At 46.7% G+C, this 72,089-nt stretch overlaps 1 protein-coding gene and 1 long non-coding RNA gene across 14 annotated transcripts; both read left to right on the forward strand.

Moving 5' to 3' along the window:
* Positions 1-5,524: 5,524 nt before the first annotated feature.
* On the forward strand, positions 5,525-8,171 carry LOC136474567 (uncharacterized). Of its 12 annotated transcripts, none has more exons than XR_010762955.1 (7): positions 5,525-5,825; positions 5,904-6,058; positions 6,188-6,740; positions 6,808-6,872; positions 7,549-7,612; positions 7,694-7,785; positions 7,878-8,171. It is a non-coding gene; the product is annotated as an uncharacterized lncRNA (long non-coding RNA). The 12 variants fall into 12 exon arrangements; XR_010762952.1 differs by having other exon boundaries at positions 6,188-6,541; positions 6,626-6,740; positions 6,808-7,612; XR_010762950.1 differs by having other exon boundaries at positions 6,188-6,302; positions 6,507-6,541; positions 6,626-7,612.
* Positions 8,172-9,480: 1,309 nt separating this feature from the next.
* On the forward strand, positions 9,481-12,265 carry LOC136474569 (uncharacterized). 2 transcript variants are annotated; one of them, XM_066472136.1, is made up of 6 exons: positions 9,481-9,975; positions 10,211-10,608; positions 10,972-11,126; positions 11,212-11,389; positions 11,471-11,664; positions 11,736-12,265. In XM_066472136.1, exons 3-6 carry the CDS (start codon positions 11,058-11,060, stop codon positions 11,970-11,972), a joined length of 678 nt encoding a protein of 225 aa, XP_066328233.1. In that variant the 5' UTR covers positions 9,481-9,975; positions 10,211-10,608; positions 10,972-11,057; the 3' UTR covers positions 11,973-12,265. The 2 variants fall into 2 exon arrangements, with proteins under 2 accessions (XP_066328233.1, XP_066328234.1); XM_066472137.1 differs by lacking the exon at positions 10,211-10,608.
* Positions 12,266-72,089: the final 59,824 nt, after the last annotated feature.

Raw genomic sequence — 72,089 nt, forward strand, 5'->3', positions numbered from 1 at the left:
TGTGTGATGGAGGGCTCCCAAGCACTCTCAAGCATGGACACAAAGTCCCCCAAGGTGCTCCACACCAGCCATGGCCGAAGGCCACTTCTATTTATAGCCCCAAGGGCTAAACTAGACGTTACCCCTTCACTGGGCAACGGTTGGGCCGACCGGACGCTCCAGTCGTGTTGACCGGACGCTGGACCTCAGCGTCCGGTCGCCCGCAGACGGCCACGTGTCCTGGTTCCAACGGTCACTTGACTTGACCGGACGCAGCAGCTTTTAACTGACTGGACGCTGAACCCCCAGCGTCCGGTCGTTTCCAGTAAGGTACCGACCTCGACCGGACACGTCCGGTCACACTTGATCGGACGCAGCCAGCGTCCGGTCACACTCCAGCTTCTGCGTCACCGTACGTCAGCCTGACCGGACGCAGCCTGCCAGCGTCCGGTGCATTCAGATCCAGCGTTCGGTCAGTTGACCGACGCCAGCATCTTCGCGATCAACTCGTTTTCACTTCTAACTTCTTCATCCTTGCTCCAAAGAGCCAACCACCAAGAATTTGCATCCGGCGCAATAGAAAATAGGCATACCATTTCCCCAAAAGCGCCGAATCCTGCCTCGCAAGCTCGGCGGGAGGGAGAGAGGGACCCAAAACCCAACTCACCCCTGCAAACACCACCTCCTTTGTAAATGTGCCAACACCACTAAGTGTACACCATCATGTGTATGTGTGTTAGCATTTTCACAATCATTTCCCAAAGGATGTTAGCCACTCAACTTGCCACGCCACTCGATCCTAGCGACAATGCAAAGTTAGATCACTCGAGTGGCACTAGATGACCGATATGCAAACAAGTTTGCTCCTCTTGATAGTACGGCCATTTATCCTAAACCCGGTCATAAACTTCTCTACACACCTATGACCGGTGAAATGAAATGCCCTAGGTTATACCTTTGCCTTGCGCATTCCATTCCATCTCCTCTAATGTCGATGCAACACATGCACCAACACGATCAACAATGATATGATCCACTTCATATCATCACATGATCATATTGGTTCATCGATCTTGACTCTACTTGCTCTTCACCGTTGCCATCGTCCATCGGCGCCAAGTCTTGCTCAAGCTTCACCACCACGCGGTCCATCACTCCAAAGCCTTCGACTTGCCCTTCACGCTTGCAACCGGTCCATCAAGCCAAGTCTTGTCTTGATCTTCTCCACCTTGATCACATGACTCAATGTCATGTCTCATGTGCATTTAAGCTCCTTCATCATCACATGTGTGAGCTTTGCAACATCTCCAAGCCATTTTCACCTTCATGGCATATGTTGCTCACACACATGTATGTGTGGACTAATCACCTGTGTTTCTCACATAAACACAATTAGTCCACCTAGGTTGTCACTCAATTACCAAAACCAAACAAGGACCTTTCAGTGTACCACGCCGGGTGGCGGTACCCATGGGCCAGCGTGAAGTCGAGGATGGTGGCCTCGAACCAGGACCCGTGGAACCCGTCGTCGTCGACGCAGACCTCGACGTCGGTGCCGGGAGGCAGCGGCGCGGAAAGGGCCACCGTGGGGCACGGGGAATGGTGCCCCTCGGGCGACTCGGATGGGGACCGCGACGACGGCCGGGCCCTCTTCGAGGCCGTGCTCCACGAGTGCCCGCGCCGCTCTTGCTCCCATGGGGGTGGCCGCGCCCCCTCCGTGCGCCGGCGGCGTCCGGCGGCGACGCGCGACCGGATGCGGCGGCGGCGATTCGGGATCGGAACGGGATTCGGGGCGGCAGGGTTTGGGGGAACTGGGGTTTTGGGTTGGGATGGGAAGGGGTGTCTCTCTGCTATAGGCGTCGTGGGGTTAGTGGGAGCGCTCCAGGCAGGGCCAGGCTTTTGCGTGCTCGATGCAGACGTGGTGGGCGCGACCGGTACGGGAGGTAGATCTGTGTCACCGATGGGTGGGCCACCACGGACACAACGGGAGACGGACCTGCGTGTAAGCGCCAGGAGTCACGGCCGTGCACCGTTTTCTGACGAGGGAGGGTGTGTGAACGGGGTGGGGAAGCCGTTGCAACGCAGCTCACGCGGCTCCAAACAGGGCGCGGAAGCCACGAGGCGCGGTGCCGGACAACTGGCAGGGTGGTGGTGGGACATTCGATGGGACCACCTGTCAGTGGTTCGTTGAGAAAGCGCGAGCGACACGGGTGCGCGGGGATGGAGGAGGGCGTGAGCGTGGTGTGCTATGCGTCGTGTCTGGTTTTGTCGCGGAGCTACGTGGTGCGGTGCCGAACAACAGATAGCTCATGCATGCATCGATGCAAGCGAGGCTCCAGCAACATGTACGCACGCGTACTCACATGTGTGCTGAGTTAGGCACCGACTATGCATGCCGATAATCCATCGTCCCCTGCTACGCATCACTGTCCATTTGCATGCAACGTACGATCAGCCGGAAGCCCTACTTCATTGAAGGCGTCCAGTTGCTTCATCGATCCATTGTCGAATGTACGGCGGGAAGCTGGTTGTGACGCGCCTCATCTGAGCCATGGAATTTTGATCTAACGCACAAAATAAAAAGAACGTACGTGGACACCCTAGAAGGCCGCCGATTTGGCGTGCCTTCGTATCTTTAATGTGTTTGAGGCACTAATAAATTGGGACACATGATTATGCATACGATTCTATTAGGTAGCAATATTTTGCCTTCGGATCCTATTAATCTTGACAGGATTACAAATGTACATCTAGTAGTATCAGGTGTGTACAAATGTACCCATATACGCCTAATAACAGTTAGATGTAGGGCCAGCCTGGGAATATATTACTTTTGCACAGCCAATGTAAAAAAGAAATGGAACACAATGTGTATTTCATCGATATGTTTGGTGTAATGGTTTCCCTAGCATATAGGGTTAAAAAGGGTTATTTGGTATATATTATAGTCGATGTTTACACCTTTTTGTCAGAATTAGAAAAGTCTGATCTAGGATAATTCTAAAATAGCTTACTTATTGCACATTATGCACAACAAATAATAGTTCTGATTAGAGGTAAACAATGCAATATAGGGTGTATGTATTAAAGGTGAAAAGACAATTTAAATCCTTGTATACTGATAGATACAATTCATTTCAATTTCAATGTTTCTAGTTGCTTCACGCCTCCAAATTATATATCACCCAATCACCTATACTACAACCACACAATTTAGCAGTCATATTGGATTTACCTTTGTTTGAATGGTCAAGGAGGATTTTCCCACCTGAATTTGCATCGATTTCTGCAAATATAACCGATAATAGATATGAAAATAACTGGCCTAATAACATGTGTTGAGGGGAACTCAAATGATTAGATGAGCACCACATGTGTAGGGCAAAAATTGACCGTTACACTTGAGAATCATACCTGCTCTACTTTTTTGACATATCGCAGAAGCAACGGATGTTTCATCTCCTGGAAACTATATGAGGTAGCATTAAAAGGTATTGGGTCAATTGGAGGGGGTTAAGTCTGGAAGATAATGCTGCAACATTTGTTTGTGGCCTGAACATGCATTTCGCTGGAGAGCAACAACAGGAATACCTTGAGGAGAGATGTGAACCAGGTAGCATGAAGAGAGATGGCACCATCAGAAATAGAGATAGGTGTACTATCAGGATGCATTGCACGATGACGCCTCAGTGCTTCATGGTGGGTCATTTGGGATCCTGATGTTCATTCTTGGTGGCATGGCATTCTATAGCAAGGGGTAACAAAAAATAATAATGTCTATAATACGTGGATTCTAACAAATTAAATGTACGCCTTCATGGTTTCCTAGGAGAGGAACAAAGATGGGAAGGTAACATTGAGCTGACCCGAACACCGATGACTCTGAATGGAAGCTTTTCGTTTATGAGGGAGATGAGAGATCTCTTTCAGATTTCTTTAACGGGCTCTGTGGCATGGACAGTGTAGTCAGCAGGGCTGCACGAAAGATTAGCTATCAGGACCAGCTATAATGGTTAAGCAGCAATAAAATAAATAACTTTAGTTCTTCAATAATAAGGGCAAAAGCATCTTAGAAACCATGAACAGAGCTGCCTGCAGTATAAAGGAAACACGATGAAAATAGACACAAAACTAAGACGTAAGTAACTAAAAGAAGTACAGGTATGCTCATAAGGTAATTGCGAGAGCAAAAAAGTTGATGTTGAGCACCAGGAAGAGAAGGGAGCATAAGCTATATTCGTATTTCTTGGGTGTGAAAATCAGCACACCTAGGATTAAGGGTAGAAGACCATAACAAATTAGAAGAACATTGAGCCTATATCATAATAATCATCACTACTGCAAGCACTGACCAAACTGCTATGTATGGACGATGGATTGGGGATTTTTTGAAACCATAAAAGACTGAATAATTCGAATAATAAGGAAGCAAAACAACTTCCTGACGGTGGAAAAGCACACATCCCACAACCAGCACGAGTCACAGTCGGCAGCATGAAGAAATTGCGATAAAAAATCAGACTGTCACCATGGTCGTCGTCATCGCCATTCTTGAACCATATCGTCACTGTCCCTTCGTGAGGGCAGTGGATCCTCCTCATCGGCGTCGTTCTTATCTTGTAGGGTTCCAACAATAATTCAATTCCAATCAGCAAATGGACACAAATCAGCGCGACAACCTCGAAACACCCAAACCGAAGAAATCATAGCAGCAAATAGCTAGGGTCTGGGTGGTCGATTTCGCACAGCAAGAACAGAAGAGAAGTCCGCGTGTACCTGTTTGGTGCTCGTCACCGGCGAAAGTGCCGAAGATGAAGGGCTAGGCACCTAGCGTAGGGAGGAGGAGGAGGCGGCAGTGGCCGAGTCGTTGCCACCGGAGAACGCTGTCCATCGCTGCCCCACTCCCCTTCGTGTTAGGCAGATCTGGTATTGGCGGGGCTGCCGTAGTATCTGTGAAGGGGAGGAGCAACCGGGCTGGTCGGCGAAGATGACGGCTGGGCGGCGACCGGGAGCGGAGAGGGCAAGGTGCAGGAGACGATGGAGAATCAAAGGAAAGCAAATCGAACACGGGAGAAGACGGAGAACCAAAGGCGTGTGCGTCGCGGCTAGGGAGAGGAAGACGGCGCGGAGCTCTGCGGCGTCCGCGTCAGCGGCATCTGCGAGCAGGGAAAGCAAAGGAAGAGAGGAGCGAGCGATGGCAGCGGCCACGGGTCGAAGGTGACGCGGAGGGCCACTACCCTGGAACAGAGGGTCGGGATGCAGCGGCGGCGGCTGAATCCGTTGGTTGCGGATAGAGGAGAGACTGTAGGACTGTTCATTTGAGTCACTGTTGGTAAGGCGGAAGGAAAACTAAAGAACTTCGTTCGTTCGTTCATATTCTTTCATTCATACAAATTTTTTTTGTTTCTTAGACCACCCCGCACTGTTCCACTGTTCATCCGAACTGTTGCCTACTCCATCGCAGTCGTCCGTTGGTTTGCTCAGCCACACCAGCCGTCCGCGTGTTCCTTCCAGAAACGTTTGTAGCCCCTAACCACGCCCCCACCCCCGACCCTACCCGCACGCCGCACAGCACGCGGCCGGCTTCCATCCACCTCTCCCAATCCCAATTCCCAATTTTCCATCGCCTCCTCCGCTCAGTACGGCGCCGCCTCTTTTCCACCGCTCCTCGGCCAAGCGCCGGCCGACCCCCGGCGGCACGGCCGCTCCGCACCAGGCGGCCCAGCGGATGCCGCCAGTTGCTTCTTCCTCTCTGTCGGCGGCGACGCTCAGTGGTGGCTGCTCCTGCACGTGGCGCATCGCCTCTTCTTCTCCGTCGGCGATGGCCCGGGCGGTTGGATTTCGCGGTAACTCACCCTCGTCTCCTCCTCCGTCCCCTGCCTGTTGCCCCAGATCCTTCATCCCCCGTCTCCTCCGTCTCGCAGGTCTCGGCGCGCGCGGTGACGGCCGGGTCAATCTCTAGCGACGCAGCCCAGGCGCAGGCACCCCCGCAGCCGGCTCGTGCGGCCTGACGGCGCAGCCCAACAGCCGGCGACGCTACCACCGGCTCGCGCGATGCCTCCGACGCGAGCAGATCTAGGTATTGCTGATCTTATATGGAGTTATGGTCTACAGCTCCCCTCATGTTGTGCATTCTTCTTCAGAATTGCCCTCTGCCTTTCATTAGATTGTTATGTCTTCGTTTCCTGATGTATTCATGGATCCTCAGGTTTGGGTGCTGCGACGATTCATATCAATTTTATATAGCTGCAGGCGTATGCTATCATGACTATCCATGCATTCTCCAGTTTGGGTGCTGCGAAGATTCATTTCTGCAGCTAGCAGTTCAGTGCACTTTGGAATTCTTGTGTTTTTCTTTTCCAATTAGCCATTCACAACCAGACTTGACATGAAAAGATGCAAAAACAGATTCAGATACTGTTACGCTTTTTATGCCTCGTAGTGCCTGTTTCTGTTGATATGTTCCTGTTTCTGTTCATATGCTTAGATTAGATTCTTATATATAGATTTGCAATGCTTAATTTCAGGGACCACTGAAGGAGTGATGCAAGATGCTGATGAGGTTTCGTATAAAGTTTCAACAGAAGGTTCTGTTCATATGCTTAGATTAGGTTCTTATATATAGATTTGCAATGCTTAATTCCAGGGACCACTGAAGGAGTGATGCAAGATGCTGATGAGGTTTCGTATAAAGTTTCAACAGAAGGAAGACCAAAAGTTGTATAAAATTTGTTTGATACTTCAAGATCGACAAGGACGAGGTAAGGACTTTGATCATTGATTGAACCTGCCTTTATTTTTTCCGCTGAGAATTTTGATCTGCCCCAGGACTCCAGCCTTTATTTTTTCCGCTGAGAATTTTGATCTGCTCCAGGACTCCAGTGCATACCTCAGTTAATGTCATATTCCTGATCTTCCTATACATGTATTTACTTATCTGTGCTATTGTTAGTTACTAATGGAATTTTCTATTATTATTTATGTATTATATAGTGTACTATTTGTTCACAAGTGTTGATACATATCGATAGATTATGTAACCGAACACAATGGTTATTATTGCCATTGTCCTTTTTTCTGTCTCCCAAATACTCTCGATACTGTCTGGTCCACAAATATTTCTTATTTTTTGACTCATACGAACACTTTGTTTCGTCAATAGTTTACCATTTAATGATATCAATGTTGCTTTGCCATGGCCACGGCGTAGGCTGCCGATGTGGCCATGTTCATTTGCTTCACTGAAGTTACAGTGACGGATCTCATGCTTAAATGTTTAACATCTAGATTATTTACTGTCTGCAGAAGAGCTTATAAATATTGAGGTCAATGAACGTTATATCATTATGCTGCTTAGTTATAATGTTACCTTCTCCGCTAATTTACAGTGATATATTTCTCACAGTATCTAATTAGTCAAGTAAATGCAGGCAAGGTGGACACTGTATATTTCGGGTCATGTGATATCTAATTTTAGAGTTTGGTTAATGCTCTACAACAGGGATATACACACCATACAAATCTTACTCTCCGAGATCGAGTAATTAGTTTTGTTATCCAAATTTGCAGAAATGATCATGAAGCTCATCAGTATGTGCCACCAATGACATATGGTTGCAGTATCCATGACCATGTACAGTACAATACACTACAGAGTTGTCTACCATCTTACTCCCTGAGATCGAGTAATTAATTTTCTTATCCAAATTTGCAGAAATGATCATGAAGTTCATCAGTATGTGCCACCAATGACATGCTTTCAGTATCCATGATCGTGTACAGTACAATACGCTACAGAGTTTTCCAGTTAAGATTACTAATGCTGCCCATTTATGTCAACAAATAGATGCAGCCTACTTTGCTTTGACCTAATTAGCAATATTTTTCTTATGTGGCAGTAGCTGCTGATGTGATTTCAAAGGTCTCCTAAGTTATAGATGTTCCGTGCTTCAAGAATGCAGCAGTTTCTGTCTTCCGTCACAACGTCCTTGGATAAAGGATATTTTCACCTTGTTTCAGCTTATTATCTCTCAAAGAACACTATTGAATCACCCAAAATCAGTCGAACTACAGTAGAAATCTGTACCAGCCGAACACCCCACTTCTATTAACAGAGAACTTACTGTGTCACATTCTATACTCTTTCAACAGAACAAGAAATAAAATAATTATATATTGGTCTACATTTTTCATGTTGTTTAATTACAAATGTCTTATGTATTGTTTTCCCATATGATAAGTATCTGTTCTCAGATTCACTTTTAATCCTTTGGCTATATGTATGTGCTTTCTTATGATGGAACATACGTATGTGCTGTGTATGGATTACCAATTTGAATGCAATACTTTAGATCGTTTGCCTTATTTTCATGTATTTATTGTTTTGATTAGATATTTTACTTCTCTTTACCAACCAGTTCTATTAGCCCGTAAAACATTAAGAGCGTAGTGCACACACAAAATCGACGGACCACGGCGGGCCCAGTGAACCGCGCCAACCTACTCTGTCCTCTTAAAGAATAATCTATGTATTCTAGTTGTGCGTACCAGCCACATAAAATCCATCCCGCGACGAAGCGCGGGGGAGAAGCTAGTATACAAATCATTTGAGTCACTGTTGGTAAAGGCGGAAGGAAAACTAAAGATCTTCGTGTCCGGTTTGTTCGGGCTTGTTTGGCTGATAAGCTATGACTGATATGGTGTGAGAGAAAAATACTATTCGTTGGTTGAAAAAATACGATTTATAAGTTAAACAAACCCAAAGGACTCTTATATGATACCCCTGAGCCCTAGCAGCCTAGCTAGCTAGTACAGTAATCGAGCAACACTCGCGAGCATGTATCCACAATCAACGGTCAGCGTCTTGGTTAAATAAAATCACTATCAACATCTATAACGATAAAAACTCTATTGTGCACATCAGTATTGCATTAGGTAGACACCGATAATGATAAAAACACATCAACCACTTTCAACATTTAATTTACCAAGAACGAAGTCCCACACGACAACCTCACTCAAACTTTTGTTAAAGAAAGAGTAAATTGCAAATTCTTGTACTCTGCATGCAATTTACTCTTAGGCCCTGTTTGGTTTTCAGAAATTAGGAAGAATTAGAAAGTAATCTAACAATAAAAAAACAGTATTTTATAGATATTGGTTTTAATTCACGGTATCTAAATAAAGCCTCAAAGAAATTGAATATAGTCCTGAAGGAAACTAGGAACTTTTTACTGCTATGGCCTTCTTTAGTTCGGCCGAATTTGGCGCCGACGAATTTCCTATAGCGCACTGTAGCATTTCGTTTGTATTTGGTAATAATTGTTCAACCATTGACTAATTAGGCTCAAAACGTTCGTCTCGCAAAGTACAACCAAACTGTGCAATTAGTTTTTGATTTCGTCAACATTTCGTACTCTATGCATGTACCGCAAATTTAATGTGACGAGAAATCTTCTTTTTACATAGTGCCAAAGTTTGGATTTTGAGTAACTAAACACACCCTGTGTCTTTTGGGTTCCGAGATGTTTGTGCAATAATGAGCTTGCTCGTCTGCACTTTTTGGCACTGCTGCAGCCGTGGACGGGTGAGCCATGATGATGAGCAACGAGACTGACGTGGGTCGCGGAAAAAACGAAGGGAAGCGGGCGTTGACGTGGTCTTCCAAAGAGCCCGGCCCATTGGCCCAAGGGAGATTGCCACGTGGTTTTCCAGCCCAGGAAACCACCAGGAACCCGGCCTGCCAAATTAGCCCTAATGGGCCAACTTGGGCTTTGACGTCCTATTTGAGAACTCTTCTCGCATACGGCTTTGTGTATATTGAGTCGCAGAGCCGCACACATGAATAAGAGCAGAACAGACGCGATGCGCTCGCCGACCGCGGCGGTGCCGAATAACACGGACTACTACTGCCTACTGGGCGACGAAGAAGTGGAAGGTGTAGAGTAGTGGAAAGGGCGCCTGGAGAAGGAGCACCTGAACTCCCGGATGAAAACGGTACGGATATTTTTCTACTGTATTTGAAATTGAATCCGTTTAGAGGAATTTAGATGTGTCCGTATCCGAGTTCGGATATTCAACATTCGATACCGTATCCGAATCCTTAAATCACATATTTATAATATCGATATCAATCATATCCATATTTGAATCCGAATCCGAACAAAAATATAAAAATAAATGTAGGATGATATCCATTCGTATCCTATCCGTTTTCACGGAACTCCTGAAGGCGGCGTGGGGGAGCGCGGAGGCCCAGAAAGCCTACGCGGAAACAATGAATCCTGCAAGGAGGCGGAGGGAGGAGCTGCCGTGGTGGAGTGCGGAGGGCGGAGTTGCCGTGGTGGAGTGCGGAGGCCCTGCATCCTGGCTCTTGTAGCTTCTCCGGGCGCGGCGACATCTTCGAGAAGCTGCGCATCAGGGGACACGACGACGAGAAGCTGCGCACCGGGGTGAGCAATCGCGCTGAATCCTGCGATGCGGAGTTGCCGATTGGTAGGAGCACCGCCATCCAGTTACGTGTCGAGCAACGCTCCGACGAGCAGACGAGCAAAGGTCCTGACACTGACGGCGGCGGCAACTTAAAGTTGACCGTCTTGCCACAACCGTTCCGAACCTTACTGCACTGCGGTAAAACTATGTTCCTCCGCGCTTCTCCACTCGCCTTTCCTAATTATGATGACGATATTATTACATTACATCGCCTTCGGAGTTCTTTTGAGCAATACTTTGATCACATATATATACAGTTCCATCCGTCATTGTTATTGGTTAAACTTTTGTTTTAGCTTTTGATTATCAATACTCTGAAAGCATGACTCACTGTGGAATTCATAATATATAACCTTTTCTAAGATAATTAATAATTAATTTAGCTTGTCTAAAAGTGTCATATTGGAGACCATGTTAATCCTATTAATGGACTATATATCACTATATTATTATGACCAAAGGGATTAAATGTTTCCTTACTCTCATCATCATCATGATCAGGCATGAACTACCTTTTTTGGGTTGAAGGAGGAGCACGGGTGCATGACTGGGTGTCTGTATGTTTATGATCTGAGATTCCTAGTGAAATGGTGACTCGTGAAGAGTTTAAATTCTTCATAAAAGATCTCGTATGCAAGGGTGAAGCCATTGGAGTGGTAAAATCCTATTCTATTTCCTTGACTAAGGCATTAACATAATCTGATACGACACATCTGCTGACTTTGAATATCAATTGAACAGGATTTTTACCCTCGTCCAAGATGCTCTCTGTGGCCCAGAATATTTGGACCACCTAATAAGTCTATGTTTCAACTTGAGAATGTTCTGGTTCTGGCTGAGCTGGCTGCGTTACTTAGATTTCTTGAAATTGATGGAAAGATGGTGCAACTTGTTCTTATACTACTGCCATATTGGGCGGGTAAGGAAGTTATTGTTTGTGTCAGATGTACCTTCAGTTTTTTTGTTCACTTGGTGAAAGTTGCATCTGCAATTTTTGCAGAGGATAATGGAAGCTCGCCAGCGTTCATCCTGAGCCAGGATCGAACTCTCCTACATAGCTTACATGATTCTCTTATGGATATTAAAATCTTCTGTGAGGAACATGGAGTCGTATGTCTTGAGTGTTTTTCCCATGAAGTTAGGATGCGGAGCGATGAATATATGGACTTCACTGCATGGAAAATAAAGAAACAGGTCCTGTTTGATGCCGTTTCCTTTTTCTTTTTAGTTTACAGAATCCTCATGGTTACAGTTTTGTTAATCAGGCCGTATATCTTGATTTTATCAAGAAGACTGGAGGAGATTCGAAAGCAGCTGGGTTGCGCAAGGAGATTGATGAAAATGGACATTATGTCGATTCTGGCAAGGAGATTGGAGGAGATGGAGGCTCCAAAGAATTATGGTTGGATGTACATGCTTCGGGATCTCCCAATGTCTCGGATGATGAGACACATGAAGATGATAGCAGTGACAAAGAACAATGGTGGGGATGGAGGATCTGAACATGAGTTCTCAGCACATAGTGATGGATTTCCTGGTTCTGTTGATGAGGCAGAGTCTGAAGATGAGCTGTCCACCGATAGTGATGGTGAGGCAGAGTCTGAAGATGATTTGCCCACAGATAGTGATCGTGGATTTCATGGTTCTGTTGATGAGATGGAGTATCGACCGTAGTGTCTTGCAGGTATTGCTAGCTCTGTTGATCATCAATAAAAAAAAATCAGATTTCGAAATTGAACATGGACCCAAAATTTTATATTGGGTTAATAGATTATTGTCAGTGTTTTGAGTTACCACCGACGGGTAAATTTATATTATTGCGCGTCTGGCTCAGATGGTGTGCTTAGAGGACACGAGGTTTATACTGGTTCGGGTAGAAAATCTCTACGTCCAGTTCGTCGCTGCTGCTCGTGTTACTAGCACCGAAAGTTTGTAGTAGGGGTTACAAACGGGCGAGAGAGGGAAATGATCCCAAGTCTCTGGTGAAAGGAGTAAATGGGTGCTGAGAGCTCGATCGCTGCTCAGTTATGCGTACGTGTCGTGCTCTTATGCGGATCTGTATCGGATCTTGATGGGTCGATCGGTTCGGGGATCCCCTTCATGGGGCATCCCGCTTTCCCTTTTATAGGCCAAGAGAAAGCGTGGGTTATAGCGGAGGAAAAGGAGAAGAACGAGAGAGAGGAAGGCCTCCAGGACCGTCGAGCCTTTCTTTTCCTTTGTGCGGGTCCCATCGACACTGCAGACATCAACAGGGATGGCTCCACGTCGCGGTCCTGTCCGTCACTGGCGCCATGCGCAGACGTCATTCGCCAATCATGGCGCTCCACTTCATCCCGGCGGACGTCGTGGTGAACTGACGCGTTTATCAGTGTTCGTACGAGGGTTAGGCAGAACAGCACCGGTACGCCCGACGCTGTTTTTGATGTGAATTCTCAGGTATGGCCCGTCGTGGCCTCGGGTTACATCGGGGCGTCCCAGAGGCGGAGGAAAGCCTAGGGCCACTATGGCCACAGCCCTAGGCGTTGGCCCATTTTATCTACACTGTAGCACACTGTTCCAAAGAGGCCCAATTAATCTACCAAAATAAGCCCATGGAGTGGCCCTAGGCGTTGGGCCAGCCCAGCTCCGCCACTAGGTGTGTCGGTCTCTTCCTTGGTGTCAGAGTTTTGACCCAGGCCCATACGCTTGGATCTGGAGCGGTTGGCGGCGGTATGGGTCGCCGTTGGGCGAGACGAAGCCCGCACCCAAGGGGTCTGGCAAGGCGGAGCCCACGGTCTTGGGGTCGGGCAAGGCGGAGCATAAACCCAAGGGTCAGGCTAGGCGAAGATCACAACCTCGGGGTCGGGCGAGGCGGAGATCACGACCTCGGGGTCGGGCGAGGCAGAGATCGCGGCCTCGGGGTCGGGCGAGGTGGAGCCCACCCCCGGAGGTCGGGTGATGCGAAGATCGCGGCCTCGGGGGTCGGGCGAGGAGGAGCCCGTCCCCGGAGGTCGGGCGAGGCGGAGCCCACGCACCTAGGCGCGCTCTTGATTGCTCTGTTGAATCAATGGTGATGACCATTAGCTCATCCTCTTCGGGTACCCTAGTACTGGTCTCCGACAGTAGCCTTCGAGCATGCGGAGGAGTAGAATACTCCTTCGAAGGCTTTTCTAAACAGGAGGACTCTGAGGGCCTTGGCCTTTTCTTGTCGCCCACGGCGTGTCCTGGGGATGGCGATTCCCTTTCGTCGTGATTGGGCCTCTCGGGGGTATAGCCGTGAGATTTAGTGGGTCGAAAAAGGTCTTTCCTAATTTCGACCCCTACGGGGGTCTGTCGTTCTGCGACCGTGCGTTCGGTCTCCTTGCGAGTCCAACTTTCCTCGAGCCCCCGCACGTAGCAGGGGTCCGGTCGAGGGTCGGATCATCTTCCCTCAAGTGTTTTTTTTCGATAAAAACGGAGGGGCTGAGCCGTGCCATGATTTTTTCTCTATGGACGAGCCATGGTGCTCGGTAAGTTGTTAACAGGCTAGTCCGAGTGGGGCCCTGGCATCCCGTTCGTGGGGTCCGGCTTGGGTCAGCTAGTGACCCACTCCAGATTCTCAGCGGTCAATCCATATAGTTCTCAGGTCTGTTCGATCGGTCCTGAGAGCTCTCTGCCTTTCTTCGAGGAAAAACCATGGATCGAATTCGCTCGAGGCTCGAACATGGGCCGGGACGCCCTCGGCGCTCGTGCGCCCGGGTACTGGCCGCTAGCGGGCCCATCCCTTTCCACCCCTCACTCTAAAAGTGCCTGGAGCGGTCGTCAAACCCGTCGGTGGACCAACCTTCGAACTCCTAGGCTTAGACGGGCCGTAGGAGCGTTTTTAGCTCCGTATCCCTCTTAGCTGTGACGGATCTGGGCCCGTTCGAGGAGGCAAAACGTTCATCACATTTTTCGAGGGGACGTATAAAACCAAAGGGTTAGCCCTCCGGGTTTCATACGCACGCCTACATCCTTGCCTCCGTAGCCACGCCGTCGCCGCCAACGCTTAGGTGTCCTGCCTCCGCATCTCCGCCGCCGTTGAGCTCTGCTCCCACCTCTAATGGATTCGTGGTGCCGTTTCGACATCACCTTCCAGCGCATTGAGGGCCTCGTCCGTCGCGGTCTTGTCTATGCATGGACCTTGGCCGAGGAGTGGTTGCTGCCCGACGACGAGGGTTCGTCGTCGCCGCCCGACGGCTACTTGGTGTCGTTCGCCCACTTCCATGAGCGTGGGCTTGCGACCCCCACCCACAAATTCCTCTGGGGGCTGCTGCACTTCTACAAGATTGAGCTGCAGCCTTTCAATCCCAACGGGATCCAGCACATGGTGGCGTTCGTCGTGCTGTGCGAAGGATTCCTAGGGATCTGCCCCCACTTTGACTTATGGAGGTATTTCTTCACCGTCAGCCTCCAAAGGAAGAGGGAGAAGGGCGGTAGGCAGGAGCTGCACATGCCGATGGGGTGCGCCGGCATCCAACTTTGGAACAATCGGGTCGGCGAGTACCCGTCCATGCGGCTCTCGAAGAAGAAATGATAACCGACGATATCGAGTGGGATAACATGGAGAACAAGGATGCGCTGACAGGCATCGGTTCATCCTTGTAGGCGTTGGGACCCTTCTCGTCCCATGGAGGGGAGGGTATGTCTAGGGAGCCAGCGGAGGTGGGACATACTATCAGCCTGTCCCAGGAGCCAATAGAGGTGGACGGCTCTGCCGTCATGCCCGAGGTGCCAGCGGAGGCGGGTGGCCCGCCGTCGCGCCCCAAGAGCCAAGGGGAGTGGGGCGTTCTACCAACATGCCCTAGGAGCTGCCCAGGGCGAGCCCCTCTACCTAGGAGCAAGGGGCGGGCTCAAAGCGGCCTTGTTCCGATAAGGCAGAGCAAGGGTCGAGGGATTCGTCCCCCAAATGCATCTGCCGCCCGACGGCGCCGAGGTGAGTTATCTATTCCTTTGTTTTTTTCCTGTTTTAGTTAGATTTCATCGTGACTTGTGTTTTTCGTCCTTTGCAGCGTCGGCAGGCAGCGGAATCCCTTGGCGCTAGCGCCGAAGAAGAGCATCGCCCTCCAATCGGGGCGGCGGCCGTCGGCTGGTGTCGTGCCCGTTTTGGGGGGGAGCGGCGCTAGTGTGACCGAGTCGCCGGTTGGTCGGGCACCGCTCGTGGTGGCGCCTGTGCCCTCGGTGGGATGGGGGATGTGGGCGTTCAAGGGTCGCCATCGGACATCGCAGAGTAGCCGGTGATGGCCGTGATACCGCTGTCGATGGTGGGACGGACGGGGCTACCGACCACGCTCGTGGCATCGACCGTGGTGGGCGCGACTGAAAGGTCCTAATGGCTAGAGGGGGGGGTGAATAGCCTATTAAAAATTTTTACAAACACTTAGCAAACCGGTTAGACAATTATGAGGCGAAGCAAGTGTTACGCTAGTCTACTAAAAATGCAAGCCACCTACCACGATTCTAGTTTCTATAGTTTGTAACCACACAATGGCTATGTCACTATACTAAGTTTGTGTGCTCTCAAAGGCTAACTAAAGAGCCACACTAACCAAACTAACAAGCTCTCACAACTAGCTACACTAAAGAGCTTGATAACTAGTTTGCGGCAATGTAAAGAGAGTGAGCAAGATGGTTATACTGCCGAGTCGAGTGAACCAATCAATCATAAGAATGAATACCAATGAAGACCAATCACCTCGGAATCAAATAATGACACAATAATTTTTTATCGAGGTTCACTTGCTTGCCGGCAAGCTAGTCCTCGTGGCGATTCACTCACTTAGAGGTTCATGCGCTAATTGGCATCACACGCCAAACCCTCAATAGGGTGCCGCACAACCAACACAAGATGAGGATCACACAAGCCACGAGCAATTCACTAGAGTACCTTTTGGCTCTCCGTCGGGGAAAGGTCAAGAACCCCTCACAATCACCACGATCGGAGCCGGAGACAATCACCAACCTCCACTTGACGATCCTCGCTGCTCCAAGCCGTCTAGGTGGCGACAACCACCAAGAGTAACAAGCGAATCCCATAGTGAAACATGAACACCAAGTGCCTCTAGATGCAAACACTCAAGCAATGCACTTGGATTCTCTCCCAATCTCACAAAGATGTTGAATCTATGATGGAGATGAGTGGGAGGGCTTTGGCTAAGCTCACAAGGTTGCTATGTCAATGCAAATGGCCAAGAGAGTGAGCTAGAGCCGGCCATGGGGCTTAAATAGAAGCCCCCATGAAATAGAGCCGTTGCACCCCTTCACTGGACACAACATGAGGTGACCAGACGCTTCGGTCATATCGATCGAACGTAGGACCCCAGCATCCGATCGTCCGATGCTTGCCATGTGTCATCGGCTTCAAAAGCTGTTCGCCCAATCTCAATGGTCAAGAGATGACCGGACGTGCTGCTCGAAGTGACCGGACGCACCAACACCAGCATCCGGTCGTTTCCAGTAAGGTACCAGATGCAAAAAATCACGACCGAAAGCATCCAGTCATGCCCGACCAGACTCACCCAGTGTCCGGTCAGTCAACGTCTCCCCTATGCGTTGCATATGTCATCATATGTCATACTAACCGGACTCAGGCCCTGAGCGTCCGGTCATTTCTCGCGCTAGCGTCCGGTCATGAGACTGAAACCGCACGCTCACTGCTGCCACTGACCGAACGCGCCGGTCCTATTGAGACCAGCGTTCGGTCACTTACAGTGATCTCCATTCACCTAGGTTAAGACACCGGACACGTCCGTTACGCTCTATGAAACCTTATCTTTTCTATATAGGGCGCCGGTGAAGTTTCTTACCCTTGCTCAAATGTGTCAACCACCAAGTGTATCACCTTGTGCACATGTGTGTTAGCATATTTTCACAATCATTTTCAAGGGTGTTAGCACTCCACTAGATCCTAAATGCATATGCAATGAGTTAGAGCATCTAGTGGCACTTTGATAATCGCATTTCGATACGAGTTTCATCCCTCTTAATAGTACGGCTATCGAACCTAAATGTGATCACACTCGCTAAGTGTCTTGATCACCAAAACAAAATGGCTCCTACCACTTATACCTTTGCCTTGAGCCTTTTGTTTTTCTCTTTCTTCTTTTTAAGTCCAAGCGCTTGATCATCACCATGGCATCACCGTTATCATGTTATGATCATCATTTGCTTCACCACTTGGAATGTGCTACCTATATCATGAACACTTTGATAAACTAGGTTAGCACTTAGGGTTTCATCAATTCACCAAAACCAAACTAGAGCTTTCAGCGATGCAACCGGTCGTGACCCCGCCGACGCAGGTGGAGGTGGCTGAAAGGATCAAGATGCCCAAGAGGGGGGGTGAATTGGGTTAATTCTAAATTTTTTTGCAATAATTAAATCCTATGGTTAACCCAATTAATCCCTTATGCCTAGAAAGTGTTCCTAATTGTTCTACCGCACAAAAGACTTGCAACATAAGTTCCAATCCTATTCTAGCATAGCAATTCTAAGAATGTAAAGACATGAAATGAATTGCTCAAAGTAAATGCTCAAAGTAAATGCTCAAAGTAAATAGAGAGGAAGGAACACGACAATGTTTTACCGAGGTATCAGAGAGTCGCCACTCCCCACTAGTCCTCGTTGGAGCACCCGCGCAAGGGTGTAGCTCCCCCTTGATCCGCGCAAGGATCAAGTGCTCTCTACGGGTTGATTCTTCGATACTCTGTCGTGGTGAATCACCCACAACCGCTCACAACTTGAGTTGGATCACCCACAAGCTTTGCCGGGTGATCACCGAACTCTCAATCACCACCAAGCCGTCTAGGTGATGGCGATCACCAAGAGTAACAAGCACGAACTCTCACTTGACCACGACAAGCCTAATGAGAAGGTGGATGCACACTTTGCTACTCTTGATCTTCACTAATGAGGGCTCTCTTTGGGATTCTCAAATCTTAATCACCTCACTAGGACCTTGCTCTTCTTGGCACTCTCTAAGGTGTTTCTCAGCTGTTGGAATGAACAAAAGTATCCCCACACATGAGTGGAGGTTGTATTTATAACACCGGCTGAAAAACGAACCGTTATGTGCCTCTGCGGTGTGACTGGACGCTCTGGTCATGTTGACCGGACGCTCCGGTCAGTATACCTCAAACTCCAGTGTTTACAGTGTGACCGGACGCGTCCGGTCGTGATTTTCCCTCTCTGGAACCTTACTGGAGTCGACCGAACGCTGGCCCTCAGCGTCCGGTACCATGACCTAGCAGCGTCCGGTCAAACCAGACGCAATCACCTTGGTCAAATGAACTGACCAGACCCTGAGCCAGCGTTCGGTCACACCGGAGCTAGCGTCCGGTCAATATTTGACCCTCCATTCACTTTCAACTCTCGATCATATGTGAATGAAGTTTTCTCCATAGGATCAAAGGGCTGTTGTGGAGCTACCTAGTGCTAGTTTTAACAAGTGTGCATCACACCTAACTCACTAGACTCACCTAGGTCAAGCTACCCGTTCATAGCCCCCTTAATAGTATGGCCAAAGAAAAAACAAAGTCCTAAACTACTCTAAGTGTCTCTCCAACTCCAATCGACACTTAGAACTAGTCCATCCTTAACCTTGTCGTCCATCCTTTGAAAATCGAAACGATTTCCATCGTAGGGGCATGATAACCATGATTGCCCATTCTATCTCCATTACTGTGACCTAACTCAATTGTTTCTGCAAAACACACGTTAGTCACAGTAATCACGTATTGTCATTAATCACCGAAACCCAACTAGGGGCCTAGATGCTTTCAATGGCGACGACCGTGATAGATGGGTCATAGCCCGGCGTGACTGTAGCATTGCTCGAGGCATTGGCGCGACCCGTGCCATCGGCGGCCAAAGCGACGACGCCTGGCGTGGACCGGACATAGGGGGATGCGGCCGAGGGGTCCCTAGGAGTCGTGGTGTTGGGAAAGAGGTTCACGCCCGCACCACTGGCCCCTTCCATCGTCAAAGGGGGCGTGCCGGTAGGAACGTCATGGCGAGAGGGGTCGGCGGTGTTTGGGGCCGACGAGGAGTCGTCCCTGACCCTAACATCGGTGGGCAGTGGCTCACCCACACGGGGTGAGCCCCTGTATCGACGAAATATGGTCGGCAGTCTACCTAGGGGTATGCCCAAGGTAGTAGATTATCAGCAGACGGATGCGTAAGCTACAAACAAGATGGTGACGCAAGACAGACACGAGGTTTTATCCAGGTTCAGCCGTCGTGAAGGCGTAATACCTACGTCCCGCATCTGATTGTATTGCTGTATGTCAATGAGAGATGTTTTTGAGAGGGGTCCCCTGCCCGCCTTATATAGTCTGGGGGTAGGGTTACAGATCTAGAAACTAATCCTAACCGGTTACAATTGCCATAGGTGGCCGAATAAGGATTCTTATTCTAACCGACCAGGATCTTGCTTGATCTCCAAGTCTGTCTTGATTCCTTGCGCGGGACTTCGAGCAGATCGGGCAAGCCACGCGTCGTCTTCTAGTGGACCGGACCCCTTGGACTGGGTCGGCCCAAGCCTAGCCGTAAGGGTATAGGGGTTAATACCCCCACAGCTAGTCCCCGAGCACCATGTATTATGTTGCGACATGCCGTTTGATCTTTGGCTAATGCAGTCTGTCTTCATGTCATCTCCAACTGGTTGAAACATCGACCAAGCAAATATGCTAGTATTCTGGTCAGCACAGAGAGCAGTAGACCACGATTATAGCCGAAGATTCCAGTTGTCCGAAAAATGCATGGTGTTCTAAAGAAAAAAAGAAAAAGATTTCTTTTCTGATCAAGTGTGCCCACTTGTATTTCTGAAAAGAAATGTAAGTGACCCTTGTACAGTAGTAGTTATGGCCAACCGTCAGAGCATAGGGGTCGATAAAATAGACACATTCACCGCAAGGTGAAGTGTGCCCACTTAGTCCCCGAGCCTGGTAGTAGGTGACGTAGGCATGTGGTGCCAGGGTCTAAAAAGAATTCCCAATTAAGTTGAAAATCCAATCGTCGTACAAGCGATTCGAGATGCATCGGCAGGTGCATCGTACCGATGTAGTCCCTGAGCTTGCTAGAAGGCGAGGTACCAGCCTTGTAGCAAGGTCTAAGTGAGTAAAAATAAATGCCTCTCAATTGTATGTGAGTACAAATCACATGTAGGCGAGGAGAGTGGTCTTCGAGCAATGGTCGGAGAGTGGTCGGGGCAGTCCCCTAGCAGGAGAGTGGTCGGAACAGTCCCCGAGCACGATGGTGGTCTGAATAGTTCCCGAGCACGATGGTGGTCTGGACAGTCCCCGAGCATAAGGATAGTCACGACAGTCCCCGAGCACGGGGGTGGTCGGGACAATCCCCAAGCACAAAAAGTGTGGCAAAAAACCATATGCGACTTATACTATTATTTTATGTATTTATTTATTTACTTGTTCTGTCAAGTTCAATCTGACACGTCTGGTAAAAAAAGTAGACGAGTATAGCACGTCATACTGCCTTTTTGTCTTATCAAGCAAACAGTTGCGTGGCACCTGTCAGTAGGTGCGTCAGCATGGGCCCTCCCACACTGGCAACAAAGAGGCGCATATATTGGCGTAGATCTCAAGGCTGTGAAAACAACCGTCTGCGGTGCATGCGCATGTCTCCTAAGAATCCCGGGCAGACGAAACGGTATAACTCTTTGGTTAAATACAGTATAGGATCGGTAAGTTACTATTTACTGAACTCCATTACCATTCGCAACCGCAGTTTTCTTCTTCCTCTCGCCAACCCTAATACATCCAAAATCGCCACCAATCAATCCGCTGCCATTTCCCCGTTCACCAGCAAGGCCAGAGTCATGGCGAAAAGTGATGCGCAGAAGAAGGCAGGAGTCATGGCGAAGGAATGGTGGAAATCGAAAAGCAACGAGCAGACCATTGAAGACCTCGTCACCATGGGGGTACTCCACAACAAGGAGCTCGTAGGATGGCGTGCGCCGAAAGGCGAGGGGTACCCCGATCCACAACCAGGTGAGATCGTGGTGTTCGAGGATTTCTTTAAGCGGGGATTTGGGGTTCCGGTACATCCGTTTCTTCAGGGTCTCTGTCTTTACTATGAGATTGGGATTTGCAATCTGCATCCCAACTCGAACCTCCTTGTCGCCACTTTCATACATCTATGCGAAGCATATGGCGGCTTTCAGCCCCATTTCAATTTTTTCCGTCATCTTTTCTGTCTATAGAAGAAAGGAAGCGGTGGTTCGAAGATAGCTGGGGGTGTGTATCTCAACCTCCGTGACGGCATGAAAGCCCGGTACCTGCACTGCCCATGGAACACGTCGCTCGACGACTGGTACAAGAAATGGTTCTACATCCGCGAAGAGCCGAACACGATCACGCTGTGTGACGTGGGCTACATTCCGGAGAAGAGGACAAGCTGGTCGGAGAAGCCTGAGCATCTGGAACAGATTCTAGAAATATTTGGAATGATCCCGTGGAAAAAACTAGATGGTCCGAGCGTGGTCAGGAGCTTCATTAGCCGACGGATCCAGCCCTGCCAGAGGAGGGTACATCCTGGCTATGAGTATCAAGGTAGTGCGGACCCGACGAGGACGAGGCAGGAGGCGCTTGACAAAATCGAAATCAAAGCCAGAATTGGTGAGCTATTTAACTTAGCTGATCCAAATTATGCCATATTGAGCGACATCGAGCGCGCTTTCAAGCTTGCCCGACCTCCCCCAAAGGTAACTCATATTACCTTGTACCCGTAGTCTTATATTGTGGTAGGATAAGTGAAAACTTACTGTGTTCACTCCCTTTTGTTACCCAGGTTAATGGTCGGGATAGAGCGACAGTGTTTGTGTCGCCACCCCCTGGAGTAGAGTGGCCACAAGGAGCTGATCCCACCACCCAGACCAGCGTCGAGATCGAGGACGAGGACGTTGACTGGGCGGTGCTCGGAGCGGGAGAGGAGGCAGCGGCCAAAGCCGCTGGTAAACGGCCGGCTGCCCCCAAACAGCCGAAGAAGAGATCAGTAACCACCCTGCTCACCGGGGGCGCTAACTATCAATGAGCCCGAGGGGGACCCGAAGGAGAACCCGGCCGGCAAGCGTCGGCAGGTAATTTTTGCCTGGCCGGACGATGGTGCAGAGGAGGGAGAAGACGCAGACGCCTTTCAACTTGTCCCTCGGAAAAGGAGGAAACGACTGGAGTCGATGGAGCAAGGAACGTGGCCGGCGACGGAAGCGACAACTCAATCGAACACACCACCGACCACTGCAGCACGAAGGACAAGCGGCGGAGGAGTCGAGGACCAAGGCCCAGCAATAGTGCTAGATGTAGAGGGAGACCAGGAGTCACCCGCACAGCACGTGGAGCATGTACAGCCGAAGAGACGCGCCTTCGCCACATCATTCCGCGCTTCCAACATGTAAGTATTTGTAATCTGAATATAAATTAGCAATTGGCATTTAATATGATTGCCTTATAAACTTATCTCGGATGTACTAGCTCGACGTCCATCGAGAGTCCGGACCAGCTAGCCGGAAGTGGCGTGGCGCCGCCAATAAGTGTAGAGCAGACTGCCCAGCAGTCGACCACCGAAGAACCCATAGTAGAAGATCTGTCGGGGCCTCAGCAAGCAAGCAGTCAGACAACGGTCCCCGAGCAGGTGGTTGAGGAAACAGCCGAGCCGGGCATGAGTGCTCCTAGCGCTAAACCTGCTGAGGGCAACACCTCAGCGTCGAGGATAACAGAGCAGACTAAGGAGCAGCGGCCGGAGGTGAGAGCACTGACCACGTTTATCGACGCTGCAGCCCGTGGGAAGGCTGTGGTGATCACAGATGCTGCTGACGCCGGACCAGCACCATTACCCGAACAAGGGCCCGAAGAGGATGAGGTGGAGGAGGTCCTAGGCCATCCGCAAGACAAGCGACAACATGTTTATGTGTCGCGTTGGCGGAACGACCAATGGGTTGTCCATGAGGAAATCCCAGAGGCCGAGGAAACCAAGAAAGTTGAACGGGCGGCGAAGCGGCTTGTTACGAAAGTGTAGGTAAGCTTTGCTTCACCCGTTGGTCTTGCGGTTTAGTCGTAGTTGTCTTACTTAGCTATCTGCACTTAGGACTTAATGAAGACCGCAAGGTACCGCAAGAGATGCTTTGACTAGGTCGAGGGGATCGCTGCAAACAATAAGGAGCTGACAGCAGAGGTGGAACGCTTGCGCCAGTGACTTGAAGCTGCCAATCATGAAAAGACGGTGCAAGAGTCCCAGAACCAGGACCTGGTCGTCTCGCTCAGTAATAAAGAGCGGGAAAGAACAAGTAAGTAGCCATTTTATCGTACCGACTACTGACAAGTGCTGCTGCGTTGTTGGTAGTAACAGCTGCAGTGCAGGCTTAGAAGCTGAAGTGATCCGTCTCCAAGAGGAGAATAGTCATGTGGTCGGGGAGTGTGATCGCTTAAACGAGGACAACAGAAAACTGGCGCAAGACCAGTCGCAGCTTCGGGACCACACGACCAAGATGACGAAGGAGCTGAAAGGTAAGTTGTCCAACCACCATTGCTCATTTTTGTTGCCTACCATAGTTTGGCGTAGTATAGCATCTGAACAGCATGTGCGATTTGCAGTTATAAAAATCAATGCAAAGAAGCATCTAGAGGCCGTTATGATAGACCGTGATGGCTGGAAGGGGCAATGCCAAGAGATCACCAAGGACCGTGACACCTGGAGAAGCCGGTGCCAGGAGGTGGCAAAGGGCATTTTGCCAGTCCTTAACCTCATCGATTCGGCACTAGCAGAAGATGTGCCAAGGACGCCGCAACTAGGATTGATCGAGAGATGCCAAAGGGCATGGGGATGGTTCCAGGAGTTCATGAAGGAGGTGGGAGAGTACGTAGGCGCACATGTGCTAAGCATGGTACGTGCTCACTACCCCTTGATCGATCTCAAGCGCCTAGAGGCTAGATACCCGAAGGAGGTAGGTCTAGACAAGGCTGAGGAGCTACGGATGACCCAGCTGGACTTGTCGGCGAAAATAATTGGCGATATTAACCTGTGTGGAGGTGCGACACCACCCGTACAGGGAATGCCGTCAACAAGTCAACTGGGAGTGCCATCATTTTCAAGCCAACCGGCGAAGCCTATGGTCTCGACCAGCCAGGCATCGACGGGGCCATCTTCTTTAGCTCGATCAATGCCAGAGTCCTCGAGACCCTTGCACGATGTCAGGCCCAGCGAGCAGCAGGTGCCGCGTGCCCCGACCAACCAATAGTATAGGCTATAGCTGTAGAAGAAGATGTAGTTGTGTTATTGTAAACTTGGACCTTTTCAGGCAAGCTTGTAATAACGTAACTGTATATCAACATATGCTTGTTTGTTTTGTAGAAAACGTGTTTAAGCTCGGATATCGTGTTGGTGTAACTAAGTTAGAACGTGTTTGCATTCTGTTTAGTTGTACCAGTTTAGTCAACACGTCATCCTGAAAGGTTTGTATGGCCCCGGTTTGTCTTGTGGTTGGAGTGTGAGGTGCGTAGCTTGTGCACACGTAGAAACGCACAAGTCAAACCAGAGAGCACCCGTCGATCACCCGTAGCGTAGAGAGCGGATCCCATGCACGCGTTGGGAGGAACCGGAGACAGGGCCTACTCCGAAAACCCGAGAAGGAATGGTGGTCGGTTTTAACTGGTAGAGTTAGAATAACAATAGACTTCAAAATGACACATTAGAGTGGTCGGAGAAATCATAATAGCTTTATTGAAATAAATCAATAGTACAGGAGGGGTACATATCTTAGTAGCTAAGAATAGAAACGCCTAAGCTTGTCGGTGTGCCAGGAATTGGGTACGTCTGTGCCGTCCAGGCGAGCTAACCTATAAGATGTAGGGTGTGTAACCTCCTTGATCATGAAGGGTCCCTCCCATGGGGTTGCGAGTTTGTGGACACCCGCCTGATTTGTCTTCCACTTTAGGACCAGGTCCCCAACCACGAAGAACCGCTCCTTGACGTTCTTGTTGTAGTACCTGCGCAAAACAGCAAGGTATTTGGCTGTACGTACACAAGAGTCGAGCCGCTTCTCTTCTGCACTATTCACTTCTAACTCCCGCACTTCATTGGCCTTGTCTTCGTCGAAGTTCTCTACCCGTGCTGATCTGAAGGCTATATCTGCTAGAAGTACTGCCTCAGCGCCATAAACCATAAAGTATGGTGATACGCCAGTATTGCGACTGGGCTGGGTTCTGAGACCCTAGACCACGGCTGGTAACTCTTTGAGCCATCTTCCAGGAGCTTTGTCATTCTCTCTGTACATCCTCTTCTTAAGTGCGTCCAGGATCATACCGTTTGCCCGTTCGACCTGTCCATTAGCTCTAGGGTTTGCCACCGAGACGTATTTTACTACTATGCTCCTTTCATCGCAGAAGTCCCAGAAAGCGTTCCCGGTGAACTAAGTACCTAGATCGGTGATGATACTGTTGGGTATGCCGAAGCGGTGGATGACCTGGTCGAGGAATGCGACAGCCTTTTCTGAAGATGCCGTGACCGGGGGCATGTACTCTATCCACTTGGAGAATTTGTCGATCAGCACAAAGATGCATGTAAATTTCCCAAGAGCCGGTTTGAAAGGGCCGATCATATCCAGTCCCCAGCATGCGAAGGGCCAAGAGGCTGGTATAGTCTGAATCTCGTGTGCTGGTATGTGGATTCTCTTGGCGAAGAACTGACAACCTTCACAATAGCGGACTAGCTTCTCTGCATTGGCTACGGCTGACGGCCAATAAAACCCTGCTCGAAAAGCCTTGCCAACCAGCATTCTCGAGGCCACGTGGTTGCCATAGGAGCCAGAGTGGATTTTGTCTAGGAGACGTTCACCATCCTCCTGGGTTATACACTTCATCAAGATTTCCTCCTTCGCGTTCTTGCGCCACAATTTGCCATCGACGAGCAGATACTGCTTACTGCGACGCATCAGGCGTTCATTTTCTATCCGATCGGTGTAACCACTACCATCTGTCAGGTACTTGATGAAAGGTACTCTCCAGTCGGGCTCCTTAGTGGTCAGAGGTGGTTTGGTGGTGTTTGACTCCAGAACCGTAACCACCAATAGCTGGTCTGGAGGCTTGTCGACCGCGGGATCTTCTTCTTTGATGGAGGGCGTGAGCAGATCTTGAACAAATACACCATGTGGCACTTTGGCTTGGGATGATCCTAACTTTGACAGCGCATCTGCTGCTTGATTTTTGTCCCGGACCACATGTGTGTACTCGATGCCATAGAACTTGCCTTCCAGTTTTCTGATCGCTTTGTAGTATGCGTCCTTCTTTTCGCTGGTCGTATCCTAGTCCTTGTTGAGTTGGTTGATGACCAGAGCCGAGTCTCCGTAGACATAGAGACGTTTGAGACCGAGCTCGGCCGCGATGCGCAGACCGTGTAGACATGCTTCGTATTCGGCGGCGTTATTAGACGCCGGGAAATAAATCCCGAGGACATATCGGAGCTGCTCCTTTGATGGTGATACAAAAAGGACTCCTGCTCCTGTGCCGTCGATGTTGAGAGAGCCATCGAAGTACATCTTCCAATACTCCACTGGCCCCTGAGAGGCAGGTGTGCTTAAGTCTGTCCACTCGACGATAAAATCGACAAGTGCCTGAGACTTGATTGTAGTACGGCTTGCAAATTCCAAGAAGAAAGAGCATAGCTCCATTGCCCATTTGATGATGCGCCCGTTTGCATCCTTGTTGCGAATGATGTCTCCCAGAGGGTACTCGGTCATGACCACCACACGATATCCGTCGAAGTAGTGTTTCAACTTTCGGGATGTAATCAGTATGGCGTAGATCAGTTTCTGAATCTGTGGGTACCTGGTCTTGGATTCATTGAGCACCTCACTGATGAAATAGATTGGTCGCTGTACCTTGTAGACGTGGCCGGGCTCGTCGCGCTCGACCACCATGGCAGTGGAGACCACTCGATTAGTTGCCGCAATGTAAAGCAGGAGGGTTTCGTCTTCTCTTGGAGCAGTGAGGATCGGAGGTGATGTAAGGAATTGTTTCAGCTGTGTAAAGGCAGCATCTGCTTCCTTCGACCACTCGAACTTCTCGGATGCTTTGAGTAGCTTAAAAAATGGTAGTCCTTTTTCGCCTAATCTTGATATGAAACGACTGAGGGCAGCCATGCATCCGGTAAGCTTCTGAACATCCTTCACTTTTTTGGGCGGCTTCATGTCTAAGACAGGTTTTACCTTCTTAGGGTTAGGGTGTATGCCGTCGTGACTGACGATGTTGCCGAGCAGTATACCAAATGGAACACCAAAGATACACTTCTTTGGGTTTAATTTTCATTGGAATGTGTTAAGAGCTGCAAAGGTACGTTCGAGGTTATCAACAAGGGTGTATGCTTCCTTGGTTTTAACAACTACATCGTCAACGTAAGCCTCGACGAGGTCGTCTTTTATCTCGTCTTTGAGGCAGGCCTGTATGGCGCGTTGGTAGGTAGCCCCGGCGTTCTTGAGCCCGAACAACATGGTCATGTAGCAGTAGGCACCGAAGGGCGTGTTGAAGGATGTCTTGATCTGGTCATCCTTTTTGAGAGCGATCTGGTGATAACCAGAGTAGCAATCGAGAAAGGAAAGCAACTCACAACCGGTAGTTGAATCTACGACCTCGTCTATGCAAGGTAAGCCGAAGGGGTCTTTAGGGCAGTGTTTGTTGAGATCAGTGTAATCAACGCACATTCTCCATCCATTATTCTTTTTGCGTACAAGAACCGGGTTGGCTAACCACTCCGGATGATACACTTCTTTGATAAATTTGGCTGCCAAAAGCCGTGTAACTTCTACCCTAATAGCCTCCTTTTTGTCACGAGCGAACCGTCGTAGCTTCTGCTTGATAGGTTTGGCCTTGCCATCGACATTTAAGGAGTGCTCGATCAAATTCCGAGGTACACCGGGCATGTCAGCGGGTTTCCATGCGAACACACTCACATTGCTTCTCAGGAACCTAACGAGCGCGTCTTCCTATTTAGGATCCAGGTTGGCCCCGATAAGGGCCGTTTTGCTGGGATCGCCGTCGACCAGCTGGATCTCTTTGTGCTCTTTGGACTTGATGTTCTTGCATGGGGCCTCGAGCTCTGGGATCTCTAGGTGATCGGCTGGGGTCTTCTTGGCATCGAGCATGGTCTCGGTCATGCGAATAGAGAGGTCGTGAGCCTCTGCTATTTTGAAGTTGTCATCCTCGCAGGTGTAAGCTGCATATACGTTGCCCCTGAGAGTTAGGACCCCCTTCTCAGTGGGCATCTTGAGCACCAAATACCTATAGTGAGGTATGGCCATGAACTTGGTGAGCGCTGGTCGACCAAGGATAGCATGGTAGGTGCCTTCGAAGTCGGCGACCACGAAGTTGACGTAGTCGGTGCGGAAGTGGCCTGGGGTACCAAATTGCACAGGTAGCGTGATCTGCCCGAGAGGTGTAGAGCTCTATCCAGGGAGAACACCCCAGAACTATGCCTCGTATGGCTTAAGATCGGCCTAGGTTATCTTCAGGGCTGGCAAACTATTCTTGAATAGTATATCGATGGAACTGCTGCCGTCAATCAGCACTCTGTCGAACTGAACCTTGTTGATACAAGGATCGAGGACCAGAGGAAAACACCCTAGCTCAGGTATTGTAGCCCATTGGTCCTTTCTGCTGAAGGAGATCTCGCGGTGAGACCAAGGAGGGAGCCACGGATCGGCGATGAGGTTGTCGGCATTGGCCACGTTCAAGCAAGCACGGGCGAGCAGCTTGCGTTCTCGCTTGGTCTCGATGGACACTCTGCCCCCAATGATGGTGTGGACACGGTCAGTTGGCTTGACGTACTTGTGACGGGGATCTGCGTCTTCATCATCGTTGTCCTCGTTACGCTGCTCCCCTGCGTCGTTAGGCTTGTCGGATGTATCCAGAGCCTGTTGGCGCGTGTAGATAGATTTGAGAACACGACAATTCTCCATGGTATGGTTTGACTTGGGATGGAGCTGGCAGGGTCCTTTCAATGCTTTGGCGTAGTCTTCTTCATAGTTGCGACGTCCGCCACTCTTTTTAACAGCGTTGACTTCGCCGTCATCTTCCCGAGCACGCTTGCCCCTGTAATCGTCACGGCGATTACGCCGCTGATTACGCTGGTCGCGGTGGTCACGGGGATCATTGCGCTGGTTGCGGCGATCAAAATTGTCGTTCCGACCACGGTTGCCGTGGTAGTCGTCGTGGTGTGGGGGGTGGTCGAAGTGTGGAACCCTTGCTGCTTCTTTGACTATTATCTTTTTAGCATCATCAGCATCTGCATATTTTTAGCAGTGGCTAGGAGCGCTGTGACCGATTCAGGTCTTTTGCGAAGAAGCTTGTCCCTTAGGGCATCGTGGAAGCGGAGACCAGTGATGAAAGCTTCGATTGCCTCGTTGTCAGAGATTGATGGGACCTTGATGCGCATCTCCGAGAAGCATTGGACGTACTCGCGCAGTGGCTCATCTTTGCGATCTCGAATCCGCTGCAGATCATATTTGTTGCCGGGTTGTTCGCAAGTAGCAATGAAGTTGTCGATGAATGCTTGCTTGAGCTCTTGCCAAGAATCAAAGTAGTTCGCCGGCAAGCTGACCAGCCATTGGTGGCCTGCATGGCCGACGGTGACTGGGAAGTAATTAGACATGACGTGCTCGTCAGCCATGGCTGATCTGCATGCGGTCTCGTAGAGCATGACCCATAACTCAGGGTTTTCCTTGCCGTCGTACTTCTGGAGTTTTTCGAGCTGGAAGTTCTTGGGCCATATGACTTGGCGAAGGTGTGGAGTAAACTGCTTCAAACCCAGAGGGTCGTGGGTAGTATCATATTCCATACGGCGATAGCTTTCGTGGGATGCACGATCGTTGGCTCTTTGGTTAATGCGATCGCGCAGATCACATTCTCTTAGGGAATGGCGGAGATCGTTATTGCCATCACAGCGATCCCGGTTGCCTCCCTGGTTGACCCTGTGACCGCGGTTATCACGGCGATTGTCGCGGTTGTCTCGGCGGTTGTCGTCCCGACCACCATCATGACCACCGTTTCCGCTTTGACGGTTGTCTGATGGGTCGTTGTTGCGCGAGCCACGTTGGTTGGGTGGCTGTGAGCGACTTGAGTAGTGGCGGCTGTGGCTTGATTCAACTAAGACGGATGGAGCCCGGGCTTGATTTGCAATCTCTGCGGTCTGGGTCATAGCAGCCGTCAGGTAAGCTTGTATATCATCATGAACTGCCTGGATTTCTGGGGTATTGGGTAGTCGTTGCATTGTCGCCATAGCAACAACTATGTTGGTGCTTGGGGCCCTGAAGACTTGCTTGTCCCCTACCCTATCAAAGGCATTGTTAAGGTCGCGTGGCTGGACCCTTATGCATCGTGCCTCCTCTTCTGCCTCGGCTTCAGCTTGTCGGCGATTAAACCGGTCAATATTGCGTGCTTCACGTGCTAGCCTTTCTTGTTCTGTTTCGCCAACTGCCGGTGGCTCGTCATTACTGACAACATTGATCAAGTCTCCTCGCCTTGGTGGGAAGGATGGGAATCGTGGGAACCTCGGGGCATGGTCTGGATATCCAGATCGTATTCAACGCCTTCATTGTCATGATGCTGGAGCTCGGTGTGGACGGAGCCATTAGATGCGATGCCGGACGGGGAGCTTGAGCCGCCCTCTTGAACTGTGTGGACCGATCCTTCTTGATACTCCTCAATCCGGACCATGTTGACGAAGTTGCGCAGGCTGTAGGGCTGAGCCTGGTAGTTGTCCATCGAGGCTTCGCACTCGAAGAGCCGGAGACCCGTCGCGGGGGCTAGTCAGCGACGAACGGAGCGCCCTTCAGGAGTAGACGTGACCACGTGATCCGTACCGAGTCGTGCAGGATGACTAGCCCGAGCTGGTCGGGTAGATCTGTTATGGGTAGTGGTTACCTGCTCATTAGGTTGATTTTGAATCGAACTTACCAGAGCTAGGGTTTCAGCAAGCTTGGTGCCGACCCGATCGATGAAGTCGAGCAGGTCGGTGTTGTTGATCTGCCTCTCTTTGTAGCGAGGAAGCGGACGACGGTTGTCGGCGTGGCTGAAGACGATGTTGGTGTGGCCGGAGCCAGATCCACCATGGTCGGAGCCGTAGCCGATGTAGGTGAAGCAGTGGTCGACGCAGATCGGATCCGCGCCTCCTCCGTGGTCATGGCGACGAAGTTGTCGGAGCCAGTGGTCCAGGTGATCTAGCCGATGGTGAACATGAGGCCGTTCGGTGTAGCCATGGATCCGGGGATGATGACCATCTTGTTCTTCTGGGGAGCAGTACGCACACCCCCTACCTGGCGCGCCACTGTCGACGAAATATGGTCGGCAGTCTACCTAGGGGTATGTCCAAGGTAGTAGATTATCGGCGGACGGATGCGCAAGCTACAAACAAGATGGTGACACAAGACAGACACGAGGTTTTATCCAAGTTCGGCCGCCGTGAAGGCGTAATACCTACATCCTACGTCTGATTATATTGATGTATGTCCATGAGATGTTTTTGAGAGGAGTCCCCTGCCCGCCTTATATAGTCTGGGGGGCTGGGTTACAGATCTAGAAACTAATCTTAACCGGTTACAATTGCCATAGGTGGCCGGATAAGGATTCCTATTCTAACCAACCTGGATCTTGCTTGATCTCCAAGTCTGTCTTGATTCCTTGCGCGGGACTCCGAGCAGATCGGGCAAGCCGCGCATCGTCTTCTAGTGGACCGGACCCCCTGGACTGGGCCGGCCCAAGCCTAGCCGTAAGGGTATAGGGGTTAATACCCCCATACCCTGCTCCAGTGGACGGATCCACAGGAGCCGACATTGACGCTTTTTACCCATGACGATGCCACAGAGAGCGTGGAGCGTGAGAGACTCTACGTAGGGATCATGTCCGTGCTCGAGGCCCTAGACTACTCCACGGGCGCATTGCGCGACATTGTTGTTCCCTCTGGCCAGGTATGGTTTGGTCCTGCTTCTTGCCCTTTTCTTCCTCTATATACTTTTTGTATCCTGACTGTCGTCTCCCTGCAGTCCCTTATAGCTCACAGCCGGGGGAAATCTCGGTTTCTTCGTCAACAGAAGGAAACCTAGGACCGCATCATCGAGGAGGCGCAGCTATGCTGGGAGGTGCTCCTTACCCGTCTCTCAGCGGTGGCCCGAGTTGTTCGATCGACTTGGGTGACCTACTGGCCTCTCCTCAATGGAGATTGCGCAGGTGGACCCCTCCAAACTCTTCCTGGAAAGGCGGAGGCTAAAGCTTGGAGTATGGGCAACTAACTCTGATCACGCTGGTGAGCAAAAATGCCATAGCCGCTGGGGCGTAGGTTTCTTATGGTCCAACCAGTTTTAGTCAGCGTTTGTTTCCGCAAACCTTGCCTCTAGTTTTTTATCGTAAAAATGGGTCAGGCACGGAGAATGTCTATCGAATATACATACTCTTACCAGCCCCTGAGTGAGGACTGACCCCTGGCCATTGCTGGGGTTGGGCATCACCTTGAGATCGTGGAGTCGATAGTGAAACCAATAGGAGAAGACGTGCGTAAATTAAGTGTGACTTGTCTCTCGGCAGCTGCCCAAACCATCCGATCGACTTGGGTGACCCGCTAGCATAGGACTTACCTTGATGGCTCGAGTGACGGGTTTGTAGAGCTCTTACTGGACATGTTTGAGTGGAATCCAGGTCCGTCGTTCATGACGGGATCGGCATAGCCCGCATGAGGCATCCTACTGCTCCTTGCTCGTCTCTCGACAGCAGCCCGAGCCGTCTGACCGACCTGGGTGACCCGCTGGCACAAGACTTTCCTACAGAGATAGAGGATGAGATCATCCTCCCCAAAAAATTTAGTTAGGCAGATAAGACAGGTGGCGAACTCATAACAAGTGAACAAGCTCTTAAATTTTGTTATGGCCAAACATATTTTTAGCCCTTCTCCCCTTTTTGTATAAAAAGGTTAATGCGTTTCGATCCTTTCCGTCATTAAGGCTGTAAAGCCCGAGGTGCGGGTGAACAAACTCTGATCACACTAGGGAGCAAAAACGTCGTAGCCGCTGGGGCGTAGGTTTCTTGCAGTCTGACCAGTTTTACTCAGTGTTCGTTTCCGCAACCCTTGCTTCTAGGTCTTAACGTGAGAGAGGGTCAGGCATAGAGAATGTTTGCCAGGTGGATATACTCTTAGACGCGTACTGACTCTTTCCATAGTTGAGGCTAGAAAAGCTCGAGGCGTGGAAAAAACTCTGATCACGTTGGTGAGCAAAAACACCGTAGCCGCTGGGGTGTAGGTTTCTTGCAGTCCGACCAGTTTTACTCAGCGTCTGTTTCCGCAACCCTTGCTTCTGGGTCTTAATGTGAGAAAGGGTCGGGCGTAGAGAATATCTACCGGATAGATATGCTCATATCAGCCCTCGGGTGATTCATATGTGGTCACTTGGGATAGTGATGCTTCCTCAAGTGATGATGATGACAAGACCACCAAAAAGAAGGCACTTGCAAGCATTGCCATAAATGAGAAGCCTTCTCTCTTCGACACTCCATCATGCTTCATGGCTAAGGCCACTAAGGTATAAACTTATGATGATGGATGTATGAGGAACATGATAATGAAAATGAAAGTGAAAGTGATGATGATAAACCAACTAAGGATGAACTACTTGACATGTTAGATGATGCTAAGGAACATTTTGACATTAAGAGAAGGGAATGCAAAGACTTGTGAAAGGAACTAAAAGCCCTTAAGCAAGCCTTTGATGAGCTCAATGTATCTCATAAGAGGCTAGAGGAAGCCCATGAGAAGCTTGGCAAGGCTCACAAGAAGCTTGAAAAAGCTCATTCCTCTCTACTTGATCAACAAAATGTGAAAGAGCATGTTGTAATATGTGATATAGGCTTAACTTGTGATACAATTGATGAATCATTCTATAAGCCTATCATTGTTGCCCCTATTGACACCAAAATTTGGTTTGTGATCAGAGAGCCTTAAAGGCGGAAATTATCAAGGAAAGTCGAGATATCCGACCAAATCGGCTAACCAAATTGCCAATGAAGAGCGACTAGTAAGATGACATCATCATTTCAAGGGAATGGGCCCTATCGGTGGAATTAGCAAGGCATGAAGCAAGAGGACGTGTTAGGCTCCATAGAAGGGAAAGATTGGAGTCCAAGTTATCTTAAATTAGGAAGTTTTTGTATGCTTTCCAAGTTTGTAACCGGACTTGTTCGACTAGGACTCGTAGTCAAGCCTTGGGTATAAATATTGGACCCCGACTATTGTAATAGGCATCTCTCATTGATCAACCAAACAAGTACCTTTACCTTTTGGCTAACGTCACCCCTTAGGAGTAGGAGTAGAGTAGATTTCGATGAGTTCTTTGGGCAAGCAGGGCTGCATCGGATGACCTAACCTCCGGCTTATTTGTGAGTATCTGTCATGACTTATATTGTTACTTGTAAGGCTGCAACAGATAACTGATCTCTTGTGAGTCATGGTATAAGTTAGTTATCGATCTATATTGTTATTTGTAAGGCTGCAACACATGACTGATCTCTTACAAATCGCGGTATAGATTAGTTATCAATTCGTATCAACTTTTACAAGGCTACATGTGGGGGGTACGACCCTAGATACCCATGGCAGACCACATGGGCTGCGCCCCTAGGGGTGGTCCAGCCCACAAGACGAAGCCTTGCGGGGCACGACTCTGCTCAGCGCCTCCCGCAAGACACCGGGAAGATATCCTAAAGATACTACAAGATCTGTTAGGATGCGTATGATCCCAAGATTCCTGTAATCTGTTATTACTCTTTGGTTATCTCTCAGATCTAACCGACTTGGAACTCTACCCCTCGGACTATATAAGGTGGGCATGGACCCCCTCCAAACTCACAATATCATACGATAGCTAATACAAACCAATAGACCATAGGAGTAGGGTATTACGTCATATTGACGGCCTAAACCTGTCTAACTCATGTGTCTCTGTTGCCTTCTTGTTCTTGATCACACACTTCTCTGCCGATCAATCTACCTTCGTGGGATACCCCTCAGAGGACTGCTGATGATATTCTGTCGACAGTTGGCATGCTAGGTAGGGGTGTGCGTGCTGTTTCCTTGTCGAACAAGATGGCTTTTTTCGTAGGCTCTTCGTCCCTCCCGTAGCCCGGTCAGATCTTCACGATTGGATCCATCTCGTGGATCATCAACACTGACGGAGTCGGAGAGCTCCTCGAGCCAGTGTAGATCAATTCTGCGTTGATCACCCCCGCACCTGACTGTAGATCTGATCTTAGAACCACCTCCGAGGTCACCTTCATCGACAACTCACCGCCCGCTTCCTCGCTACCAGAGGAGGCAGATCAACAATGACGATCTGATCGCATCCATCGACCAGGTTGGTATGAAGCTTGCCGATTGCCTCTTCATTGCCGAATGGGCTTTGGACACTCTAGTTCAGCGCCGACCACTCTCCAATCTAGATCTATCGGAGGCTGCTTGGGAAACTCCAGGGGTTACGGCCCTACCCTTCGGGTTCACCAACGCCACCGCCGCTTACCAAGATGCCCTAAGGGGTAGGTTCACCGACCAGGTTGGGGATGTCCATCCTTCCGTCGACCAGATCGCCGACCAGCCTCCACCGATCGTCAACATGCTCCACATCGGCCGACGCTTTGGAGCATCCCTCCAGACCATCCTGGAGGAGAATCCGGACTCTGAGTCCCAGGGCTCTACGGAGACCATTGCCGAAACGACCACCAAACTACTTCTTCCCCCTTTGTTCCATGGCAGCGCAATCTTCAACGTCAGCGTCGACAGCCTCGCTCGGAACGGCAAAACTGAGGAGGAACACGCTGCTCACGAGAACCAGAACATCAACCGCGCGCAGCGCCGAGCAAACAAGATTGTCCTAGCGAGGGCCGAGCAGCAGCTTGACTCGCAAGGAAGACCACTCCAACGCAACCTCGATGACGAGTTTGTCTGTGTTGACGGCCACGACATCTACAAGACCCCAAGCGCCAACCTGGCCATGGCTGCCAACGAGCTCGCTCGACTCCCGCAGACACCGGAGGTCACCAAGGTCGCCGCAATGCTTAAAGCGGCGCATTGCCAGGTTAATGAGATCCGCCAGGATCAGAGACCTTCTTACTCCACAACCTCGATTCATCGATCAGTCGCCATAAGATCCGATCACCGCCCAAGTCGCTTCACCGACCGGCACCGCGACGACAGGCAACCCCTCTAGGGTGGAGCTAGGGGCAACCACATTGAACATCACTGCCAACCCGACCAGGAGGTCGACCAAGACGTCCGAGTGCACCTCAACAATCTCCAAGATGCACGACGACGTATCGACGAATGCCATTTCGGTCGCCATGAAGAAGAAGTACGCCGCCGCCAGGAGTACAAGCAAGAGTACGGTAACCCGGACTCAGCTCTCGAGCCACTTGCCGCCGGCAACGCTGCAGACGACGGTGCTAACAACCCCGAAGGGCCCCCAGCATTCACGAGGGCGCTCCGAACACTTCAGTGGCCTCGTGGTTTTAAAATCACCGGGGTCAAGCCCTACGAAGGAAGGATAAATCCAACACATTGGCTATAGGCTTACGCCACTGCTGTTCGCGTCGCCAGAGGATACACCAGTGTCATGGTGAACTATATTCCCGTCATGCTCACGCTAGCCGCCATGAGCTGGTTTACAAGTCTTGCCCCGGACTCCATCGGATCCTAGGAAGAGCTGAAAAAAGTCTTCACCGATAATTACATGGCTACGTGTACTCAGCCGGGCACCAAGCATGATCTGAACCGCATCAACCAGAAGCCGTCCGAGCTTGTCCGTAGCTACATCTGACGCTTTTCTGAGATGAGGAATTCTATTCCCAACATCACAGAAGTTGAGGTCATCACCGCCTTCATCCGATGACTCCACCACCGCGAGCTTCGCTCCAAGTTCAACCGCAAGTAGCCCATAGGGATTGGCGAGATGATCATGATCGCCAACCAGTACGCCGACACCGAGGAAGTCGAGATGCGCTTCAACGAGGATGCGGGCACTCATCGCCCAACATGCCGCTACGACGACTGCCCCAATGACCGACGCTACAACGTCTGCCGCTACGACGACCGTAGTTACCATCGTGACAACGGGCATGATCGGCCAGAAGGACCCAAGTCTGGCCAAAATCGTCGCTGACGGCCAAACCACATCGTCGCTGCCATTAATGAACCTCGCGCCAAGCGCAACTACGATGAGCAATACAAGAAGATCCTCGACGACCCATGCCCTCTCCACAAGAACGCTAGACATAAGATGAAGGACTGCCTCGGCTTGGCTAAGGAGTTCTAGGACAAAAAGCTAGACGATGACACCAACGATGGAGCCGAAGGCCGCTGATCACCTGGGGGCAATGACAATGCCTTCCAAGACCACGGCAAGGTGGCCGCCACCATCTTTGGAGGCCTCGCCTCCACCGAGAGCAGAAGAGAATAGAAACTCGCTGCTCGGCAGGTGCTCGCCGTCACTACGGAAGACGTCGCCGCCAACCCCAGCTATCACCCATGGTCCGAGGTCCCCATCACCTTCAGCAGGGTCGACCAGTGGGTGGACATGCCCTACATAGGGCATTTCCCTCTCATCCTCGACGCAACCGTCCAGAAGGTGCTTTTAAAAAAGTGTTCATCGACGGTGGGAGCGCTCTAAATCTCCTCTTTGCTGGAGCCCTAAAGGAGTTGGGCCTTGGGATAACAGATCTCACACCCTTAGACTCCTCCTTCTGGGGGTGTGGTACCTGGTAGGGCATCCAAACCACTTGGAGAGATCACGGCCGTTGTGGTAGAACGCGAGGAGGCCGAACATGCCTATAAGGTGCAACGTCCGATATACTTCATCAGCGAGGTTCTCAACGAACCCAAGACTCGTTATCCTCAGGTCCAAAAGCTACTGTACGCCGTCCTGATTACGTCACGCAAGCTCCGCCACTACTTCGCGTATTACAAGATCGCCGTGGTCACCGAGTTCCCTCTAGGCGACATTCTCCGCAACAAAGAGGCCAACGACCGTATCATCAAGTGGGCTATCGAGCTCGGCACTTACTCCATTGAATTCAAAAGCAGGCCTACCATCAAGTCTCAGGCGCTTGCTGATTTTGTCGCTGAGTGGCCTGAGATTCAAGAGCCTATCACCGCTACTTGTCCCGAGCACTAGGTGATGTACTTTGACAGCGCCTTAACATCAACGGTGCTGGTGTGGGCATTCTGTTCATCATGCCGACCAAGGATAAGCTCTGATACGTTCTCTAGATACATTTTCTGGCCTCCAACAACGTCGCCGAATATGAAGCATGTCTCCATGGACTCCGTATAGCCGTTGAGCTCGGCGTTAAATGCGTCATGGTATACGGGGACTCCGCGCTGGTCATCAACCAGCTCAATAAAGACTGGTCTTGCTCCAGTGAGAAGATGGATGCATATTGCGCCAAAATCAGGAAGCTTGAAGGGAAATTCTATGGTATCGAGTACCACCACGTGGTACGCGATCAAAATCAGCTCATCGACCACTTATCCAAGTTAGGCTCCTCTCGCACTATGATTTCATTGGGGGTCTTCGTTCAAGATCTTCTAGCGCCATCCATTCAGGAAGATAAGGAAATTCTAGAAGTTCCCCCCGCCGAGCAGCTGGTACTTACGGTACCTTCGCCGACCACCGATTGGAGGGAACAGTTCATCAAGTACCTCTCCAGCGCCGAAGTACCCACCGATAAGACTGAAACCGAACGCCTAATCCGTCGAAGCAAGCATTACGTGCTGGTTGACGACAACTCGATGAGGAAAAGTGCCAAGGAAGGGATACTGTAAAAATGCATCACCCAAGAAGACAGAGTGAAGCTACTTCTCGAAATTCACTCTAGTTCCTATGGCAACCACGCGGCCTCAAGAACACTGGTCTGTAAAGCTTTCCGAGCTAGTTTTTACTGGCCCACGGCCATCTCTAATGCAGAAGACCTCGTCCGACGTTGTAAAGGATGCCAATTTTTTGCCAAGCAAATACACGTGCTGACACAAGAGCTGCAGACCATCCTAGCTTCCTGGCCCTTTGCATGCTGGGGACTGGATATGATTGGGCCTTTCAAGCCAGTGCCAGGTGGTTTCCGGTACGTATACCTCGCCATCGACAAGTTCTCCAAGTGGATCGAGTATAAACCGCTCATCTCGGCTACTGCAAAGAAAGCAGTCGAGCTCTTCGAAGATATCATCCACAGATTCGGTCTCCCAAACAGCATCATCATCGACCTCAGAACTACGTTTGCTGGCCATCACTTTTGGGACTTCTACGAAGACTGGTGCATCTCCGTCAAATACGTCTCTGTTGCCCATCCTAGAGCCAACGGTGTAACACCCCGGGTGTTTAAGTATTAAAAACTGGACATATCATCATATGCATTGTAAGGCATTGGTCATATTGCAAACTTTGATATGCATTCACTAAAATAAGTTTACATTTATGTTATAAGTATTGCTTGGTATTGTTTGAATCAAGTTCGAAATCTTTGTATTGATTTGAAATTTCGAAAATCCTGATTTTCAATATTTAAACCCTACCCTGAAAACCTATTTCAAAATCGAAGCACATTTTGGGGTTGAGCCTTAAAGCAAAATTGTAGGGCTTGTTGAGTTGTACAAAGTTTGTTTTTGGAGTTTTCCAAGTTATTGAGTAAAATTTGAAGTTAATTGAAAAGGCGAAATTCCTTAAATGTCCCCTATTTGAATTCAAAAGTTCATTTCAAAATGTAGACCGAATTAGGGGTTGGTTATAAAAGCAAAGTTGTAGAACTTTTCATTTTGAACAACTTTTATTTTTGGAGATTTTTGAGTTATACAAATTTGGGAGTAATTTGGATTTTAAAATGAATGGCAATTCTGTAATATTGATGAACAGTGTTCACCGCCTTAGCTACATTGCCGGCGATCCTTCGGCTTGCTTCCTGTCGCGCGTGTGGCCGTCTGGGCGTCGCGCTGGCGAGGGAAATGGAGTCGTCGTGGCTTCCTTGAGCTTCCTAGCCATCCTTTTATAACCTGAGCCGTTGTCGTCCTTGCCGTTTCCTCCTCCTCCATTTTCCCGTCGCCTTGCTCATCTCCGGCGAGCTCCCACCGTCGAACCAGCGCCTGTGCCATCGCAGCGTAGCGCTCAATAGTTCCGCCTGCTCCTTGCGCACCCAACCGACCCGCTTTTGTTGCTTGACTTCACCGGAAAACTGCTCTGCGCGCTCTTCTTCCTCGTGGTCGGTAATGTCCCCGTCGCAAGCACTTCGCCGTGGCTAGAGCTCCACGGTGCACCTCTGCCCCTGCTGAGTCTTGCTTCAGCTTCGCCACGATGTCGTGGTACTCTATGACCCATTGATTTCTCATTTTGACCACCACAGCTACCGGAGCATCGCCACCGACGATGGTCTGCTCCGCCGTGCCTGCTCGGAACGTCGACCAGCATTTTTGTTGCTCCTTCGACCCTGCTCGTTGCTCAGTCGTGTTCGGGGTGAGGTGCTGAACCCTTCTGTGCTAAGTGTTTAACCTCTACCGCACTTGTGTCGCCGGTGTAGCGTGGCCATGCCATCGTGCCCGCCATGGTCGTCGATGTGCTCAGTCTAGTTAGTGTTTGGTCTTGTTTTTGCCACCAGTCGAAGCGTAGTAGTGTAGGGGACGTGGTGGTGCTTTCACCGTCGTCGTTGGTCTCACCGGTGGCGAGAATTCGCCAGTCAGCGCGCGTGCCGCCGCGGTCAAGCCGGAGGTTGGGGATGAGAGGTGGGGTCAAGTTGTCAGTGACTCAGCGTTCAAATGGAATTTTTCTATTTTCAGATTTGAATGAATAGTGATGTAATTTATTATTTTTGTGTAGATTTATTTGGGGCTCCAAAAATTATGAAAATTTTTGTGTGACATCTCTGTGATGTATATTATTTAAGCAAAATATGAAATGTTATTTTTCAGCACTTTTTGAATGTGATGAAAATTGCTCAATTTATTAATAAATGGATTTTCATGATTTTTCTAGGCATATTTAATTGTCCAAAAATTATGAAAATTGTTTTGCCACTTAGTTATCATGTGATGAACATTTACAAAAATTTTGAGGTCAATTGGAACAAGTTTATTTATTTCATAATTCTTAATTAATTAATTCATAAAAGCAAATAGTAACCTTTAGTGATTTAGGTTTTGTTTGAATTTTTGATTGAGTGATATCCTTGGCTCATTAGTTGGTAATGATCTTTGGCAATTGATGTTAGTATTCTGGAAAGGTTTAGTTAGTTTAACTTGTAACTGTACCGCGAAGGAAAGTTATATTCAAGTTGTTAATTTTTGCATCCATCATCGAGCATCATGTTTCGTATTCCGCATCATGTTAAACATGGCATTGTTACTACGTGTAGTGAACGAAGGTGAACACGTGGTAGTTAATCAAGTTGCGGAGGAGGTTATTCCGTCTGTTGAGGTCGGATCGAATACTTGTGGAACGTCGCAGGAACCGGACTTTTCTGTCAACGAAAGCAAGCCCCGGATGAATACAACCCTACCTTGTGTTTTACAAATTAATTTCGCTCTTGCTTTTCTTTACTGCATCAAGTGATTAAGAGTTAAGTAAAAGCCTAATTGATGCATTACCAGCATTGTTTTTCCGTATATACCTTGTTACCAGTTTTACGTCATAAATGTCTAGTTATGCTTAGCCATGTTTAGACATATCAAAGTCAGGTGATTACCTATCATCTGCAAGTTTTAAATGGAACTTTGGTTACTTATGTTATCTTGTGATACGAGCATGTGGAGTAATAAATCTAGACCGGACATACTCGGTGTGTGTGAGCCACAAGACATGGAGGTCTTGTGAGCGGATTCTTTCCGTCTGTGTCGGTTAAGGTTCGTACCGTTGTTGAACTGTGTGCGGTGAGACTTTATAGTACTAACCACATACTCCGGTAAGCCTTAACTTGGCTATTCTATTACGAGAATGAATACTCGCGCACTAGGAGTGGAGAGATGGCGGGAATAGCGTGTACCCACGTGGCATTGGGCTGGATTGGTGGAAAACTGTATTCTCGGGTGGCTCGGACCCATTCTTGTCTTTAGAGGATCCGAGAATAGGTTGCTATATGTAGGTCGGGGACCTGCATATGTCGTGTGGTCTAGAATCCCCAGCTGGGTTTTAATCGGTTCGAATCGTCGTTGCTCCTCGGTTATGGAGACTCACTTCTCTGTTCATCATCGTAGTAATAAGTAACTGGAATTTGAGAATGGTTCGGGAAAGTGTTGGATATGAAGTTTCATGATCTCATTACGGATCGTGTCAGCTTTGTATATGATCTTATGAAGTTCTAGATGTTGATATAAAGAATTTTATTAAAGTGCTTTTACGTAAAAGAACTTTGATTATTGTTAAAGCCATACCTTGAATCCCATGAGCCTACATTCCTGAGTTCTATCAGTTTTATTTCGGTTAAGTCTTGTTGAGTACTTTTGTACTCAGGGTTCGTTGACCCTTGTTGCAGGTGAGGCTCATGAGCAGATCTGTTTTGGATCGTGCTGCATGACGGTTGTTCCTTGTGATGATGATAAGTAAATGTGTGGTCCTTGGGCAGGGCGGCTTAAATTGTGTGTTTTGTAATATATTATAATACCACTCCACTACTTTGTTTTGTATTATTAATCGAACTTAGTTGTATGGTTTGAAACAAATGGTTTGTAAACTATGTTATTGTAAGTCTTCCGCTATATTTACTCTGATGTATCTATTTGAATAAACTGTTGTAATACTGCAATGACTCTGTAATGTGATCCTGCTCAGAAATCGTGGATGATTCGGGGTTCCCCGATGACACCCGATAGTCTTCTTAAGTTACCTGGAACGTATGCATAGATGTCAAAGGTCGTTGGACAGTGACAGGTGCATGTAGGCCATATAATTTAGGAGGTTCTGCCACAGAATGGTATCAGAGCGATCGTTACAAAGTTTTTGTTGTATTGGTTTATGAAAACTTCAAAATGGTTTGGGATGACTAAATTTAACTTGTTAATTTGGTCCAAATTGCTTCTGACTTATCTTATTTCTTTCTCACCATTCCTTATTTGATTAAAAAGGTTTTGTGTGGTGGAGTAGTAATCTTATTATGCCCTATATAAAAACAAATGTTGTTTATGTTCGTTATAAGCTTTGGTGGTTTTGTTCGTACGAACGATTCATGCATCATAATTAATTCACTTGTTACTTCCTTCGTCTTTGAGTCTAGGGTGAGTAGTGTGTATGGGTTGAGTTGTGTAGTCCATCCTTACTGCTCTTGAGACTGTTGTCAGATTGTTTACTTGGATGAATCCTGCTTTGTACAGTATGGCTCATACCAAGAAGACACCCCGTAAGTCCACAGGACCCAAAGGAGTTCCTCGTCACCAACTTGCCCCTAGGAATGACGGTGCTAGCAGTAGCAGCTCTAGGCCTGATCCCAAGGCAGAGATACAGAGGGTTTCTGCAGAGTTAGCACAAGCTACTAGAGATAGGGCTTTGGATGCTATACAAGTAGGAGAATTACAGGATCAATTGAGGTGTCTCACCACCGCGCATAGGAACTGTGAACGTATGTTAGTTCGTACGGTGGAAGGAAGGAATGAAGCTTGGCAAAGGGAAAATGTAGCTAGAGCTAGGACTCATGAGCTAGAATTCTATGTAGAAGATTTAGAAGAACATAATACTTATTTGCATAAGGAAGTTCATAGGCTTAGCAATCTACTAGATCCAAATCATGAACCCCAAGCTGATGCCATGGACCCCAGTATCATCCTTGCCGATGATGACGAATCAGAAGAGGAAGAAGAAGAAGATCCTGAAGAATTAGTAATGATCGATGAAAGTGATAATGAAGGCGGTAATATTTCCGGAATGGATACCGAGCCTGAAGTTTGAAGTGATTAAGGAAAGGAGTAGAGTTGTAAAATAGTTAGTTCTAGTTAAAGTTAAGTAGTTTTGTTTAGGTTCATGCGGGTTTGTGTTTATATTAGTAAACTCTATGTAATGTGGCTGGAGTAAGCTTTTGCGCAATTCAATAAAGACTTGTGAATAAAGTTTGGTTTGTTATGAGCAGATGCGTCGTACGCGGGGTTCGTATATTCCGGGAACTTCATAAGATGAGGACGGTATTCCAGATCCGCCACTAGTTCCAACAAATCTGGCTGATGCTATAACCGCACTTATCAATGTGACGGCCGAAAATTCTCGTTTGCTTCATGAGATAGCTCTGAGTAATCAGAATCAGATGCAAGGAAACCGTGGTCGCCACCATAATAGACAGGAGGCTACATATGTTGATTTTATAGACACAAGACCACCGGTGTTCACCAAGGCAGATGAACCATTGGAGGCTGACGATTGGCTTCGAACCATGGAACATAAATTTGATCTTATTCCATGCATGGAGTATCAAAAACCTGCATTTACCGCCCAGCAACTTCGAGGAGCAGCAAGTGCTTGGTGGGTAAACTTAGTGGCTATGCAACCAGCTGGCATTCCAATAACTTGGGCTGAGTTCCGTACTGCCTTCAGAGCCCACTATATTTTGGAAGGAGTGATGGCTATGAATCTGGATGAATTCCTTGCTTTGAAGTAAGGGGATCAAACCGTGATGCAGTATGTGGGAAGATTCAATCACCTGTCACAATATGCACCTGAACATGTCAATACTGATGCCAAAAAGAAGAGGTGGTTTATGAGAGGCCTGAATACCAAATTGCAGACCATGATGACAACTTGTACTAATGTTACTTATCATGAGGCAGTGAATATTGCAATTGCTTCAGAGGCAAAGTATCGGCAGCATAAGGAGCTCAAAAAGAAAAAGAGTATGCCGTCTGGATCTTTTGGGGGAAATCAGAAGAGGCAGAGGGTGATTTATCATCCAGTAAATCATAATCGTCCTTATCGTCCGCCACAGTTCCAAGTCGGGCAACAGTCAAATGTCCGTCCTGCTATAACCCAACTGAATCCACAGTAGACCAATGCTCCTGGTGGCAATGCTCCAACGTCCCAGGGTCATAATTATCTGTGTTACAATTGTAGAAGGACCGGTCATTTCTCCAGGGAATGTCCGTATCCCAGGCAGGCTAATCAAAATTATCAGAAGGCCCCTGCCAATCAACAACAGGGTCAGGCACCAAACAAGAACCCCAATCAGAATGCTCAGAAGGGCAAAGATGAGAGGAAGACAGGACGGGTGTTCTATATTCAAGCTGGAGAAATTCCGGAAGGGGAGCCAGCGATGATGGGTATGTTTCCTATAGCCAATCACCCTACAGTTGTACTTTTTGATTCGGGTGCATCTCATTCATTCATCAATAGAACATTTGTGGTAAAGCATGAAATTTCAATTGGGGCAACAAAGGAAAGTTTTTTATACAATCGCCCGGGGGACGTCTGTGTACTAAGGAAATGGTATACCAGGTACCCGTAAACCTGGGTGGACATATTTTCCCCACTACCATGATTATCCTTAAGGATCAGGATATAGATGTAATCTTGGGAATGAATTGGATGTATCAGCATAAGGCTGTTATAGATGCTTTGGATAGGACATTAAGGGTGAGTTTGCCTGATAGTAATTCTTAACTTCTCATCCAACTTCCAACCTTAAGAAGATCAATGGGCAAGGTTTGTGCAACTGCTGTCAAAGAGATTAGAGATATCCCGGTAGTGTGTGAATTTCCGAATGTGTTTCCTGAAGATTTACCCGGTCTACCACCTGATAGGGATGTACAGTTTAACATAGAGTTGCAACCTGGAACAGCTTTGATTTCTCGGAGAGCTTATAGGATGCCACCTAAGGAGTTAGCCAAGTTGAAGACTCAGTTGCAAGAATTGATTGAGAAAGGGTTTATCCAACCTAGTTTATCACCTTAGGGATGTCCGGCAATTTTTGTGAAAAAGAAAGATGAGACCATGAGGTTATGTGTCGACTATCGTCTGTTGAATGAAGTGACCATCAAGAATAAGTATCCCTTACCTCGTATATATTTGCTTTTTGATCAATTGGCCGGAGCCAAAGTTTTCTCCAAGATAGATTTGAGGTCAGGATATCACCAAATCAAGATAAAGCCTGAAGATATTCCCAAAACGGCATTTACCATAAGATATGGATTATATGAATACTTGGTAATGTCTTTTGGTTTGACAAATGCTCCAGCTCATTTCATGTATCTGATGAATTCAGTATTCATGCCTGAGCTAGACAAGTTTGTAGTGGTGTTTATTGATGACATTCTAGTATATTCCAAGAATAAGAAAGAACATGTGGAACATCTCAGAATTGTTCTAACCCGCTTGAGAGAACATCAACTATATGCCAAGTTCAGCAAGTGTGATTTCTGGCTTAAGGAAGTACAATTTCTTGGACATGTCTTGTTAGCTGAAGGCGTTGCAGTTGATCCAAGCAAAGTGAAGGATGTGCTTGATTGGAAACCGTCAACCACAGTTTATCAAGTTCAGAGTTTTTTGGGATTGGTGGGGTATTACCGTCGGTTTATCCTAGATTTCTCTAAAGTATCAAAGTCCATAACTGAATTGTTGAAGAACCAAGTCAAGTTTGTCTGGTCATCTCATTGTGAAAAGGCTTTCTAGACTTTGAAGAGACTGTTGGCTATTGCACCAGTATTAGCCCAACCTGATATCGAGAAGCCGTTTGATGTTTATTGTGATGCTTCAGGTATTGGTATTGGATGTGTATTTATGCAAGAAGGTCAAGTCATTGCCTATGCATCTAGGCAACTTAAGCAACATGAAGAACACTATCTGACTCATGATCTGGAGCTAGCAGCTGTGGTCCATGTTCTGAAGATTTGGCGGCATTACCTACTTGGTAATACGTGCCATATTTATACAGACCACAAGATCTTAAAGTATATCTTTACTCAGTCAGAGTTGAACATGTGACAAAGAAGATGGTTAGAACTGATTAAAGATTATGACTTGGAAGTACATTATCACCCCGGTAAAGCAAATGTGGTTGCAGATGCCCTTAGTCGCAAGAGTTATTGCAATTGCCTGACAGTAAAAATAATGGGTCTGACCTTATGTCAAGAGATGGAGAAGTTGAATGTAGAAGTAATTCAACAAGGTAGTTTGACCAACATAATTATTGAAGCCAATATTCGAGACCAGATTATTGCTGCTCAGAAAGAAAACAAGGGTATAGCCCATATCAAGGAAAGAGTCCAGAATGGAAAAGCGGAATGCTTTAGCATAGATGATGAAGGTGTGTTATGGTTCAAGGATCGCCTAGTGGTACTAAAAGTTCCTGAGTTACGGCAGTCAATTCTGGAAGAGGCACATGCTACGAGATTATCTATCCATCCGGGAAGTAACAAGATGTACCATGACTTGAAACAAAGATTTTGGTGGACCAAAATGAAGATAGAGATTGCCAGATACATAGCAAAGTGTGATACTTATCAAAAGGTGAAAGCTATACATTTGAGGTCTGCTGGTGAATTATAACCATTACCTATTCCATCTTGGAAGTGGGAGGATATAAGTATGGACTTTATTGTTGGTCTACCCAAGACATCAAAGGGATTTGACTCAATATGGGTTATTGTAGATCGACTAACCAAGTCAGCACATTTTCTTCCAGTTTAAAATACATATCCCACTATACGGTATGCCAAGATGTATTTAGAGCGAATTGTGAGTCTCCATGGAGTGCCCAAGACTATTGTGTCCGATAGGGGTACACAGTTTGTCTCTAGTTTTTGGAAACGGTTGCATTCTTCATTGGGTACCAAGCTCCTGTATAGTACAACTTATCATCCACAGACTGATGGACAAACTGAAAGAGTCAATCAAGTGCTCGAAGATATGTTAAGGTGTTGTGTCCTTAACTATTCCAATAAGTGAGACGAATGCTTACCTTTGGCCGAATTCTCATACAACAATAGTTATCAGGAAAGCATTAGAATGGCTCCATTTGAAGCACTCTATGGTCGTAGATGCAGAACATCGCTGAGTTGGTCTGAGCATAGAGAAAGAAGGTTCTTTGGGGTTGACCTTGTGAAAGAAACAGAAGACAAGGTTCAGCAAATACAAAGTAATTTGAAGATAGCTCAATCCCGACAAAAGAGTTATGCGGATAGACGACGTAGACCATTGGTGTTTAACAAAGGAGATTTTGTATATCTAAAAGTATCACCAATGAAGGGGGTTACCCGTTTTGGTGTTAAAGGAAAGTTGGCACCTCGATATATTGGACCATTTCAAATTCTGGAGAGATATGGAAAAGTGGCCTATCGCTTGAAATTACCAGAACATTTATCAGTGGTACATGATGTGTTCCATGTGTCTCAGTTGAAGAAGTGTCTCCGAGTGCCTGAGCAGAATGTTGAAGTTGAATGTAACACCCTAGGTGTTTGGCTTCCACTAATTGCATTTCATTTCATAAACATGTGCATCATCTATCTCAGCATGTCATTGTTACTGAAACATGCATATGCAACATTTTCAATTGTGTGTGTTTCATGCTTGATTGCTTAGAATGGTAGTAGTGCAACATGTGAATGTAACATGAAATTCTCATACTTTGAAACATGCTAACATGGTAGTAATATGACAAGTATAAAATAACCACAAGGTCATGAAACATGTGAAACATGGAATTGAAACATATGAATGAATTGCTTGTTTTAATTGCTTTATCACATGTGATCTTTAGAAGTGGTATAACAATTTTGTAAAGTGGTTGATCATGGTCTATTACACCTTAACTACACTTAGGTTACTTGTTGGGACATTGTTCATGAAGATCAAAATGACCAAAATGCCCTCAAGTGGAGGTTTGACTTGAATTGACTCCAGAGCCTCACAGTTTGACTGATTCAAAAGACCAACTTAGAAACCTTGCATGGCTGTGCACTCTTTACCAAAGTTGTAGCTAATTTATCAAAGAACAAAAGTTGTTTTATGACCAACTCATGAAAATGTGTGGAACATGCTCAAACATGGCCCACAAGTCACATGTCCATGCTGATTTCATACTTAGCAAATTTTCTAAGTCCTAAAGTGAAGTACAGTTTCGCGTACCAATGTTTGGAGACTTGTATCTCCCTAACAAAACCAAACCAGCTCGAGCTCCTATGATAAGAGTTGTAGTTCACATATAGATGATCAATTTTGTTAACTATGGCATGATCTAAATCATCACGGTTTAGGAGCAAATCACCGTCAAACTCGCTCTGTCAGTCACCGTCGATGATCTCTGAATCGCGTTTTCAGAAAACGTTCAGTGAACGTGGCCGACCGGTTCAGAAAGACGATGCCATGTGGCGCCACCCATCACTGCTCGCCTGAGCGTGCAGGCCACGCGCCGTGGACGCCCTGGCACGGCCAGCCGCGTCTTGAGCACCCCGCGCGCCTGCCCGACGCACTCGCCCGCTCCAGTTCTCATTTCTTCGCCTCCACCACGCGCTGCAAGCGAGCTCAAGCAGTCCGCCATTGCCGACCGCATGTCGCCATCGTCGTGCGCGCTCGCCACCATGAAAACGCGTTGCCTAGTCCGCCTGTAGCCTCACCGTAGTCTTCTCTACCTTCTCCACCTCACCGTCGGTCCAATCGAGCCTCGGTAAGGGCGAATCGTCGCTGTTCTTCCACCGCCCCCATGGCTGACCTCGCCGGCATTGTTGCTCCACGCGGACAACCGCCACCGTGACCCTCCCATCCCCTCCTCTGCCTCGCGCTAGGTCTAAGGAGCACTGAGGAAGCTCATAGGGTCACCGTTAGGGGCCGCGACGCCGTAGCATCGTCGGAGCCGGCCATGCCATGGCCGAGCGCCGCCGTGGCCATCGCCACCCCCTCTAGCTGCGTCATTAGCTGCAATAGATGGTTCCCCTATGTCCGCTTGGGTGAGGCGAACACGTTGGCACCGTTGCCTTCGCCGGAGGAGCCACCGACGGCGAGTTGCGCCGTCGTCTTCCTTCGCTCCCCTGTTTCTCTCACTGACACGTGGGTCCCTTTGTCAGTCACCGCTACTAAGGAGGCAGCCAGCCTGGGCCACGCCGAGTGACTAGGCTGCTTGCGCACTCGTCATGGGCCGCCGTTCCTTCGGGCCGGCCCAACAGTGGCTGTGATTTGTTTCCTTATTTTGTTTTGCTTTATTATTTCATAGATTTGTGTTGATATTCAAAAATATGTATTTCCTAATATATAGATCCAAATGTTATGGTTCTAATTTTGTTGAGTTCCTAGTATTGTCTAGTATTTAATAAAAATATTATATGAGCACATGTTTTAGAAATTCTAGATGAATTAAATAGGACTTTGAAATGTGTTTTTGGATACATGCAAACTTGTTTGAATTTTATCTTGAGTTTTTGTGGTCCAAAAATGATGAAATTTTGTGGGTAATATATTATTGCTTAGTAGAATCTCTGGTTAAAATTTCAGAGCTGTTGCATGTGTAGTTTTTGAGTTATAGAATTTCTTTTTATCAATAGGTGGATCTTGTGTGAATTTTCATAATTTTTCTATAGATCCAGTATAGGTAAAATTTGGTGAGTAAGGTTCTTATGCTAGAATGATGCTAGGAAAAATGTGAAATCTGTTGCTTGACACTTTTCATTAGGGTTTCCTAAATATGCTAAAAATAGGCATGCCACCTGTTATTTTGGGTACAACAAGTTCTGCTTGCCCAATGGCTTTGAGATTTTTATGGTAGTTTATGTGAAGCATGAGATAGCTACTGTAATTTTTGTAGATTTTTATGAATAGTTTTACTATATATTGCTTTAATCACCTAATTAACAAAATAAATGTGAAAAGGATATTAAATAATTTATTTAGAAGTTGGCACTATACTTTCTAGTGTTTCTCTAGTATGTGCAACAAGTTGGTTAACTTGGCTTGGTCCAATTATGCTTTTGCATCATCATTAAATAATTAATTTAGTAACCCTGTCATTCCTGGATAGATTCTAGGTTTACTGGAATTTGATTTGATTAACGTAAGAATCATGCCTTGATGTTTACAAATGATTTGTAGAGAATTTCATAAGCTTTCCAGAATATCCTCATGCAAGTCATTTGGATTTGTATAACTCTTGTTGTGATTGAATTAAGGGACTACTTGTGTGCATATGAAACTTTAAATGTTGATTTATGTATGCCTTTACTATTTCTAAGTTTGTGGTAATGTTCCTAGGTGTTAGGCCTTTAACTGAAGATGAGCATCTTTATCTTAGGTTATGCAAGTTAGGTAAGTTGATCTTGTTCTTCAAGTTAAGTTAGATACCTGTTTTAAAGTGATTTGAATAGGGCTAGTCTTACTCGGTAAACGAGTGTCCAGTGATGCTTTCATAAACACTTACTGTGATTCATTCATCATGAGCATCATGTCATTCCTTATGCATCCATGATATTTATCTCGTGCATCGGCATGCAATAGGTGTACCGGAGGGAGTAACACTGCTGGAATTCGAGGAACTGAGCGAGCAGCAGCAGCCGACACCGGAGGTTCAGGAGGTGCAGCCTTCAGGAGAAGTGCCAGACGAGGTCGCCGTTGAGTGCTCGGATCACCGTCCGTGCAACTTTGTGAAAGGCAAGCCCCGGAGCATATTAAGCCTCCTAATTTCTGAAATGCAGTTACAGTATTATTGTTACATATATATATTGTTGCATTAAGTTTAGGTGTTGGATGCAAACAATTGCTGCATTGGTTACCTAATCCTTGTCCAGATATTGTTACCCTGAATCCTATGTAGCTCAGGCTCGTGTAGTGCTTAGCCCTGCTTAAACGCGGTAGAAGTCGGGTGATTTCCTGTCACCTGTGAGATATAGGAATATACATGTGGCACGGTTGGCTATATTTGCTATCGTGGAAAAGAACCAGTCTTAATTTGAAATGAAGACCGGACGGAGGCTTGCCGGTTTGCAGTGACTCCGTCTGTGTCGCTTAAGGACTGATTCTTGGAGCCTTTCCTGTTCATGTTGAACGCATGCCTCTCTCTTAGTTGGCCGTGTCCGATGACCGACCGCGAAGCCGAGTAGCTCACCTCAGGCCGGGAGTCGATAAGTATAAAGTGCGCATCGGAAGGGAGCCGTAGGCGTGAGTCCAAGGGCAGGTGATTGAAAAGTCCTGATTGTCCTGGCAGAAGGATAATCCCTGAGAGTGCTGGCGCTGATCGAACCCATGAATTTGGTTCCTGAGTTGTTCCAAAGGTAACCCATGGCTACCCTTGCTAAGTATGCCAGGGTGAGAGTTAGGAATACCCCCTCAGCTAAGTTGTAATTCGATTCGAGTCGCCGTCTCTCCCGGTTAGTGAGAACTTGACGGGCTTATCTCCAAAGTAGATACACTAAATGACATAATGGTTCAGAAATGAGGATATGATGACGATAGCCTTATTATACCTGCTATGGTTAATATTGTTTGCTCCTAATAAGTGAGTGCTCTAGTACAAGTGCTAATCTAGTGGACAGGTAAATGATGTTAAGCTTGATGCTAAGTTTAAATTGGTTACTATAATCATAAGCTCTTTTATGCAACTGTGTCAAGCTAGCCCACCTGAAAAGCCTTGCATGATCCTTGGTGTCTTTTATTTCTGGTTTTGGCGGGTAAGTCTAGCTGAGTACCTTCTCGTACTCAGGGTTTATCTCCCACCTATTGCAGATGACCAGTTCTACTTTGGTTGCTGCAAGTACTGCCTTCTCCTAGCTGGGGATGAAGACTAGACCATTGGATGTGGTCTCTACTAGTTCTCGTACCTGATAATGCTTTTGTGGGACATGACTCAGACTTGGCAATGTATTTGAAAACCATGATGTTTTGTACTAAACTATGTTGCTTCCGCACACTCAAACTTGGTTTGTAATATTCTATTTAAACTCTAATGGATGTAATCCGAATGCTTATTATGAAATGTTGTAACGGATGATGTGTTGTGTTGAATCACTACGATCTTGGTTTGTATGTCGAGAGTTGGTTGAAATCCTTCGTGATTTCTGGACTACCGGGATTATGGGAGCTTAAGTACAGGAATTTGATCGCTTCGGTGATTGTTTTTGTACTTACGTTCTTATGATTTGGTCGGTTCTGTTATAGCTGGCATCAGAGCAAGATTCAACACTAAACATGTCATTTGTGTATTTAAAACAAAAGTATTTGTGAAAATCCTAAATTAAACACTAAGTATTGCCAGTGGTCATATCCCTTATGCCCGAATAAGGACTCTTAGGTGGCTTATTAAAGTACTAACTTGGGGGGGGGGTTCCTGCTTGTTCCATTTCATCGTCCATACAGCGTGCTATTGTATGGATGCCATCCGCTTGGGTGGTAATGTATGGATCCAAATACCTCTACGCTCTGGTAAGTGGAGAGTTGTGAGAGCATGACCATCCAACCGTCGGTCTAGGGGAGAGTAGTTGTGGTTGCTCGCATACTTACATGTTCAATCATGTATCTATGAGAGTACTTAAATGTGGGTATCTCTGACGGGTAGCTGTGATACTAGAGTATATGCATCAGGGGATGCATGTATGAAAGTATTTAGTTTACTGCTTGCTTTTTATGCATTTTGGGAAATTACTGGGCTAAAATGAAATTTTCTGCAGGTACACTAACAACGTATTGTTGTAGATCGACTAGCTACCATATACGAGAGAACGTATGTATGCCACCGTATATTTCGCTAGCCTTTAAATTTTTTCTAGGTTTGTGAGGACGTACGGATCGTGCATGCATCATGTTCAAGCATACATGGCATTTCTTGCATTATTCCCTCCCTTGAAATTTGATTGTCCTGACTAATTAAATTTCGTATCCCTTAAATGATTCTCCCCTTACGTTACAACTTTTTGCTACAGATGGCACGCACGAAATGCACTGCTCGCAAGTCCGCTGGAGGCAGGGCGCCTCATCACCGTTTAGCTCCTCGTGAGCCCCGTCCTGAGCCTACTGAGGCAGAAAGGCTAAGGACAGAGCTGGCTCGGGTGACTGCTGAGAGGAATGCGGCTCAACACCATTTGGAGCAAGTAACACAGGAAAGGGACCAAGAGACCCTTGAGGTTCAGAGGTTGACAGTTGCTCACCGCAACTGTGAACGCATGTTGATTCATGTGATGAACCAACGGAATGAAGCCTGGCACGAAGAGAATGTGTTGAGAGCACGATAGATGGAGCTAGAGCAGCAGTTGGCAGTTGCCGAGGAGTACAATGACAATCTCCATGAGGAGGTTCACCTGTTACACAATCAGCTTCACCCTCTCCTACCCCCTGATGTTGAGAATGACAATGAGGATGAGATGGGCTCTGGTGTCATCATGGCTGAAGGTGATGATGACATGGAGGTCAATGGACCTGAGGACGTTCCACCTGATGAGGAGGAAGATGAGGAGTTAGAGCCTGCTAGTGATGAAGATGGAGGAGAGATCTTCGACACTGACTCCGAGTACGATGCGTAGTTTAGCTTACTACTTAGCTAATGCGCTAGAGCTAGTCTTTTGTTGATCCTCATGCATGAACGAGTAGCTTTGTATCAAGTTAATCGTTGGGATGTAATATCGAACCCTATGTTACCCTTGATGTAAGTTTGGAACCTCTATGGCTTCGATGTAACCTATCGAATGTGTTATGCCCCTCGTATGTGAGCTTTTGATGAATTTCGTCTTTGCGGTCTATGGATCTCGATTGTTGGTTAAATTCATCGCATTTATGTGTTAATTGACGCACTTGATGAGTTATGTGATTGTGATGAATGATTGTGCCTCTGTTGATTATATAAATGTATTCTCTCCAACGGACTTAGTTTGGCATAATTATACAATTCATCTACAAAAGTTTCCACATCGTCAGTGCTCATTGGCTATACATTTTGCAGATGGCTTATAACCTTCGTCGCGGTCGTAGCATGGGAGATGAGGAACAACCACCTCCTCCACCGCCCACACCAGCTGAGCTAATGCAGACAGTCGTGGAAAGTCAGCGCATGCTAGCTGAGGCTATGCGCCATATGGCTAACCGTGATGATCGGCATGTCCGCCAGGGACCCGAGCCAAACCAGTACAACAGCTTTAAGGACTTCATGGACACAAAGCCTCCTATCTTTTGTGAGGCAGAAGAACCATTACAAGCTGATGAATGGTTGAGCACGATAGAGCAAAGGTTTGGATTGCTCCGTTTGACTGAAGGAATGAAGGCCTCGTATGCAGGACACCAGCTCCAAGGCCCCGCAGGCATCTGGTGGACCCATCATAGGACCACCTTCCCTGCTAACATTGAGATAGTTTGGGACCAGTTCCAGGCAGCTTTCAGGGGACACTTTATCCCTCCTGGTCTCATGGCCATTAAGCATACTGAGTTTATGAAGCTAACCCAAGGCAACAAGAGTCTTAATGAATACTTCCAGGCATTCAACAACCTAGCGAGGTATGCTCCTGAGTTCGTCGATACTAATGCCAAGAGAATAGCTAGCTTCAAGAGGGGACTTTCCCCTAAACTGATGAAGTCTATGGGCAACTGCAAGTGTGTCACCTTCAATGAGTTTATCAGTGACACCCTGACTCAGGAGAATAATGATAAGATATATGCTGCTTCCAAGATCCGTAAAAAAAATTTTGAGGCTGGTGCTTCTCAGTCTAAGGCTCCAATGGTATCCAAGACCCAGTACCGTCCACCCAATGCTAATGTCCGGTACCGCCCACCTCAGAAGAAGAATCAAGCTAAAACTGGTTTCCGCAAGGGGTACACAATTTCCTTGCCAAAGAATACCTCTGGGCAAGGCAGCTCCAATGCACCACCAGCAAATAGGCCGTGCTAGAACTGTAACCAGCCTGGTCATTGGGCTAATAAGTGTCCCTATCCTCCCAAGAATGCTCAAGGAAACGTCCATCAGGGGCGTGTTCACTACACTACAGTGGAGGAAATTCCTGCTGGTGAAGTGGTCACCGCTAGTAAGTTCCTCGTTAATGATCACCCTGCAGTGGTGCTCTTTGATTCGGGTGCTTCACATTCCTTTGTGAGTTCTACTTTTGCATCTAAGCATAATATGAATGTGATTATAATTGTCAAGGGTGGGTATTGTATTAGTGCTGCTGGAAATAATATCCTGACTAACCAAGTAGTAAAAGATGTAAAGCTTGAGATTGGGGATCGAGAGTTCCTTACAGATCTTGTAGTACTACCGGGGGTAGGAATCGATGTAATCCTAGGAATGAAGTGGATGAGCGGGAATGGAGTGTTGATCGATACATCAACCCATGTGGTAATGTTGAGGGATCCTATGGATAAGAAGGGTTTTCTAGTGCAGTTACCTCGTGATATCTCTATCCACAATACAGCCAATGCTACCCTAGCCAAAGCCATTGAGGATCTACCGGTTGTCTGTGAGTTTCCAGATGTCTTCCCTGATGACTTGCCTGGATTACCTCCGGACCATGATGTAGAATTCAAGATAGAACTCATTCCGGGTACGGCTCCTATTTCTCGAAGGCCTATAGAATGCCGCCCAATGAGTTGGCTGAGCTGAAGAGTCAGTTGAATGAGCTATTAAAGAAAGGTTTGATTCGGCCTAGTTCATCTCCTTGGGGTTGTCCGGCCATCTTTGTGAAGAAGAAGGACGAATCGTTGCGCATGTGCGTGGATTATCGCCCCCTTAATGCTGTGACTATCAAGAACAAATACCCTCTTCCTCGCATCGATATTCTGTTTGATCAGCTCTCCAAAGCTAAGGTATTCTCCAAGATCGATTTGAGGTCTGGCTACCATCAGATCAAAATTCGTCCTGAAGATATACCAAAGACAGCTTTCTCTACTCGTTATGGCTTGTTCGAATACCTCGTCATGTCCTTTGGGTTGACCAATGCTCTGGCACACTTTATGTACCTAATGAATTCTGTATTCATGCCAAAATTGGACAAGTTTGTCGTCGTGTTCATTGATGATATCCTGGTATATTCTCAGAATGAAGAAGAGCATGTTGAACATCTGAGAATTGTTCTAACTCGGTTACGTGACAACCAGCTTTATGCTAAGTTCAGCAAGTGCGAATTCTGGTTGAACAAGATACCTTTTCTAGGTCATGTGTTATCTGGTGATGGAATTTCAGTTGACCCTACTAAGGTGCAAGAAGTCCTAGAGTGGAAGGCACCTACTACGGTCATAGAAGTCCGAAGTTTCCTGGGTTTGGCTGGCTACTATCGTCGCTTTATCCCGGATTTCTCAAAAATCGCCAAGCCCATGACTCAACTGCTTCAAACAGATGAGAAGTTTGTGTGGACTCCAAAGTGTGAAGATGCTTTCCACACTTTACGGACCTTACTAACCTCTGCTCCTGTATTGGCACAACCTGACATCGAGAAGCCTTTTGATGTCTACTGTGACGCATGTGGCACCGGTTTGGGATGTGTTCTAATGTAGGAGGGCCGAGTAATTGCTTATGCTTCGCGCCAGCTTCGAAAGCATGAAGTGAACTATCCTACCCATGACTTAGAGCTAGCCGCAGTTGTTCATGCCCTAAAAATTTGGAGACATTACTTGCTGGGTAATGTGTGCAACATCTATACTGACCATAAAAGCCTGAAGTACATCTTTACTCAACCCAAGTTGAACATGCGTCAACGCCGATGGTTAGAATTAATCAAAGACTACAACCTTCAAGTGCACTACCATCCTAGTAAGGCAAATGTGGTTGCTGATGCCTTAAGCAGAAAGGCCCATTGCAATTCCTTAGTTAGTGAAGACTTTCATCTATCACACCTCCTTCATCCTGTAGTACTCCACAATATCACTGTGGATTGCTCTCTTAGAAGTCGAATTATCGAACTCCAGAAGACTGATGTGGGTGTGTTTCACATCAAGCGGAAGATGAAAGAGAAAGATACCAAGCACTTTAGGGTTGATGACAAGGGAATTCTCTGGTTTAATGATAGGCTTGTGGTACCCAAAGACAAAGAACTTAGAAATCAAATTATGGCTGAAGCCCATTCTTCTAAATTGTCCATCCATCATGGTAGCAGTAAAATGTATCAAGATCTCAAGCTGTATTATTGGTGGACCAAGATGAAGAAAGAAATTGCAGCTTACGTGGCAAGGTGTGATAACTGTTGCAGAGTCAAGGCTATTCACATAAGGCCCGGATTATTGCAGCCACTCTCTATTCCTGGCTGGAAGTGGGAAGAAATTAGCATGGATTTTATTGTTGGATTACCCACTACCAAAAAGGGTTGTGATTCCATCTGGGTTATCGTAGATCGTCTAACTAAATCTGCTCACTTTATTCTGGTCAAGTCTACCTATCACCCTCACAATTATGCTGAGATTTATTTTCAACAAGTGGTATGTCTCCATGGGGTACCTAAATCCATTGTTTCTGATAGAGGACCGTAATTCACAGCTCGCTTTTGGGAGTGCTTACATCAGAATCTTGGCACTCATTTAATCCGCAGTTCTGCCTACCATCCACAAACATCAGGACAGACAGAGCGTGTTAATCAAATTCTTGAGGACATGCTTAGAGCTTGTCTTATCTCTTGCAAAGGTTCTTGGGAGGACTGGTTACCTCTCGTTGAATTCTCTTATAACAACAGTTATCAAGAGAGTATCAAAATGGCTCCTTTTGAAGCTCTTTATGGCCGCAAGTGTAGAACTCCTTTGAACTAGGTGGAACCCAGAGAAAGAAGATTTTATGGTATTGATTTTGTAAAAGAAGCCAAAGAGCAAGTCCGAACTATACAGAAGAATATGACTGCCGCACAGGCTAGACAAAAGAGCTATGCTGACAAGAGAAGAAAACCTATTGAGTTTGAAGTAGGTGATCATGTTTATCTGAAGGTATCCCCTATGAAAGGAGTAAAGCGTTTTGGAATTAAAAGGAAGCTTGAGCCTTGATATGTTGGACCTTACCGCATTATCGAGAAAAGTGGAAGAGTAGCATATAAGCTCGATCTACCCCATGAAATGGGAGCTATATTCCCGGTATTCCATGTGTCTCAGCTGAAGAAGTGTCTTCGTATTCCCGAGGAAAGAATAGCAACAAGGAAAGTCAACTTGAAATCTGATCTTTCTTATGAGGAAAAGCCCGTGCAAGTTCTGGATACTCAAGAAAGAGTGACTCGTACGCGAGTAGTTAAATTATACAAGGTAGTTTGGAGTAATCATAGTGAACGTGATGCAACCTGGGAGCGGGAAGATTATTTAAAGGAAAACTATCCAGCTTTCTATACTAATTGGTACGCTTTCCAAATCTTGGGACGAGATTTTTCTAAGGGGGGAAGGCTGTAACACCCTAGGTGTTTGGCTTCCACTAATTGCATTTCATTTCATAAACATGTGCATCATCTATCTCAGCATGTCATTGTTACTAAAACATGCATATGCAACATTTTCAATTGTGTGTGTTTCATGCTTGATTGCTTAGAATGGTAGTAGTGCAACATGTGAATGTAACATGAAATTCTCATACTTTGAAACATGCTAACATGGTAGTAATATGACAAGTATAAAATAACCACAAGGTCATGAAACATGTGAAACATGGAATTGAAACATATGAATGAATTGCTTGTTTTAATTGCTTTATCACATGTGATCTTTAGAAGTGGTATAACAATTTTGTAAAGTGGTTGATCATGGTCTATTACACCTTAACTACACTTAGGTTACTTGTTGGGACATTGTTCATGAAGATCAAAATGACCAAAATGCCCTCAAGTGGAGGTTTAACTTGAATTGACTCCAGAGCCTCATAGTTTGACTGATTCAAAAGACCAACTTAGAAACCTTGCATGGCTGTGCACTCTTTACCAAAGTTGTAGCTAATTTATCAAAGAACAAAAGTTGTTTTATGACCAACTCATGAAAATGTGTGGAACATGCTCAAACATGGCCCACAAGTCACATGTCCATGCTGATTTCATACTTAGCAAATTTTCTAAGTCCTAAAGTGAAGTACAGTTTCGCGTACCAATGTTTGGAGACTTGTATCTCCCTAACAAAGCCAAACCAGCTCGAGCTCCTATGATAAGAGTTGTAGTTCACATATAGATGATCAATTTTGTTAACTATGGCATGATCTAAATCATCACGGTTTAGGAGCAAATCACCGTCAAACTCGCTCTATCAGTCACCGTCGATGATCTCTGAATCGCGTTTTCAGAAAACGTTCAGTGAACGTGGCCGACCGGTTCAGAAAGACAATGCTGCGTGGAGCCACCCATCGCTGCTTGCCTGAGCGTGCAGGCCACGCGCCGTGGACGCCCTGGCACGGCCAGCCATGTCTTGAGCACCCCGCGCGCCTGCCCGACGCACTCGCCCGCTCTAGTTCTCATTTCTTCGCCTCCACCACGCGCTGCAAGCGAGCTCAAGCAGTCCACCATTGCCGACCGCACGTCGCCATCGTCGTGCGCGCTCGCCACCACGAAAACGCGTTGCCCAATCCGCCTGTAGCCTCGCCGTAGTCTTCTCTACCTTCTCCACCTCATCGTCGGTCCAATCGAGCCTCGGTAAGGGCGAATCGTCGCTGTTCTTCCACCGCCCCCATGGCTGACCTCGCTGGCATTGTTGCTCCACGCGGACAACCGCCACCATGACCCTCCCATCCCCTCCTCTGCCTCGCGCTAGGTCTAAGGAGCACTGAGGAAGCTCGTAGGGTCACCGTTAGGGGCCGCGACGCCGTAGCATTGTCGGAGCCGGCCATGCCATGGCCGAGCACCGCCGTGGCCATCGCCACCCCCTCTAGCTGCGTCATTAGCTACAATAGATGGTTCCCCTATGTCTGCTTGGGTGAGGCGAACACGTTGGCACCGTTGCCTTCGCCGGAGGAGCCACCGGCGGCGAGTTGCGCCGTCGTCTTCCTTCGCTCCCCTATTTCTCTCACTGACACGCGGGTCCCTTTGTCAGTCGCCGCTGCTGAGGAGGCAGCCAGCCTGGGCCGCGCCGAGTGACTGGGCCGCTTGCGCACGCGTCATGGGCCGCCGTTCCTTCGGGCTGGCCCAACAGTGGCTGTGATTTGTTTCCTTATTTTGTTTTGCTTTATTATTTCACAGATTTGTGTTGATATTCAAAAATATGTATTTCCTAGTATATAGATCCAAATGTTATGGTTCTAATTTTGTTGAGTTCTTAGTATTGTCTAGTATTTAATAAAAATATTATATGAGCACATGTTTTAGAAATTCTTGATGAATTAAATAGGACTTTGAAATGTGTTTTTGGATACATGCAAAATGTTTGAATTTTATCTTGAGTTTCTGTGGTCCAAAAATGATGAAATTTTGTGGGTAATATATTATTGCTTAGTAGAATCTTTGGTTAAAATTTTAGAGCTGTTGCATGTGTAGTTTTTGAGTTATAGAATTTCTTTTTATCAATAGGTGGATCTTGTGTGAATTTTCATAATTTTTCTATAGATCCAGTATAGGTAAAATTTGGTGAGTAAGGTTCTTATGCTAGAATGATGCTAGGAAAAATGTGAAATCTGTTGCTTGACACTTTTCATTAGGGTTTCCTAAATATGCTAAAAATAGGCATGCCACCTATTATTTTGGGTACAACAAGTTCTGCTTGCCCAATGGCTTTGAGATTTTTATGGTAGTCTATGTGAAGCATGAGATAGCTATTGTAATTTTTGTAGATTTTTATGAATAGTTTTACTATATATTGCTTTAATCACCTAATTAACTAAATAAATGTGAAAAGGATATTAAATAATTTATTTAGAAGTTGGCACTATACTTTCTAGTGTTTCTCTGGTATGTGCAACAAGTTGGTTAACTTGGCTTGGTCCAATTATGCTTTTGCATCATCATTAAATAATTAATTTAGTAACCCTGTCATTCCTGAATAGATTCTAGGTTTACTGGAATTCGATTTGATTAACGTAAGAATCATGCCTTGATGTTTACAAATGATTTGTAGAGAATTTCATAAGCTTTCTAGAATGTCCTCATGCAAGTCATTTAGATTTGTATAACTCTTGTTGTGATTGAATTAAGGGACTACTTGTGTGCATATGAAACTTTAAATGTTGATTTATGTATGCCTTTACTATTTCTAAGTTTGTGGTAATGTTCCTAGGTGTTAGGCCTTTAACTGAAGATGAGCATCTTTATCTTAGGTTATGCAAGTTAGGTAAGTTGATCTTGTTCTTCAAGTTAAGTTAGATACCTGTTTTAAAGTGATTTGAATAGGGCTAGTCTTACTCGGTAAACGAGTGTCCAGTGATGCTTTCGTAAACACTTACTGTGATTCATTCATCATGAGCATCATGTCATTCCTTATGCATCCATGATATTTATCTCGTGCATCGGCATGCAATAGGTGTACCGGAGGGAGTAACACTGCTAGAATTCGAGGAACTGAGCGAGCAGCAGCAGCAGCCGACACCGGAGGTTCAGGAGGTGCAGCCTTCAGGAGAAGTGCCAGACGAGGTCGCCGTTGAGTGCCCGGATCACCGTCCGTGCAACTTTGTGAAAGGCAAGCCCCAGAGCATATTAAGCCTCCTAATTTCCAAAATGCAGTTACAGTATTATTGTTACATATATATATTGTTGCATTAAGTTTAGGTGTTGGATGCAAACAATTGCTGCATTGATTACCCAATCCTTGTCCAGATATTGTTACCCTGAATCCTATGTAGCTCAGGCTTGTGTAGTGCTTAGCCCTGCTTAAACGTGGTAGAAGTCGGGTGATTTCCTGTCACCTACGAGATATAGGAATATACATGTGGCATGGTTGGCTATATTTGCTATCATGGAAAAGAACCAGTCTTAATTTGAAATGAAGACCGGACGGAGGCTTGCCGGTTTGCAGTGACTCCGTTTGTGTCGCTTAAGGACTGATTCTTGGAGCCTTTCCTGTTCATGTTGAATGCATGCCTCTCTCTTAGTTGGCCATGTCCGATGACCGACCGTGAAGTCGAGTAGCTCACCTCAGGCCGGGAGTCGATAAGTATAAAGTGCGCCTCGGAAGGGAGCCGTAGGCGTGAGTCCAAGGGTAGGTGATTTAAAAGTCTTGATCGTCCTGGCAGAAGGGTAATCCCTGAGAGTGTTGACGCTGATCGAACCCATGAATTTGGTTCCTGAGTTGTTCCAAAGGTGACCCACGGCTACCCTTGCTAAGTATGCCAGGGTGAGAGTTAGGAATACCCCCTCAGCTGAGTTGTAATTCGATTCGAGTCGCCGTCTCTCTCGGTTAGTGAGAACTTGACGGGCTTATCTCCAAAGTAGATACACTAAATGACATAATGGTTCGAAAATGAGGATATGATGATGACAACCTTATTATACCTGCTATGGTTAATATTGTTTGCTCCTAATAAGTGAGTGCTCTAGTACAGGTGCTAATCTAGTGGACATGTAAATGATGTTAAGCTTGATGCTAAGTTTAAATTGGTTACTATAATCATAAGCTCTTTTATGCAACTGTGTCAAGCTAGCCCACCTGAAAAGCCTTGCATGATCCTTGGTGTCTTTTATTTCTGGTTTTGGCGGGTAAGTCTAGCTGAGTACCTTCTCGTACTCAGGGTTTATCTCCCACCTGTTGTAGATGACCAGTTCTACTTTGGTTGCTGCAAGTACTGCCTTCTCCCAGCTAGGGATGAAGACTAGACCATTAGGCGTGGTCTCTACTAGTTCTCGTACCTGATAATGCTTTTGTGGGACATGACTCAGACTTGGCAATGTATTTGAAAACCATGATGTTTTGTACTAAACTATGTTGCTTCCGCACACTCAAACTTGGTTTGTAATATTCTATTTAAACTCTGATGGATGTAATCCGAATGCTTATTATGAAATGTTGTAATGGATGATGTGTTGTGTTGAATCACTACGATCTTGGTTTGTATGTTGAGAGTTGGTTGAAATCCTTCGTGATTTCCGGACTACCGGGATTATGGGAGCTTAAGTACAGGAATTTGATCGCTTCGGTGATTGTTTTTGTACTTACGTTCTTATGATTTGGTCGGTTCTGTTACGTTGAAGGAGTGGAACTTGAACCAGATCTGACCTATTCAAAATATCCTATCCGAGTGTTGGATCAGAAAGATCGTGTTACTCGAAGGAGGACAATAAAGTTCTATAAGATACAATGGAATCAACATTCAAAAGAGGAAGCTACTTGGGAATCAGAAGATTACTTGTTAGAAAAGTTTCCAGAGTTTCTTGCGTCATTATAGAATAGAGTACTGTTAGTTGAGCTCGGTTGTTACAAATTATGTTTTGTAACGGAACCTCAGTTGTTTTATGGATAAGAATTGGATGTTTTTGGATTGACACATTTCCTTTTCCATTACTTACCCTATGGCTTTGAATCTCGGGGCGAGATTTCTTTTAGGGGGAAGGATTGTAACACCCCGGGTGTTTAAGTATTAAAAACTAGACATATCATCATATGCATTGCAAGGCATTGGTCATATTGCAAACTTTGATATGCATTCACTAAAACAAGTTTACATTTATGTTATAAGTATTGCTTGGTATTGTTTGAATCAAGTTCGAAATCTTTGTATTGATTTGAAATTCCGAAAATCCTGATTTTCAATATTTAAACCCTACCCTGAAAACCTATTTCAAAATCAAAGCACATTTTGGGGTTAAGCCTTAAAGAAAAATTGTAGGGCTTGTTGAGTTGTACAAAGTTTGTTTTTGGAGTTTTCCAAGTTGTTGAGTAAAATTTGAAGTTAATTGAAAAGGCAAAATTCCTTAAATGTCCCCTATTTGAATTCAAAAGTTCATTTCAAAATATATACCGAATTAGGGGTTGGTTATAAAAGCAAAGTTGTAGAACTTTTGATTTTGAACAACTTTTATTTTTGGAGATTTTTGAGTTGTTATACAAATTTGGGAGTAATTTGGATTTTAAAATGAATGGCAATTCTGTAATATTGATGAACAGTGTTCACCGCCTTAGCTACATTGCCGGCGATCCTTCGGCTTGCTTCCTGTCGCGCGCGTGGCCGTCTGGGCGTCGCGCTGGCGAGGGAAATGGAGTCGTCGTGGCTTCCTTGAGCTTCTTGGCCATCCTTTATAACCTGAGCCGTCGTCGTCCTTGCCGTTTCCTCCTCCTCTGTTTTCCCGTCGCCTTGCTCATCTCCGACGAGCTCCCACCGTCGAACTAGCGCCTATGCCGTCGCAGCGTAGCGCTCAATAGTTCCGCCTGCTCCTTGCGCACCCAACCGACCCACTTTTGTTGCTTGAGTTCACCGGAAAACTGCTCTGCGCACTCTTCTTCCTCGTGGCCGGCAACATCCCCGTCGCAAGCACTTCGCCGTGGCCAGAGCTCCACGGTGCGCCTCTGCCCCTGCTGAGTCTTGCTTCAGCTTTGCCACGATGCCGTGGTACTCTATGACCCATTGATTTCTCATTTTGACCACCACAGCTACCGGAGCATCACCACCGACGACGGTCTGCTCCGCCGTGCCTACTCGGAATGTCGACCAGCATCTTCGTTGCTCCTCCGACCCTGCTCGTTGCTCAGTCGTGTTCGGGGTGAGGTGCTGAACCCTTCTGTACTAAGTGTTTAACCTCTACCGCACTTGTGTCACCGGTGTAGCGCGGCCGTGCCATCGTGCCCGCCATGGTCGTCGATGTGCTTGGTCCAGTCAGTGTTTGGTCTTGTTTTTGCCACCAGTCGAAGCGTAGTAGTGTAGGGGACGTGGCGGTGCTTTCACCATCGTCGTTGGTCTCACCGGCGGCGAGAATTCGCCGGTCAGCGAGCGTGTCGCCGCGGTCAAGCCAGAGGTTGGGGATGACAGGTGGGGTCAAGTTGTCAGTGACTCAGCGTTCAAATGGAATTTTTCTATTTTCAGATTTGAATGAATAGTGATGTAATTTGTTATTTTTGTGTAGATTTATTTAGGGCTCCAAAAATTATGAAAATTTTTGTGTGACATCTCTATGATGTATATTATTTAAGAAAAATATGAAATGTTATTTTTCAGCACTTTTTGAATGTGATGAAAATTGCTCAATTTATTAATAAATGGATTTCCATGATTTTTCTAGGCTTATTTAATTGTCCAAAAATTATGAAAATTGTTTTGCCACTTAGTTATCATGTGATGAACATTTACAAAAATTTTGAGGTCAATTGGAACAAGTTGATTTATTTCATAATTCTTAATTAATTAATTCATAAAAGCAAATAGTAACCTTTAGTGATTTAGGTTTTGTTTGAATTTTTGATTGAGTGATATCCTTGGGTCATTAGTTGGTAATGATCTTTGGCAATTGATGTTAGTATTCCGGAAAGGTTTAGTTAGTTTAACTTGTAACTGTACCGCGAAGGAAAGTTATATTCAAGTTGTTAATTTTTGCATCCATCATCGAGCATCATGTTTCGTATTTCGCATCATGTTAAACATGGCATTGTTACTACGTGTAGTGAACGAAGGTGAACACATGGTAGTTAATCAAGTTGCGGAGGAGGTTATTCCGTCTGTTGAGGTCAGATCGAATACTTGTGGAACGTCTTAGGAACCGGACTTTTCCGTCAACGAAGGCAAGCCCCGGATGCATACAACCCTACCTTGTGTTTTACAAATTAATTTCGCTTTTGCTTTTCTTTACTGCATCGAGTGATTAAGAGTTAAGTAAAAGCCTAATTGATGCATTACCAACATTGTTTTTCCGTATATACCTTGTTACCAGTTTTACGTCATAAATGTCTAGTTATGCTTAGCCATGCTTAGATAGATCAAAGTCGGGTGATTACGTATCATCTGCAAGTTTTAAATGGAACTTTAGTTACTTATGTTATCATGTGATACGAGCATGTGGAGTAATAAATCTAGACCGGACAGACTCAGTGTGTGTGAGCTACAAGACATGGAGGTCTTGTGAGCGGATTCTTTCCATCTATGTCGGTTAAGGTCCGTACCGTTGTTGAACTGTGTGCGGTGAGACTTTGTAGTACTAACCACATACTCTGGTAAGCCTTAACTTGGTTATTCTATTTCAAGAATGACTACTCGTGCACTGGGAGTGGAGAGATGGCGGGAATAGCGTGTACCCACGTGGCATTGGGCTGGATTGGTGGAGTACTATATTCTCGGGTGGCGCGAACCCGTTCTTGTCTTTAGAGGACCCGAGAATAGGTTGGTATATGTAGGTCGGGGACCTGCATATGTCGTGTGGTCTGGAATCCCCAGCTGGGTTTTAATCGGTTCGAATCGTCGATGCTCCTCGGTTATGGAGACTCACTTCTCTGTTCATCATCGTAGTAATAAGTAACTAGAATTTGTGAATGGTTCGGGAAAGTGTTGGATATGAAGTTTCATGATCTCATTACGGATCGTGTCAGCTTTGTATATGATCTTATGAAGTTCTAGATGTTGATATAAAGAATTTTATTAAAGTGCTTTTACGCAAAAGAACTTTGATTATTGTTAAAGCCATACCTTGAATCCCATGAGCCTGCATTCCTGAGTTCTATCAGTTTTATTTCGATTAAGTCTTGTTGAGTACTTTTGTACTCAGGGTTCATTGACCCTTGTTGTAGGTGAGGCTCATGAGCAGATCTGTTTTGGATCGTGCTGCATGACGGTTGTTCCTTGTGATGACGATAAGTAAATGTGTGGTCCTTGGGCAGGGCAGCTTAAATTGTGTGTTTTGTAATATATTATAATACCACTCCACTACTTTGTTTTGTATTATTAATCGAACTTAGTTGTATGGTTTGAAACAAATGGTTTGTAAACTATGTTATTGTAAGTCTTCCGCTATATTTACTCTGATGTATCTATTTGAATAAACTATTGTAATACTACAATGACTCTGTAATATGATCCTGCTCGGAAATCATGGATGATTCGGGGTTCCCCGAGGACACCCGACAGTCTTCTTAAGTTACCGAGAACATATGCATAGATGTCAAAGGTCGTTGGACAGTGATAGGTGCATGTGGGCCATATAATTTAGGAGGTTCTGCCACAAACGGTTAGGTCAAATGAGCGAACGACATGATCCTTGATGCCCTCAAAAAGATGCTATATCAGAAAGAAGAAAAGCATCCGGGCAAATGGCTCAAGGAGCTACCAGCTGTAGTCTGGGGACTGCGCACTCAAGCTAGTCACAGCACCGGTGTGTCTCCATATTTCTTGGTCTACGGCTCATAAGCCATACTAACAACGGATATTGCCTTCCGAGCACCTAGGATGGAAAATTATGATGAAGAGCAAGCCGTAGCTGTTCGGACAGAGGAAGAACGCCTAATCACTTGTGTCTACACAGCCAAGTATCTAGAAGGCTTGTGGAGGTACTACAACCGCAACATCAAAGGTCGTTCATTTGCTGTCGGCGACCTCGTTCTCCGCAGAAAACAAAAAACCAAAGGGATGCACAAGCTCTCCTCCCCATAGGAAGGGCCTTACGTCGTCAAAGAGGATACCCGACCAGGGTCTTATCACCTATGTGACTTAGACAGAATTGATGTACCCAATTCATGGCACATCGAGCACCTTATACATTTCTATCTTTGAAACGCTCTAGATATGTACTCTCCACTTCATGATGAATAAAGTTTTGGTCTCCATAATTTCTCCATTATGGTTTAATCTCCACTTACGATCGCCGAGCTTTCAGCTACTCCATAACGAACTCCAATACGAAATCACCATAACTGCGCCGAACACGTTTCTCCAAATCGCCGAACATGTTTCTCTAAATCACCGTCGTATTTTGCTGAACACGTTTCTCCAAATCACCGAACATGTTTCTCCAAATCACCAAACACGTTTCTCCAAATCACCATCATATTTGGCCAAACAGGTTTCTCCAAATCACCGAACACTTTTCTCCAAATCTCCAAGATATTTTTGTCGATCAGCGAGCAACATATGCTCTATTCTGTTCTCTTTGGAGAAGACCCAGTCTCCGATCTCTCTCTACACGTGCTACGGGCTCCGCGCTCTGCGTTATGGGTGATCGGCTGCGGTTGCTTGGTGGCGCCTATTTCTCCTACATGTGCACGGGCTCCGCGCTCGATGTTATGGACTATGGGCTAGCCAAGGCCAAGAGCTTAGTAACGAACTAACTGCTCAGATGCTACTTATACTACGTATAATTGCATTAGAGTTATTACTACAATGATTTTTCACCATAAATATGAGTAAGCTGCATAAATATGCACTTTATAACATGACTTGCATAACATGAGCATGATCATCACGCATTCATAAACAAGCATTTACAATTGAAACATTTGATTGAAACAACTGCAACATTGCTTGTTATCGCATGTTTTATTAACATATGCAACCTTCTCGTTATTTCATGTCTCCCTGTGTATATGCATATGATCATGAGTGGACACATGTACTTAGTTAATATGAGTCCCCAAAAATCTTTTGGCAATGCTTAGGTTCACAATTGGAACATGGTTCATGAATGTCATTTTCCATGATCAAGTCCTTAAGTCATGTTTCATGTAATTACTTTAAATGGCCCTATGAGAGACTACTACATGAAATGATTTAATGACCTTGCAAATTGCTTAAACATGTTTAGGATATCATCATGAACAACTTTGGTATTTAGGGCTAGGGCTAATTTGGTCATTAAGCCATGCTTTGATGTGTATCATCATTTAAAAGTGACATGTTTGACCAAAGTTGAACTAGATGTTAGAGACCTTGCATGGAGGAGTTCACTAAAGCAAAGTTGTAGTGTTTGACATAAGGAACAACTTTTATTTCTAGGTCATTGACTAATTTAGCTTCTAACATGCTTGAATGGGTCCCACAAAAATCAGCAAAATCAAGATTTCAACACTTCACGAAATTTTTCTAAGTCTTGATCACTAACAGTGCTGTCAGCCCGACTTTGGATTGATTTTACTCGATGTTGGTTGGGAATTAGAACACGATTATTGAACAACATTTGGAGATGGTACTTAGGACTATGACTTTGGTTCAGAAAGAAATCACTGAATCGCTTTGCTTAGGGAGTTAACTCGATTGCAAAACACGTCGTCAGGCTCGGCACTTCGTTACTGACGAACTGAACGAAGCCGTTCAGTGGCCGACCACCGGCAGAGCCTGCGCGCCGCGTGTCCGCGGCGATGGCCGCGCGTCGCCGGCGCTCTGCCCAGCGTGGCCAAGGCAGGCAGACGCGCGCCTTCAACACGCCAGCACCCGCCCGCTCCTGTCCGCGCCCTCATTTCGCATTTTCCTGGCCTCCTTCTTCGCCCACAGCGCAGCCGCCGAGCTCCCACAGCGCCGAGCAGCTCCACCATCACCATAGCCAGCACCAGCCTACCCTCATCCCTTCTCCACCATCGCAACCTCTCCACCCTTGTCTCAGTGACTCACCGCGCCCGCACAAGCTCGCTGAGAGCACTTGGTAAGCAGCAGCGTCGTGCGCTAGCTCGCCGGAGCGTCCCCGCCGCGTTCGTCACCGTGGCTGGGGCACCTCCCTCCACTGTAGACCGTGCAACCGTGTGCGTTAGGTTCGCCTGAGCCCAGGGAAGCTCGTCCGTACCCTTTTGTGCTTCGCCGTGGCCTCCACCGGTGTACCGCCATGGTCCCGCCTCGCCGCTCCACCATTGCCACCGTCGTCGTCACTCGCGTCGACGATAGGGCCGGCCAAGTGGCTCATTAGGTGCGCTAGGTCGAGTAGGTCACGCCGTGAAGATGTTACCGCCGGCAAGTTCGCCGTCGGCGAGCTCTGGCCGCGTCTGTAGGGTAGCGCCACCGGCTCTGTTTCCGTCTCGATGACAGGTGGGGTCAACTGACCAGCGGGTCCCACCGGTCAGCGACTCCATGTTTTAAATCCAGTTCATTTTGAATGCAGATTTCGTATGTTTTGTAATTTTTGTATCTTCAGTTTAGTAGCTCCAAAATTTGTAATATAAATTTGTGAGTGTTCCTTAGGAAGTGTAGTATTTAGGAAAAATATGTTTTTAACATTTGCAGTAGAAATTTTTGGAGATTTAAATAGGGATTTGAAATGTGCTTTTGAATGCATTCAAATTTGTTTATTTTATATCTAGAGTTCCTGTGCTCCAAAAATTATGAAATTTTTGTGGTAAGCTAGTCCTAGCATATATGAACTCTGGTAAAAATTTGAAGACCAGTGCATGTGTAGATCTATAGTTATAGATTTTTCTTTTATGAATAGTTAATCCTTGTGTAAATTTTTATAAATTATTTATGAATCCAAAATTCATGAAAATTTTTGGAGGTAATCCTAGTAGTATATGGATGCTAAGAAAAATAGGAAATCTGTTGCTTGACACTTTTCAATAGGGTTTTCCATTTATGCTATTTCAAGTCTTGCTGCCTTATCATTTTTGTATAGGATGTTATACATGGCAAAATGACATGAAATTTTTATAGTAGTCCTTCGATAGCATTAGTAAGGCACTGTAAAGTTTTGACAATTTATGAAGTACATCTGATATGTGTTTATTATTTAACCTAGATATCTAAATAAAATAATAAAGGCATTTAAATAAATAGTTTGGGCTTCACCATTATATTATCTTAAATGTATTTGGTATGCTTAAACTGTTGGTAGATTTTATGTTGTCAAATTTTGAATGATTACATGAAGTAGAAGTAGTGTTACTTTAAATTGCATGTTGAATAGTTTCCGGACAGATTCTGGAGTTGGATGAATTG

Source organism: Miscanthus floridulus, chromosome 8, assembly GCF_019320115.1.
Source record: "Miscanthus floridulus cultivar M001 chromosome 8, ASM1932011v1, whole genome shotgun sequence".
Lineage (NCBI taxonomy): Eukaryota > Viridiplantae > Streptophyta > Magnoliopsida > Poales > Poaceae > Miscanthus > Miscanthus floridulus.

What these genes read in the sequence shown, in the direction of transcription:
- LOC136474569 (XM_066472136.1), top strand. Translation starts at nt 11,058, where the DNA reads ATGGTGACTCGTGAAGAGTTTAAATTCTTCATAAAAGATCTCGTATGC. An exon ending in AGGGTGAAGCCATTGGAGTG is followed by an intron (nt 11,127 to 11,211) that starts GTAAAATCCTAT and finishes TCAATTGAACAG; the next exon opens with GATTTTTACCCTCGTCCAAG. An exon ending in ACTACTGCCATATTGGGCGG is followed by an intron (nt 11,390 to 11,470) that starts GTAAGGAAGTTA and finishes CAATTTTTGCAG; the next exon opens with AGGATAATGGAAGCTCGCCA.